This window comes from Hibiscus syriacus, unplaced genomic scaffold (genome assembly GCF_006381635.1).
Source record: "Hibiscus syriacus cultivar Baekdansim isolate YM2019G1 unplaced genomic scaffold, ASM638163v2 tig00110940_pilon, whole genome shotgun sequence".
NCBI lineage: Eukaryota > Viridiplantae > Streptophyta > Magnoliopsida > Malvales > Malvaceae > Hibiscus > Hibiscus syriacus.
This window is the reverse complement of record NW_024062923.1, coordinates 1,917,983-1,975,697: the sequence shown is the minus strand read 5'-3', so window position 1 is coordinate 1,975,697 and position 57,715 is coordinate 1,917,983. Positions and strand designations below refer to the sequence as shown.

Genomic DNA, 57,715 nt, shown 5'->3' with positions numbered 1-57,715 from the left:
TGGTTTCCTCCAGTGGCTTTAGTTATCTACTCATTGATTACATCTTTGCTGTTTGGTTGTTATGGTTTATAGCTTTTTTGGTGTCCGTTGCCATGAACGGTTGTTTTTGAGGTTGTATTATATTCTGTTACTTGGTTCTATCCCATCTAAAGGGACACTCTTTTTCCTCCGTATAGGTTTAGGGAGGTTTTTTAACGAGGCCCTTTGGATGGTCACTTTGTATCAATCCTAATACAAAGTATCTTATTTTCAAAAAAAAAAAACATTTGTGTAAAGGCATGTAAAAGATGTAGAATTTGGCGAACTATTCTTATGGTTTAAGAGTTAAATTTGTGAATTAGATGTCAATTTCGGTTATTCTATTGGAAAATACTAAAATTGTTAGACGAAGTTTATTTAGATGATTGTCTTTTAATGAACAAATTTATTCGGTAATTGGCGGATTAGTTGAAGATGATGTTGAGTGACCTATTTGGGATTTAGGATAAAATGAATTAGAGATTTAGGATTTTAAATCGGGTGTTTTACATGAAAAAGGGTAAAAGAACCTATGTGAATCCTATTTGACTGAAATAATATTATTAAATTGTCCCCGTCGTCACCATCACAGTAAAAACTTTATGTCATCATGCGGTTAAGCACATAATAGTGGAGTGATATATTTGAATATAAAATTAAACTTATAGTGTTATAATTGGAAAAAAATTAAAAGTTTAATGATATAAACGAGTCAGGGGACAAAGTTGAGTGATATGTGGTATAATTTATTCTATTATTTAATTAAAAAATTGATAAGCTTAGGTCAAGATCGGACCATGAATATTGATGTCGAGTTCCAATGGGTATAACTCAGCCATGAATGGCAATGCCCTAGCCTTTTGTCCCCCCTCAAATCTGTGTTTCGCTGAACCATAGTTTACTTATTGATGAAAATAAAACTCCCAGAGAACAATAATTCGGAAAGCTATGCCATAATCTTTGACATTTACATTGATTCGAACTGCTTCTCTAAACTGATTTCGGATTGTCAAATTTGCACACATTTATAAAAAAAAAAAAATTCTTTCACACAATCATTTCGTTATTGTACAACGTAGAAAATGGGAGGTTCATCTATGTTAATACTATGATTAAAATATAACATCTTATTAAATAATTCTATCAGTCATTAAATGAAAATATCGTATTTGACTATTTGCTGCTTTGCTTAAACAACTTGTTAATGAAAGACATGGCTCACAATTTATAAATGCCAAATGTAATATCAAGCTAATACTAGTGGCGCTTCGAATCGGACAGGAGAGCTGTTTCTTGATATTAACAGATACGGTTGACGGAGGAGGAAAAACAAAATCAATGGAAGAAAAGAAAACGATGGTTGGTAACGATGATGTTAAGAAGGAGAAACATGGATCCATAAATTCCATTTTCATGCTTGCGGATGGTGTAGATATGTGGTTGATGGCTGCAGGCTTCATTGGAGCTGTTGCTGATGGCAGTAGTTCACCTCTGATAATATATTTTGCTGGCCGTATGTTTAACAATCTTGGCGGCGCTGTTTCAGCTTCATCTCTTGATTTGCTCACCCACAACGTTAATAAGGTACGTTATTACTCACAAGCTATGATTAATATTACTCAGACTTGAGATGAAAATCTGATACTTATATGCTCATTTTTTTTTAGATTTTGCCATATATTTGAATGATTATGCCCATGCCGCATATAGTATTCATATAACTCATCAGATCCATTGGGCTTGTTTCCATGGCTGACAGGTGGCTCTATATATGATTTTGATTGCCTGTGGTGGATGCGTTGGGTGCTTCCTAAGTGAGTTTGAAGCAAATGCTTATTGTGCTAGTTAATTGCTTCTGAGTTAGAGGGAATAGCAAACATATTAATTACTCCAAGTTTTGCTCAATGATTTCAAAAAAATTTCAGAAGGATATTGTTGGACAAGGACAAGTGAAAGGCAAGCCGCACGAATGAGAACAAGGTATTTGAAAGCTGTCCTAAGGCAAGATGTTGGCTACTTTGACTTGAATGTAACGAGCACAGCTGAAGTAGTCACAAGTGTTTCCAGTGACAGTCTCATAATTCAAGATGTTATCAGTGAGAAGGTTGCAAATGTTTCTCAAAATATTCATCCAAGTCATTTTTCTTTGCAGAAACTACTACCTTAATTCAAGTTGTTATTCGACTGACTTGCTTATCATGTATCAGGTTCCAAGCTTAATAACAACTGGTGCACTATTTATTGGAAGTTATTTAGTATCTTTTCTCATACTATGGAGATTGGCCCTTGTGGTTTTTCCATTTATTATACTTTTGGTGGCTCCATCTTTGTTATATGGAAGAATTTTACTGAGTCTTGCAAGGAAGATTAGGGTAGAGTATAATAAAGCCAACACAATAGCAGAGCAGGCAATATCTTCCATAAGAACAGTTTATGCTTTTGTCGGTGAAAGGAAAACCACAACTGAGTTCTCTGCAGCTCTACATGGATCTTTAAAGTTGGGGCTGAAGCAAGGGATGGCTAAAGGCTTAGCCATTGGAAGCAATGGAATTACTTTTGCAGTTTGGGCTTTCATTATTTACTACGGTAGCAGAATGGTTATGTACCATGGAGCTAAGGGTGGAACTATATTCATTGTGGGCACTTGTATTGCTGTGGGAGGACAGTAAGAGTTTTTAAATTTTTAATACTTGACCATGATGCATGTTATCTTCGATAGTGGCAATATATCATTTTTCCGTTTCACGCATAGTTCGTCTCATTCTGATTTTTAGTGTCATTTTTCCTTTTATTAAACAGAGAACTTGGTATTGGCTTATCCAACCTGAAGCCCTTATTTGAAGCATGTGCGGCTGCAGAGCGTATAAATGAAATGATTAAAAGAGTCCCAAAGATTGATTTAGATAATTTGGTAGGGGAAACATTGGATAACATTTTGGGAGAATTAGAATTCAAACAGGTTGAATTTGCATACCCTTCAAGGCCTGAGAGCATAATTTTCAAGAGTTTCTGTCTCAAAATTCCTGCAGGAAAGACTGTGGCTTTGGTGGGTAGTAGTGGATCAGGAAAATCCACAGTGATTTCACTGTTGCAAAGGTTTTATGACCCTCTTGGAGGAGACATTCTTCTTGATGGGGTTTCAATTAAAAAATTGCAGCTCAAGTGGTTAAGGTCACAAATGGGGTTGGTGAGTCAAGAGCCTACACTGTTTGCAACAACCATTAAAGAGAACATACTTTTTGGCAATGAAGAAGCTGGAATGGAAAAGGTTATTGAAGCTGCCAAAGCTTCCAATGCCCATAGTTTCATATCCCAGTTTCCTCAAGGATATGACACCCAGGTTTGTTTGCTTATCTTTATTTTTACCAAGTCAGTGTAAACCGCTTTAATTTTTTTTTCAGGTCACTTTACTAAACAAGTATAACATCCAGAAAGAGAAACTGATAGTCTATATAGTCCTATAGCTTGAACAAAAATATCTTCATTATAAGGAAAAAATGTTCAAAATTTTGTTTTATATTTAACAGGTTGGAGAAAGAGGGGTTCAAATGTCTGGTGGACAGAAACAAAGAATTGCCATAGCAAGAGCTTTGATAAAAGCACCCAAAATCCTCCTCCTTGATGAGGCAACAAGTGCATTAGATTCTGAATCTGAACGTATTGTGCAAGAAGCTCTTGACAAGGCCTCTATTGGACGCACCACAATCATTGTTGCCCACCGCCTTTCTACTATTAGACATGCAGATTTAATTGCTGTTGTCCAAGATGGGCAGGTCATGGAAATCGGATCACATAATGAGTTAATGGTAAATGAAAAAGACATTTATCCCATGCTAGTGCAACTTCAACAAACAGAACAAGTGAAAGTCGTGGAAGAATGTAATAGAAGTTTATCAGTGAATGAATCAACTCATATAACAAACATGGAAATCAACATTGCTAGCAGTCGTAGAGTCTCCTCTCTAGCCAGCCGAACAAGTTCAACCAATTCTGCAGCATCAAATCATGCTTCACTAGATGCAGAGATGAAAGTTTCTACACCATCTTTCAGAAGATTTTTGGCCTTGAATTTACCGGAGTGGAAACAAGCTACCATAGGATGCTTGAGTGCAATTTTAGCTGGTGCAGTGCAACCACTTTCATCTTTCACAATGGGGTCAATGATATCAATGTTTTTTCTCACGGATCATGGTGAAATTAAAGAAAAGGCGAAGGTTTATGCGTTGGGTTTCCTAGGGTTTTTCCTATTTTCATTGACGATCAATATTATTCTGCATTATAATTTTTCTTATGGGGGAGCACTTGACAAAGAGGATAAGAGAAAGGTTGCTTTCAAAGATACTGACTTTCGAAGTTGGGTGGTTTGACCAAGTTGAGAATTCTAGTGGCCCTGTTTGTGCTAGATTAGAAAAAGATGCAAGTGGGGTATGTTCTTCTTTCCATCTTTTTACTTTGTTTTTTTATGATTATGATGAATTGTTTGTTTAATCATGATTCCTATGTGAACCAGCTACATGATCCCTTACAATATATATTTATCAGATCTCAATACAAGCTGCATAATAAAAACTCAAAATCCTAAGATGCATATAATTGATTTAGATGATAAATTCAAATATAATTAGCGGCGTTGGATGCTTACAGGTGAGATCTTTAATTGGTGATGGAGTGTCTTTTCTTGTGCAAACCATATCGTGTGTAACTTTAGGTTGTGCCCTGGGATTATTCATTGCATGGAGACTTGCAATTGTCATGATAGTAGTCCAACCCCTCATCATCCTCTCCTTTTACGCTCGAATTGTCTTACTAAAAAGAATGTCCCAAAAAGCTATCGAAGCACAACAAGAGAGCAGCAAGCTTGCTACTGAGGCAGTTTCCAACCACCGAACCATTACTGCCTTCTCATCTCAAGATCGAATCTTGAAAATGTTACAGAAGTCCCACGAGAGTCCAAGAAAAGAGAATGTTAGACAATCTTGGTTAGCGGGTCTTGGACTTGGCTTGTCTCGATTCCTTGTGCCAAGCATTGTAGCCTTTAATTTCTGGTATGGTGGGAAACTTGTATCTCAGGGACACATCACCTCAAAAGCCTTCTTTGAAACATACCTCATTTTGATCAACACTGGCCTTTTCATTGCTCAAGCTGCAAGCATGACATCAGACTTGGCCAAGAGTGTTGAGGTTGTTGGATCTTTGTTTGCTATATCAGACCGCTATACAAGAATTGAACCGGATGACTCTAACGGTTACGTTGCTGAAGAAATCACAGGACATGTGGAAATTTGTGGCATCGATTTTGCATATCCGGCCAGGCCTAATATGATCATCTTGAAGGACTTTTCAATATTTGTCGAAGCTGGGAAATCAACAGCGTTGGTCGGACAAAGTGGATCTGGTAAATCAACAGTCATCAGTTTGATTGAGAGATTTTATGACCCTCTCAAAGGGGTAGTGAAGATTGATGGTCGAGATATAAGATTATACAACCTAAGGTCATTGAGGAAACACATAGCACTCGTTAGCCAAGAACCAGCACTATTTTCCGGCACAATCAAGGAAAACATTTTGTATGGAGCACCTGATAAAACTAATGAATCTGAAATCATTGAAGCAGCCAAAGAAGCCAATGTACATGATTTCATTGCAGGCCTAGCAGATGGCTACGATACCTGGTGTGGAGATAGAGGTGTACAACTATCCGGGGGGCAAAAGCAACGCATCGCTATAGCCCGAGCCATAATGAGGAATCCGACGGTGTTATTGTTAGATGAAGCAACAAGTGCACTTGATGGTAAATCTGAGAAAGTGGTTCAACAGGCACTAGAACGAGTGATGGTGGGGAGGACTAGTGTAGTTGTGGCACATAGGCTACGTACCATTCAAAACTGTGATGTTATTGTTGTGTTAGAGGAAGGGAAAGTGATTGAGAATGGTAATCATTCATCTTTGTTAGCTAAGGGACCAACAGGTGCTTACTACTCTTTGGTTAATCTTCAAAGTAGATCGATCACATGATTCTACTTGGTTCAAATAAGTTTTGTATTTCTTTATATGACTAAGCGAGTCAAGACTGCCATGAAAAGCATCATTTGTATAAGTTAATTGGGACACACTTTTACCACTGTTTTGATTGTAACTACATGGACTGGTCTAAGAAGAAATTGGGTAATAACTCTAACATAAACAGAACCGTTGTAGACTAAAATGAAACTAAAGCAACACAATATACAAAAAATACTAACAAATTCAAGTAACCATAATATTCAACAACTTAGTAGCACATGAATACTAACAATATTTTAAAGAACTCCATAACCTGAAAGTAAAGTACAATCATCGACCAAGAACATTAACTGGTCCAGTAACTTCATATTGAACTGATAAAATAGTCATTAAATGCTGCTTTTTGCAATAAACATTATCCTGAAATATCTTAACAGGTGAATACATTAGGCATTCATCTACCGACATCTTTCTACATTTTTGTTTACCGATATTATTTACAATAATCGTGTTATGATTTTCCCTATAAGAAGCTCTTCTCAATCAATAATTCCAAAGCACTGATAATTGTTTCTCATTCATGAATATATCTCTGACCAATGCACTAATTTGACATTCAAATTCTACACAACAAACTACTATAGAGATCTATTTATATTTAAGTATGCTGAGCGTTCATGCACTGAAAAGATAACAGTTCTATCACAGTCAAGACAACTAAAACATAGCATACCACTAAATGAAAATTTCACAATCAGATCACATTCATTTCAACTACATATGAGCATAAAGAAGGAGGTGAGAGGAGAAAGTATATAAGACAGCTATACTGTTGTACTGTAATTGTTCCATAAGTTTAGGACTTAAAATACAGGAGTTAATTCCTTCCTGACTCACTTATATAATGCCTTTCATTACAAATACAGGGAATCAAATGCATCTTATCAATTCAATTACATAAAACAACAAAAAATTCTAGCATATGAGAAAAGACAAATAAAATAAGTTCATTGAAACATTAAAGTGAAAAAGTTTATATGGTACCTCTACCAAGCTTTGACAGAACAACTAATTAGAAGTTAGAGATAAAATCCACAATATGCAGTAACCTCCTCAACCATTTCATATTATTGGAACCAAGCATAAGAAAATGAACAAGTGAATGATAAGACCTTTAAAAATTGTATGCATTACATGATGTTCAAGTTAATTAACATCTACAAATGATGATTTTCTTAGCAATATTGACTCGATTTTTCATCTAAACAAATACACAACTTATTGAACCAAGTAGAATCATGTGTTCAACTTTGAAGATTAACCAAAGAGTAGTAAGCACCTGTTGGTCCCTTAGCTAACAAGGATGAATGATTACCATTCTCAATCACCTTCCCTTTCTCTAACACAAAAATAGCATCACATTTTGAATGGTACTTAGCCTATGTGCCACAATAACACTAGTCCTCCCTGCCATCACTCGTTCCAATGCCTCTTGCACCACTTTCTCAGATTTACCATCAAGTGCACTGGTTGCTTCATCTAACAATAACATCGTCAGATTCCTCAACATGGCTCGGGCTATAGCGATACGTTGCTTCTGCCCCCCGGATAGTTGTACACCTCTGCCTCCACACCAGGTATCATAGCCATCAGCTAGGCCATCAATGAAATCATGTGCATTGGCTTCTTTGGCTGCTTCAATGATTTCAGATTTATTAACTTTATCAGATGCTCCATACAAAATATTTTCCTTGATCGTACCGGAAAATAGTGTTGGTTCTTAGCTAACGAGTGCTATGTGTTAACTCAATGACCTTAAGTTTTATAATCTTATATCTCGACCGTCAATCTTTGCTACTCCTTTAAGAGGGTCATAAAATCTCTCAATCAAACTGATGACTGTTGATTTACCAGATCCACTTTATCCCACCAACGTTGTTGATTTCCCAGCTTCGATGGAGATTGAAAAGTCCTTCAAAATGGTCATATTAGGCCTGGCTGGATATGCAAAATCGATGTCACAAATTTCCACATATCCTATAATTTCTTCAGCAATGTAACCGTTAGAGTCGTCAGGTTCAATTCTTGTGTAGCTGTAACATCCTGAAATTAGGGTCAGTGATTAAAATGAGAATTTTTGAAATTTGGGGATCAATTTAGGAAAATTAAAAAGTTCAAGGATTTAAATAGGAATATTTCAGTATTGAATGAAAGGGTAAATATGAAAGGATTATAAGGGTAGTATGATAATTTCACATAAAGGATATTTTTATCTCCCTATTTAGGGAGATAACACGTGGGGGAGGAAAAGCTCCATAAGCTTATTTTCTTTCTTTCTTCTTCTTTCTCTTTTGGCTCCAGCTCCCAAAGGTAAGTTGATTTTAATTGGTTAATTTCTTGAATTTATAGGTTGAAGTAATTGGGTGTTATATAAGCTTAAGGAAAACTTATATAAGCTTAAAACACCAAGAAAATAGAATTATAAAGGAATTTCTAATAAGAGTTTATAAATGAACTTTTTGATATAGAAAGGTTTTTGAAGTTCTAATGAAGAATTTGACTTGTCAATGGTATAATTAAGAATTTATAGGTGATAGAAATGAATTTAGAACACATGGAAAATTTGATGAAATTCTTTGATTCAAGAATTATAGTTAGTTATGAGGAATGATGAAGTGTTATAGTGTTATAAGAAGGTTTAATTATGTATAGATAAGTTTTAAGGCATAAGAAGGGCTTAACAAGTAAAATTTGAGGGCAAAGTGTTAAATTTTCGGGTTGAAAATGGCCATTATGGGCATAGTGTATCGGTACCCTTAGGAGAGTATCGATATATCATGAGTTGAAATGTGTATTTGTATGAGTGTGTATCGGTACGCTGAGGAGTGTACGATACCCTTAAAACATCAAATGCCATTTATGTATCGGTACACTGAGGAGTGTATCGGTACCCTCAAAACATCGAGTGTTGTTTGTGTATCAGTATACTGGGGAGTGTATCGATACCCCCAAGTATGAAATGAAATATAGAGTTCTTGTATATCAAAATATTATGATTCGATATAATTGAGATGAGATTTATATAAATTCTAGATTGTTTATGTAGTGACTAAACGCAAGTGAATTTCCAGTTAGCTTGGTAATTCAAATATCAACATTCATTAAATTTCGTATTCGTGTAGATATCAATCAAAAGCAAAATTTTGGATAGGTCGTCAGAGTAAGATTCACAAGAAAGAACAAGAGCTTGATAGTGTTCATTGAGACCAGATGAGTACATTATATTAAGTGTACATTATGTTAAGGAATTAAGACTTACGATGAGTCTAATTCCGATATTATGTGATATGAGTACTGAAATGTAAACATGTAGTGATATGTATAATTTTCGAATGCATCTTTATATATGAACTATGTAAATGCATGTATGTGTGATAATAGGCTATGTGATCATAAGAGATAAGATATATGATAAAAATATATGTGAAAGTGATATGACTCATATGTATTTCTATTATAATGTTACATGATATGTTATATATGTTAAATGAGTGACGTGAATACATGTTAGTGTAATAAGCTAGGTTAAATGTTATAATTAAATGAATGGATTATATGAGAACATGTATATGTGTGAGTATATGTTATGAGATAAGAATCATGGCTATGAGCCATGTGAAAAAGAATACAATTAAAGGTGAAAAGCTATGTGATACGTGAATGTGAATTACATGGAAATATGTTACGTGAAAGTAAATTATGTGCCTATGTGAAGATGTGAAATGATATAACAGATAATGTCCATGTTATGTGTTATGACAGTTATAGGTATAGTTGACATGCCAAGAGTCAAAGGTTCTACGTGGTCCTACGGGACATATGTGTTCTACGTGTCCTACAGGACATATGTGTTTTATGTGGTCATTCGGGACATAGTGGTCCTACGAGACAAATTCTACGTGCCCCTAGTGGGATTTATACGAGCTGTGGTGACAACATATGTGCACAACCTCTGTGTACTCACATACCTTAAGTTCTCAAAAGAGTGTATGGGCTTTAAAGATAATAAATAACTTGCTATAATAAATGTATGTTCCTCGTGAAATGATATATGTGATATATGACATGTATAAGTGATAAGTTTAGGTTCATATGATAACAATGATAATAAATGCATATGTGTGTTTGTGATATGAGATGATGTGTGTTTGTAGATGATATGATCATAGTAATGGTTCATGCATTGAGTTGATTTAAAGATTATATAATATGTTTAAGTCAAGTATATACTCATATGATAGGAAAGAATCAATGATAAGCATGTTTATAAGGGTTTAAATATGTACGTAAGTCGGATGTGTATTATATGATATGTACATGCATTTGTTCGTTTACTTTATGTATTTACATGTCTCACTAAGTCTATGACTTAGCGTGTAAGTGTCTTACATGTATGTGTAGATAGGTCAGAAGATCAAGCTTCGGATCAGCAGAGCAGCATATCTCCACTTAAAGTTCAGATCAGAAATATTTTGTAAAGTATGTTCTGTTATGTAAATTAGTATGTTGGCATGTAAACCAAGTTATTATGAATGTACGCTCTAATGGAGTTTGATAATATTTTGAACTTGTTTATGTAAAATATTAACTTTATAGAAAGGAAGTTTTAAATTTCCTATGTTTTTATAAAAGTATATGATTTGACTAGTCAATGTGACACCTTGAATTCGTATCCGGGTCAGATACGGGTTAGGGGTGTTACATTTAATGGTATCAGAGTTAAGGTTTAGCCGATTCTAGGCTTAAACCAAAGTTAAAAGTATTTTGAAAAGGTATATATGCCAACATAAAGTGAAATTTTATGATCTGATAGAGTCATGAGTATGTTGTCTTCTAATTAAGTTATATGGTTATGTAATAGATGTTTGATCGTGAGAGTCCTCGTAGTGAAAGGAGAAGTAATAGACCTGAGGGTAGTAGTAATTCACCTGCCCTGGCCAGGCATGGTGAAGAGCGAACACTTACAGTAGTACCAGTGAGAGATCAAGGGTTATTTTTTGGGACGTTAAATGTTGTTTTGTCACGTTTTCAACCCTCTGCGCCCTCAGCTCCTCGAATGAATATAACTAAAGAATTGAAAGATTTAGGAGCACCTTAGTTCAAAGGTGAAGCTGTGGAAGATCCGGTTGCTGTTAAGGGGTCAAGCTATAATATGGTGGACAAATGTCACAATGAGATTAAGAAGTGATCAAGTGACCTGGTTATTCTTCTTGGAAGAATTTAAGCGTAAGTATATTGGGGACCAATATATTAGACAGATAAAACAAGAATTTTTGAATTTGAAGCAAGGGAATTATACAGTGTATGAATATGAATGTGAGTTTAATAAGTTAAGTCGTTTTGCTGATGAACTTATTCCAATTGAGAAGGATGTGTGTGACTGGTTTGTGGAGGGTTTGCACCCTAGACTAAGAGAGTTATTGATAGCCTTGAATTTTCATCATTTCAAGAAGTGGTTAATCGAGCTAAAGCTCTAGAGAGAGCTCAGAATGAAAGATTTAAAGAACAGAAAGTTTAGAAGTCCAAAAGAATGAGTGCTTCGTTGAGTTCCTTACCATCAAAGAAAAATAGAGAATGAGATTCTCCAACTCTGGATATGTTGGAATTAGATGTTTTTACTGATAGAAGATCAAATCTCAGTCAAGTCAAGCAATGTTCATATTGAGGAAAGAATTATACAGGGGTATGTAGAGTGATTTCAGGAGCCTTTTTTAGATACGGTGATGTTGGATATTTTATTCAAGATTGTCCACTTATGACTGAGGAGACGGTATAGAGAGAAAGATCTATTGATGTATCTCAAAGAAATAGAGGTAGAGGTCGTAGAAGAAATCGATCGAGTCATTCACTCCACATGAGATGCAACCAACTACACAAGTTTATAATTTAAGGATCGATGAAGATGTTGAGGATCCAGAGATTCTTGCAGGTAAATCTCAATATTATGGTAAAGTAGTTGGTTTTAATAGAGTTGAGAATCAGTATAGTATTTGGTAAGTATAATTAGTAGGATAATTGAAATATTTGATTTAAAGCAATAAGTAATGAATTGTTAAGAATTAATAGAATATGGTTTCTAAGTGAATAAGTTGTGTTGAGGTGGTATATAGTATGAGCATAGTTCTAAAATAAGATTTGGTATAAGTAATAGTAATCATTGAGGTTTTATGTATTGCGTCTTGAATAAGAAATGTATATGAGTATAAGGATATAGGAAAAAGATAGCTACATCTTACTATGAAGTGAAAATTCGAGGACGAATTTTCTTAAAGGGAGAAGATTTGTAACATCTTGAAATTAGGGTCAGTGACTAAAATGAGAATTTTTGAATTTGGGGATCAATTTAGGAAAATAAAAAGTTTAAGGATTTAAATAGGAATATTTCAGTATTGGATTAAAGGGTAAATATGAAAGGATTATAAGGGTAGTATGGTAATTTCACTTAGAGGATATTTTTATCTCCCTATTTAGGGAGATAACACGTGGGGGAGGAGGAAAAGCTCTAGAAGCTTATTTTATTTCTTTATTCTTCTTTCTCTCGTGGCTCCAGCTCCCAAAGGTAAGTTGATTTTAATTGGTTAATTTCTTGAATTTATAGGTTGGGTTGGAGTAATTGGGTGTTATATAAGCTTAAGGAAAGTTTATATAAGCTTAAAACACCAAGAAGATAGAATTAAAAAGGAATTTCTATTAAGAGTTTAGAAATGAACTTTTGATATAGAAAGATTTTTGAAGTTCTAATGAAGAATTTGACTTGTCAAGGGTATAATTAAGAAGTTAGAGGTGATAGAAATGAATTTAGAACACATGGAAAATTTGATGAAATTCTTTGATTCAAGAATTATGGTTAGTTATGAGGAATGATGAAGTGTTATAGTGTTATAAGAAGGTTTAATTATGTATAGATAAGTTTTAAGGAATAAGAAGGGCTTAACAAGTAAATTTTGTGGGCAAAGTGTTAAATTTTCGGGTTGAAAATGGCCATTATGGGCCTAGTGTATCGGTACCCTTAGGAGGGTATCGATACCTCATGAGTTAAACATGTGTATTTGTATGAGTGTGTACCTAAGGGTACTGATACCTCATGAGTTGAACATGTGTATTTGTATGAGTGTGTATCGGTACACTGAGGAGTGTATCGATACCCTCAAAACATCGAATGCCATTTGTGTATCAGTACACTGAGGAGTGTATCGATACCCTCAAAACATCGAGTGCTATTTATGTATCGTACACTGGGTAATTCGAATATCGACATTCATTAAATTTTGTATTAGTGTAGATATCAATCGAAAGCAAAGCTCGGATAGGTCGTCAGAGTAAGATTCACAAGAAAGAACAAGAGCTTGATAGTGTTCATTGAGACCAGATGAGTACATGATATTAAGTGTACATTATGTTAAGGAATTAAGACTTGCGATGAGTCTAATTCCGATATTATATGATATGAGTACTGAAGCATAAACATGTAGTGATAGGGTGCTAGATGTATTTTATATGAGTAAATGCATATGTATAATTGTCGAAAGCATCTTTATATGTGAACTATGTAAATACATGTATGTGTGATAATAAACTATGTGATCATAAGAGATAAGATATATGATAAAATATACGTGAAAGTGATATGACTCATATGCATTTCTATTAGAATGTTACATGATATGCTATATATGTTAAATGAATGATGTGGATACATGTTAGTGTAAAAAGCTAGGTTAAATATTATAATTAAATGAAGAAATTGTGTGAGAACATGTATATGTGTGAATATATATTATGAGATAAGAATCATGACTATGAGCTAAGTGAAAAAGAATACAAGTAAAGGTGAAAAGCTATGTGATACGTGAATGTGAATTACATGGAAATATGCTACGTGAAAGTAAAATATGTGCCTATGTGAAATGATATAACAATAATTCCCATGTCATGTGTTATGAGAGCCATAGGTATAGTTGGCATGCCAAGAGTCGAGGGTTCTACATGGTCCTACGGACATATGTGTTCTACGTGGTCCTACAGGATATATGTGTTCTATGTGGTCCTTCGAGACATAGTAGTTCTACGAGACAAATTCTATGCGCCCCTAGTGGGATTTATACGAGCTGTGATGTTAACATATGTGCACAACCTCTATGTATTCACATACCTTAAGTTCTCAAAAGAGTGTATGGCCTTTAAAGATAATAAATAACTTGCTATAATAAATGTGTGTTCCTTGTGAAATGGTATATGTGATATATGACATGTATAAGTGATAAGTTTATGTTCATATGATAACAATGATAATAAGTGCATATGTGTGTTTGTGATATGAGATGCTATGTGTTTGTGGATGATATGATCATAGTAATGGTTCATGCATTGAGTTGATTTAAAGATTATATAATATGTTTAAGTCAAGTATATACTCATATGATAGGAAAGAATCAATAATAATAAAATAAATAATGATAAGCATGTTTATAAAGGTTTAAATATGTATGTAAGTTTACTTTATATTATATGATATGTACATGCATTTGTTAGTTTACTTTATGTATTTACATGTTTCACTAAGTCTATGACTTAACGTGTAAGTGTCTTACACATAGGTGTGGATAAGTCAGAAGATCATGCTTTGGATCAACAGAGAAACATATCTCCACTTAAAGTTCATATCAGAAATATTTTGTAAAGTATGTTATGTTATGTAAATTAGTATGTTGGCATGTAAACCAAGTTATTATGAATGTACGCTCTGATGGAGTTTGATAATATTTTGCACTTGTTTATGTAAAATATTAACTTTATAGAAATAAAGTTTTAAATTTCCTATGGTTTTTTAAAAGTACATGATTTGACTAGTCAATGTGACACCTCGGATTCATATCCGGTCGGATACGGGTTGGGGTTTTACAGTAGAGGTCTGATATAGCAAACAAAGATCCAACAACCTCAACACTCTTGGTCAAGTCTGATGTCATGCTTGCAGCTTTAGCAATGAAAAAAACCATTGCTTGATAAAGTGAGGTATGTTTCAAGGAAGGCTTTGGAGGATATATGTCCCTGAGATAAGAGTTTCCCGCCATACAAGAATTCAAAGGCTACAATGCTTGACAAAAGAAATTGAGACAACCCAAGTCCAAGACTAACAAACAAAGATTGTCTAACATTATATTTTCGTTGACTCTCTTGGGACTTCTGTAGTATTTTCAAGATTCGACTTCATATGAGAAGGCGGTAATGGTTCAGTGGTTGGAAATTACCTCAGTAGCAAGCCTGCTGCTCTCTTGTTGTGCTTTGATTGCTTTTTGGGACATTCTTTTTAGTAAGACCATTCTAGCTAATAAGGAGAGAATGATGAGGGGTAAGACTACTATCATGACAATGACAAGTCTCCATGCAATGAATAGGCCCAGAGCACATGTAACATCCTCAATACCGGGTTCGTGACTAAATTGGAAAGTTTCAGATTTTGGTGATTAAAATAGAATGAATGAATAGTATAAAGATTTATATGTAAATGATTGTGTAGGATTGAATTGAAAGGAAGAAGAAATGGAAGGGAAAAAGAGCCATTTGCAAGGAAAATTAATTAAAGAAGGGATAAGGATATATATTAGTACAAGTGGAATGAAAAGAAGAGAACCCCAAAGCCTTCCAGAGTTATCTTCTTCTTCTTTCTTCCTTGTACGTGTGAACCAAAACAAAGGTAAGATTTCTGATTATTGAGTTTCTTGTTAAATTTAATATTGGGTTTTGATTATTAGATGATAACTAAGCTTAAGGAAAGCTTAAGTTATCTTAACATCAAAGGATGATTGAGTTAGGAGAGATTTAAGATTTGAAGTTCTTAAATGAAATCTTGGAATAGAGTTCATAACTAGAATTGAAAGTTAAATTTGACTTGTCATCAATCTAGTTAAGATATATGAAGTGTTAAAAGTGGAATTCAAACATGTTGGATTATTGATGTAATTCTTGAATTTCATATGAAGGATAAGATTTGAAGGTTAAAGATGAAATAAATGAGTATAAATTGGTTTAAGGATGTGTACTAGAGTTAAGAGTGAAAGAGGGGATTAAACATGAAGGATTTAATCCAAAATGAATGGATTTTCGGGTTCAAAAAGAGGTTCTGGGCAGAGTGCACCGATGCACATTCATGGTGCATCGATGCATCAAGGTTAAAACCCAAAAATGTTATGAATGTGCATCGATGCATTGGTAGTGCATCGATGCACTCTTTTAAAATAAAAACATCGAATGCAATTGGTGCATCGATGCATAAGGAGTGCATCGATGCATCCCAGCAATAATACTACATCGAATACTTTTTATGCACCGATGCATCAGTAGTGCATCGATGCATACCTTCATTAAAAGATGAAATTGACTTTTCTCTTAGTCTAATGAGTGAATCATTAGAGTATATTAGTTATAATACTGATATAGATCCATGTGCGATTATGTAGATACTAAAAGTAAGCTTATTCCGGAACGATCAAAGGATTAGAATCGAATCAAAGCAAAGCTAAGGTGAGTGCATACTATATGTATATTATAATGGAATAAGACTTGTGATAAGTCTAATCCCTATGTTGATTTTTATAATACAGTAGTTGTGAACATGCATACATGATAATTATTGTGATACATGCATAAGATATATATATGTTCATGTGATATGATATGTGATATGACCTGTGATATGAGAACATGATATGAAGTGATATGAGATACATGATCACAAGAGAAATGATATGAGTACATGAACATATGAAATATAAGAATAATGCCCATAGTATACGATATGAGAATTATAGGTGTAATTGGCATGCCAAGAGTCGAGGGTATAATAGTCTTTCGGGATGTAGTCCTTCGGGACGTAGTCCTTCGGGATGTAGGAGTCCTACGGGACGAATACTGAACTAAGGTTCGGTGCCCCATGAGGGAATAGATACGAGCTGTGGTGACATCATTAGTGCACAACCTCAATGCACTCATATACCTCTAATCTCAATAATATACATGGGCTATGCAATTGAAATACCAATTTACAGTGAAAGTGATACAAGAAGGTAAGTTTCGTATGTGCATTATATGTTATCGTGTGATAGATACATGCATATTGAAATGTCATGATCCAATTGTAAGTATGAACATTCATAAGTTTATTGTTGCATATTCTTTTATTGTCTCACTAAGTCTATGACTTAGCGTATAAATGATTTACACGTAGGTACCAAGAATCAGGAAAAGTGGAAATAGAAGTAGCACAGACAACAATACTACTAAGAGATCAGATCAGAAATAATTGACAAAGTATGTACTTAGTTATGTATAGAGTGTTGGCATGTAATAAGTGTTAATTATGAATACTCTGATCGATTTTGTATTTTATGGTCTTATGTAAATTAAAGTATTTCGTTTTAATGAAAGTTTTAAAAATTCCCGGGATTTTCTATAAGAGTCAAGGTTTTGAAAAGTCAATGTGACACCTCAGACTTGTATTCGGGTCGGATATGAGTTAAGGGTGTTACATTTAATGGTATCAGAGCCACGGTTTAGTCGATTCTCGGCAAAACCGAAGTTTAGAGTATCTTATAAGTATACATGCCAACAAAATAGTGAAAACTTCTGATCTGATGGAATAGTAAGTATGTTGTTTTGCTAATAGAACTATATGGTTGTATTTTTATAGATGTCCGGACAAAGTAGATCTAGAAATGAAGCGGGAGATGATAACCCGCTGAAAGCAGTAATTCACCTGCCCTGGCTAGGCAGAGTGAAGAACATACATCCTCTGGAATGCCTGTCAATGATCAAGATATATTCTTTAGAACGTTAGACGCGATATTGACGCGTTTCCAACCTCATGTTACTTCAACTCCAAAAATGAATGTTGCGAAAGAGTTGAAGGGATTAGGAGCTCCAGAGTTTAAAGGGGAAGCCAATGAAGGTCCTGTTACTGCGGACCTTTGGCTTAATGACATGAAAGTCATGCTTACGAGACTTTATTGTTCCGATGCTGAGAAGCTGGATGGAGTAATTTCCTTGTTGAGAGGACAAACAAGGATCTGGTGGACCAATGTTACATTTAGGATATCTAATGCCCAAGTAATTTGGTCATTATTTTTAGAAGAATTCAAGCATAAGTACATTGGAGATGAATTTGTTCGTCAAATGAAGCAAGAGTTCATGAATTTGAAGCAATGGAATCACACTGTATATGAGTATGAGTGTGAATTCAATAAATTGAGCCGCTTTGCTGCCGAGCTAGTTCTACTGAAAAGGATGCTTGTGAGTGGTTCGTAGAGGGTTTACATCCTCTGTTAAAGGAAATGTTGATTGTCTTGAATTTATCATCATTTCAAGAAGTAGTTAACCGTGCCAAGGCTCTGGAAAGAGCTCAGAACAAGAGGTTTGAAAATTCAAGAGCTCAGACAGTCAAAAGAACGGGTGTTTCTTCGAATTCCGCACCATCAAAAAGGGGCAAAGATGCTGGTTTTCGACCCCAGGTTAGATCAGAATCAGTGGCATCCTCCGCTAGAGGATCAAATCAAATGAGAGGTAGACAAACTCAGTCAGTGGAATCTGGAGCTGGGAGAACTAATCAGAGTCAAGCCAGACAATGCCCGCATTGTGGAAAGAATCATTTAGGGGTATGTCGAATGATTTCTAGAGTCTGCTTTAGATGTGGAGACGCCAGACATTTCGTTCGAGATTGTCCAATGTCAACCAGTGAATCTGTACAGCCAGAGAGGTCTGTTTCTGTAGCCCAGAAGGAAAGAGGTAGAGGCAGAGGAAGAAGTCAGTCAGAGTCCTCTGCTCAACAGGAGATACACTCTACTGCTCGAGTGTACAACCTCAAGACCAATGAGGATTATGATGACCCAGATATTATAACAGGTACCTTTCTATTGTTTGACAAAGGTGTTATTGTATTGATTGATCCGGGATCTACATATTCATATATTACTAGTACGTTAGTAAGAGAATTGAACATTCCTTTAGAAACTACTAGTAATGAAGTAATAGTGACGAATCCACTAGGGCACAGTGCTCAGGTAAATATGGTGAGCCGAGGGTGTCCCATACGGATTCAGGGAATTGAATTTCCTGCTAATCTGATGGAATTACCTTTTGACGAATTCGAAGTGATACTGGGAATAGATTGGTTATATCATTATTACGCTGATGTCGATTGTAGATTGAAAAGAGTGACATTGAGAAGTTCTGAAGGAATATAAGTTATTGTATTTAGTGAAAGATGGAATCCATTAGCAAGTGTGATTTCAGTGATGACTGCAAAGAAGTTACTGCTACAGGGATGTCAAGGGTTTATTGCTAATGTACTAGATATTAGAACCAAGGAGATAGGGATTGAAGAGATTCCTATAGTCAGAGAGTTTCTTGATGTATTTCCTGCAGAGTTGCCAGGTTTACCTCCTGACAGAGAGGTAGAATTCCAGATTGAGATAATACCAGGAACAACGCCCATTGCAATGGCACCATACAGAATGGCTCCAAAGGAATTACAAGAATTAAAGATTCAATTAAAGGAGTTATTGGACAAAGGGTTTATTAGACCAAGTGTATCACCTTGGGGAGCTCCAGTTCTATTTGTTAAGAAGAAAGATGGATCAATGAGTCTTTGTATCAATTATAGACAACTTAATAAAGTGACCATCAAGAACAAGTATCCACTTCCCCGAATCGACGATTTATTTGATCAATTAAAGGAAGCTTCAGTGTTCTCAAAAATTGATCTACGTTCGGGTTATCATCAATTAAAGATTCAAGAAAAAGATATTTCAAAACGCATTTAGAACAAGATATGGTCATTATGAATTTATCGTGATGCCGTTTGGAGTTACGAATGCACCAGCTGCTTTTACGGATTTAATGATCATAATTTTCCAACCGTATTTGGTTCAGTTTGCTGTGGTGTTTATTGATTATATTTTAATATAATCAAAGTCAGAAGAAGAGCATAGTTCATACTTACAGATTGTTTTACAGATTTTACGAGACAAGAAGTTTTATGCTAAATTCTCTAAATGTGAATTCTGGTTGAATGATGTGGCATTCATTGGACATGTAATTTCTGCAGAAGGAGTTCGAGTGGATCCCCAAAAGATTAAAGCTATTCTAGAGTGAAAAGTTCCAAAGAATGTATCGGAAGTTAGAAGTTTTCTGGGGTTAGCTGGTTATTATCGAAGGTTTGTTAAAAACTTTTCGATTATAGCATTACCCATGACTAAACTGTTGAAAAAGGAAGTAAAATTTGTTTGGACTCAAGAATGTCAAGAGAGTTTTGAAAAGTTAAAGAAGATTCTTACAGAAGCTCCAATGTTAGTTCAACCCGAGTCTGGAAAGAACTTTATAGTGTATAGTGATGCGTCTCATAGTGGTTTGGGATGCGTATTAATGCAAGAAGGCAAAGTGGTAGCCTATACTTCCAGACAACTAAAACTGCACGAGAAAAATTATCCAACACACGACCTAGAGATGGCGGCAGTAGTGTTTACTTTAAAGATCTGGCGTCACTACTTGTATGGTGAAAAGTGCTACTTGTATACGGATCATAAGAGCTTAAAATACTTGATGACTCAGAAAGAGTTGAATTTAAGATAAAGAATATGGGTGGAATTTCTCAAGGATTATGATGTGGCGATTGATTTCCATCCTGGAAAGGCAAATGTGGTAGCTGATGCCTTGAGTTGAAAGACGTTTGCAGCTTTGCGAACTCTTGATGCTAGATTATAGTTAAGAGAAGATGGTGCAATTTGTGCAGAATTGACAGTCAAGCTCGTTTGGTTAAATCGAATTAAAGAATTGTAAGTTAAAGATGAAAAGTGTTTAAAGATGATACAACATATAAAGAATGGAGAGGGTACGGATTATGAGATTAAGTCTGATGAGAACTTGTATTATCAAGAAAGATTAGTAATTCCGGATGATGATGAATTAAAGAATGATTTGTTAACGGAAGCTCATTGTAGTCCATTGACAATGCATCCGGGAGGGAACAAAATGTATATGGATCTTAAGAGTCGATATTGGTGGCCGGGAATGAAGAAAGACATTTCGAAATTTGTATCAAAGTGTTTGACTTGTCAACAAGTCAAAGCTGAACATCAAGTTCCGTCAGGATTGTTACAACCAATTTCAATTCCTCAATGGAAATGGGAAAACATAACGATGGAGTTTGTGATGGGTTTGCCTTTAACTCTGAATAAAAAGGATTCAATCTGGGTAATCGTAGATAGATTAACTAAGTCAGCCCATTTTATTCCAGTACGAACTGATTTCTCCATGGATAGGTATGCTGAATTGTATATTAGAGAGATTATACGGTTGCATGGTGTACCTATTTCCATAGTTTCTGATCGGGATCCTAGATTCACATCACAGTTTTGGAAGTCATTACATAGAGCATTGGGAACTCGGTTAAACTTCAGTACAACGTTTCATCCTCAAACTGATGGTCAATCTGAGCGAACTATTCAAATTCTAGAGGATATGCTAAGAGCTTGTGTTATTGAATACAAAGGATCGTGGGAAAGGTATTCACCACTTGCTGAATTTGCATACAACAATAGTTATCAGTCAAGCATCAAAATGGCTCCCTATGAAGCTCTATACGGAAGAAGATGTAGTACGCCCTTGAACTGGTATGAACTTAAGGATCGAGAAGTTATTGGTCCTGAGTTGATTCAGAATACAGAAGAGAAAGTTCAAGTAATTCAAAATAATCTAAAAGCTGCAGCTGATAGACAGAAATCGTATGCTGATTTAAAAAAGAAAGAAATTGAATTTCAAGTTGGAGATAAAGTGTTCTTGAAAGTGTCTCCGTGGAAGAAAATATTGAGGTTTGGACGTAAAGGAAAGTTGAGTCCTCGGTTCATTGGACCTTATGAGATTACTAAGAGGGTAGGATCCAGTAGCATATCAGTTATTTTTGCCACCTAAAATGGAAAAGATACACAATGTTTTTCATGTCTCAATGCTTAGGAAATATAGATCTGATCCATCTCACATTGTGACTCCTGAAGAAATTGAAGTCCGACCAGATTTAACTTATGAGGAAGAACATGTTCAAATATTAGCTCACGAAGTTAAATAACTAAGGAACAAGACTATTCCATTGGTTAAGGTCTTGTGGAGGAATCACAAAGTAGAGGAAGCAACATGGGAACGTGAAGAGGATATGAGGATTAAGTACCCCTACCTCTTTGCATAATGAAAATTCGAGGACAAATTTTCTTAAGGGGGGAGAGTTGTAACATCCTCAATACCAGGTTAGTGACTAAATTGGAAAGTTTCAGATTTTGGTGATTAAAATAGAATGAATGAATAGTATAAAGATTTATATGTAAATGATTGTGTAGGATTGAATTGAAAGGAAGAAGGAATAGAAGGGCAAAAGAGCCATTTGCAAGGAAAATTAATTAAAGAAGGGATAAGGATATATATGAGTACAAGTGGAATGAAAAGAAGAGAACACCAAAGCCTTCCAGAGTTATCTTCTTCTTCTTTCTTCCTTGTACGTGTGAACCAAAGCAAAGGTAAGATTTCTGATTATTGAGTTTCTTGTTAAATTTAATATTGAGTTTTGATTATTAGATAATGACTAAGCTTAAGGAAAGCTTAAGTTATCTTAACATCAAAGGATGATTGAGTTAGGAGAGATTTAAGATTTGAAGTTCTTAAATGAAATCTTGGAATAGAGTTCATAACTAGAATTGAAAGTTAAATTTGACTTGTCATCAATCTAGTTAAGATATATGAAGTGTTAAAAGTGGAATTCAAACATGTTGGATTATTGATGTAATTCTTGAATTTCATATGAAGGATAGGATTTGAAGGTTAAAGATGAAATAAATGAGTATAAATTGGTTTAAGGATGTGTACTAGAGTTAAGAGTGAAAGAGGGGATTAAACATGAAGGATTTAATCCAAAATGAATGGATTTTCGGGTTCAAAAAGAGGTTCTGGGCAGAGTGCACCGATGCACATTCATGGTGCATCGATGCATCAAGGTTAAAACCTAGAAATTTTATGAATGTGCATCATGCATTGGTAGTGCATCGATGCACTCTTTTAAAATAAAAACATCGAATGCAATTGGTGCATCGATGCATAAGGAGTGCATCGATGCATCCCAGCAATAATACTACATCGAATACCTTTTATGCACCGATGCATCAGTAGTGCATCGATGCATACCTTCATTAAAAGATGAAATTGACTTTTCTCTTAGTCTAAAGAGTGAATCATTAGAGTATATTAGTTATAATACTGATATAGATCCATGTGCGATTATGTAGATACTAAAAGTAAGCTTATTCCGGAACGATCAAAGGATTAGAACCGAATCAAAGCAAAACTAAGGTGAGTGCATACTATATGTATATTATAATGGAATAAGACTTATGATAAGTCTAATCCCTATGTTGATTTTTATAATACAGTAGTTGTGAACATGCATACATGATAATTATTGTGATACATGCATAAGATATATATATGTTCATGTGATATGATATGTGATATGACCTGTGATATGAGAACATGATATGAAGTGATATGAGATACATGATCACAAGAGAAATGATATAAGTACATGAATATATGAAATATAAGAATAATGCCCATAGTATACGATATGAGAATTATAGGTGTAATTGGCATGCCAAGAGTCGAGAGTATAATAGTCCTTCGGGATGTAGGAGTCCAACGAGACGAATACTGAACTAAGGTTCGGTGCCCCATGAGAGAATAGATACGAGCTGTGGTGACACATTAGTGCACAACCTCAATGCACTCACATACCTCTAATCTCAATAATATACATGGGCTATGCAATTGAAATACCAATTTACAGTGAAAGTGATACAAGAAGGTAAGTTTCGTACGTGCATTATATGTTATCGTGCGATAGATACATGCATATTGAAATGTCATGATCCAATTGTAAGTATGAACATTCATAAGTTTATTGTTGCATATTCATTTATTGCCTCACTAAGTCTATGACTTAGCGTGTAAATGATTTACACGTAGGTACCAAGAATCAGGAAAAGTGGAAATAAAAGTAGCACGGACATCAATACTACTAAGAGATCAGATCAGAAGTAATTGACAAAGTATGTACTTGGTTATGTATAGAGTGTTTGCATGTAATAAATGTTAATTATGAATACTCTGATCGATTTTGTATTTTATGGTCTTATGTAAATTAAAGTATTTCATTTTAATGAAAGTTTTAAAAATTCCCGGGATTTTCTATAAGAGTCAAGGTTTTGAAAGGTCAATGTGACACCTCAGACTTGTATTCGGGTCGGATATGAGTTAAGGGTGTTACAACACAAGCTAACGTTACACCCGAGATGGTTTGCACAAGAAAAGACACTCTATCACCAATTAAAGACTAACATTCAACACCATTAAGAATATTATAATTTATCATAAAATCAATTATATGATTCTTAGGATTGAGTTTTTATTTATGTACAATTTTTCAGTTATACAGCTTGTTTTAACATCCAATAACCATATATTGTAAGGGATCATGTAGCTGGTCCACATAGGAATCGTGATTAAACAGAAAAATTAACATAATCATAAAAAACAAAGTAAAAAGATGGAAAGAAGAACATAGCCCACTTGCATCTTTTTCTAATCTAGCACAAACAGGGCCACTGGAATTCTCATCTTGGTTAAACACCCAACTTCGAAAGTCATTATCTTTGAAAGCAACCTTTCTCTTATCCTCTTTGTTAAGTGCTCCCCCATGTAAGAAAAATTATAATGCATAATAATATTGATTATCAGTGAAAATAGAAAATACCCAAGGAAACCCAACATATAAACATTGGCCTTTCTTTAGTTTCACCATGATCTGTGAGAAAAAAACATTGATACCATTGGCCTCATTGTGAAAGTTGAAAGTGGTTGAACTACACCAAATAAAATTGCACTCAAGCACCAAATAAAATTGCACTCAAGCACCCTATGGTAGCTTATTTTCACTCCGTTAAATTCAAGGCCAACAATCTTCTGAAAGATGGTATATAAACTTTCATTTCTCCATCTAATAAAGCATGATTTGATGCTGCAGAATTGCTTGAACTTGTTCGGCTGGCTAGAGAGGAGTCTCTACGACTACTAGCAATATTGATTGCCATGTTTGTTATATGAGCCGAGTCATTTACTGATAAATTTTTATTACATTCTTCCATGACTTTCATTTGTTTTATTTGTTGAAGTTGCACTAGTATGGGATAAATGCCATTTTCATTTACCATTAATGGTGGGAAATAAACGAGAACGAGTAATTTCCCTATAACCAGATTATTGAGAATGGGAAATAAAAGCGGAAAAATAATACCCGAAATTGATAATGGAGTTAAGCTAATTTTGATTACGTCTTCGGACTGCTGCAGATCTTTTACTAAGAGAGAAAATTTACAGGTGTTTACAAAACACTCACTACTCACAAGAAATCTCTCTAGTAATGGGAGAAAGAAATGATTTGGGATTTTGGGATGATTTTGAAGCTAAATGGGTTAGGGTATTTATAGTTGAAGCTTAAGGACTAATCTTATAAATACCCTAAAGTCCAGTGACTAATTATAATTATCCTATTATAAGTTTTCAACAAACATCTACCAAACTTTGAAAAACAATTTTCAAAGAAACATTTACCAAACTTTGAAAACCATTTTCAAAGAAATATTTACCAAACTTTGAAAACCATTTTTTCAAAGTTGGTTGTCAAACTTTGAACTTTTAATAATCTCCACTTGAAGACTGATTTTAATCTATCTTCATACCTCGATCAATGCAGAAGCTTTTCTAGTTTTGTTACTCTAGCATGCCAACTGAAGTTGAACACAACTTCAGTTTGTCCTTAGTCACCATCTTTGTCAACATGTCTGCCGGATTTTGAGCTCTACTAATCTTTTCAAGTTTCAAAATCCCATCTTCCAGAAGAGACCGGATAAAATTATATCTCAATTGTATGTGCTTCGTCCTGGAATGAAAAGAAGGATTCTTTGCTAGATGTATAGCACTTTGACTGTCGCAATACAAGATATTGTTTTCTTGTTTCTTGCCTAACTCTTCCAAGAAACTTTGGAGCTAAACCATCTCCTTGCTGGCTTCCGTAACAACGACATATTCTGCTTCAGTTGTGGAGAGAGCAACTATCTTCTGTAGTTGAGAAACCCAATTCACTGCAGTTCCTCCCAGAGTATAGATATACCCTGTAGTGCTTCTTCTAATGTCGACATTTCTGGCTTAGTTAGCATCTACATAGCCTGTTAGTATCGTATCTTCACCTTTGAAACAAAGTGATTTGTTTGTGGTACCCGTAGATTTATGAGGATCCATTTGACTGCTTCCCAGCGTACTTGCCTGGATTATTCATGTACCTGCTAACAACTCCCACTGCATGAGCAATATCTGGTCTGGTATAAACCATGGTATACATCAGACTTCCAATTGCTGAGGCATACGATACCTTCACCATGTATGCACGTTCTTCTGGAGAGTACTTACTGGTTTAACATCTTGTATGTTGAAACTGGAGAGTACTTTGTTGATGTACTCAGCCTGTGATAACATCAAAGTCTCTGACTTTGTGTCTCTCTTTATCCTCATCCCAAGAATCTGCTTTGCAGCGCCCAGATCCTTCATAGCAAACTGCTTCGACAATTTTTGCTTCAAGTTTATAATCTTTTGCATGTCTGAACCTGCAACGAGCATGTCATCAACGTACAACAATAAAATAATGAAGCTATTGCCGAACCTCTTGATGTAGCAATAATGATCTGCTTTGCATCTGGTAAAACCACTGCTACTCATGAAGCTATCGAACTTCTTGTACCACTATCTAGAAGCTTGTTTTAAACCATACAAACTCTTCTTCAACCTGCATACCAGATTTTTCTTGCTTGCTTCTATGAAGCCTTTGGCTATCTCATTTAGACTTCTTCCTCCAAATCACCATAAAGGAAAGCTGTCTTTACATCTAACTGCTCAAGATGTAGATTTTCTGCAGCTACAACTTTCAACACCAGTCTGATTGTAGACAGTTTCACGTTGGAGAGAAAATTTCATTGTAGTTAATACATTCTTTTTGCTGAAAACCTTTGACAACCAATCTTGCTTTGTAGTGTTATGCCCCCATCATGCTCTTCTTTGATCCTGTAAATCCACTTGTTTGGAGCGCTTTCTTGTATGGTAGTAATTCAGCTAATTCCTACGTCTAATTTGATATAAGCGAGTCCATCTCATCTTTCATAGAACACTTAACTGAATCCTCCATTTGCATTGCTTCATCATAGCACTCTGGTTCACCATTGTCAGTCAGCAACAAGTAGTGTAAAGAAGGAGAATACCGTTGGGTTGGTTTAGGAATTCTGGAGGAGCGTCTCAGTTTTGGTGTGTCTGGTTCTTCTTGAACTGCTTTAGGACTGATCTGAACATCATTTCCAGAAATTTCCTCAAACTCAACAAATTCCTTTGTTCAGCTTCGGTATTGGAGCTACTTGATTCTATGGTTGACCTGTCTTTGTACATCATATTCTCATTGAAAATGACATCTCTGCTTTTGATGATCTTCCGATTTTCGTAGTCCCAAAACCGGTAACCGAACTCATCACCACCATAACCAACAAAGACACATTTGTTGGACTTGGCATCAACTTACTTCTTTCAGCAGAGTTTATATATACATAAGAAATACAACCAAACACTCTTAAGTGTGAAACGTTTATTTATTTCTTGCTCCAAAATTCCTCTGGTATTCTACCATCCAAGGGAACTGAGGGCCCACGGTTGATCAGGTAAGCTGTAGTGTTGATAGCTTCAGTGATTGTATTTTGGGCAAGCTGACATGTATTCTCATACTTCTGGCACGTTCATTCAGAGTTCTGTTCATGCGCTCTGCTACGCCATTCTGCTGCGATGTCATGGGAACTGTTGTCTCCATCTTGATCCCATTGTTTGCGCAGAAATCTCTGAATCTTCTATTTCTGTACTCTCCTCCATTATCAGACCTCAACCGCTTGACTTTCAAACCAGATTCATTTTCCATCATGGCCTTCCATTTTCTAAATGTATCAAAGACTTCTGATTTCTTCTTCAGAAAATAAACCCACACATTCCTTGTAGAATCATCGATGAAGGTGACATAATATAGTGAGCCTGCAAGAGATGGAACTGAAGATGGTCCCCATACATCAGTATGAACCAACTCTAACTTTTCTGCCTTGGGTGTCTTGCCAATCTTTGCAAAACTGACTTTCTTTTGTTTGCCAAAGATGCAATCCTCGCATAGTCCGACATCTATACTCTTTAGATCCGACAGCTTCCCTTTTGATAAAAGTGTTTTCCTCCCTTTCTCGCTCATATGACCAAGCCTTTGGTGCCATAGGTTTGATTTTCTATCAGCACTGCTGCAACAATGATATTCACTAAATTTAATGTTACATAGAGAGTACCAATCTTCTTACCACGAGCAATGACGAGTGCTCCTTTGGTAATCTTCCAATCACAGCCTGAAAAGGTTGTTCTATATCCTTCTCCATCAAGCTGTCATACATAAATCAAATTTCTTTTAAGGCCAGGAATATGTCTCACTCCCTTCAGAGTCCAGGTGGTCTGGGTTGGAAACTTTAATCGGATGTCTCCTTTTCCGACGATCTTCAAGGTTTCATCATCAGCTAGACGAACCCTCCCAAAATCACCACTGACATAGTTCTCCATGATTTCTTGGCATGTGGTAGAGTAGAAAGATGCTCCTGAATCCAAGATCCATGATTCAATCGGACTGTTGACGCTTAGAATTATGGCATCACCTGTCTCCTTTGTCATGTTGGTAGATTCCTGTACACCGATATCTTTCTTCAGTGCTCGACAATCTCTTTTAAAGTGACCATTCTTGCCACAATTATAACATGTAAAATCTTTCTTTCCTGTTCTTGATTTGCCTCTTATGGATTTCGATCTGCCACGATTTGAATTTCTTTATGAAGTTCTCCCTCTAGACTCGGTGTGCAAGGCTGATGAGGTTGATGCTTCACCCGATTCTCTCCATCGAATTTCTTCGCTCAATACCAGATCCCGAACATCATCGAATTTTAATTTACTGTTTTCCGACGAGGTGCTTACTACTGTAACAGTAGTATTCCAACTGTCTGGTAGAGATGATAAGAGAATTAAAGCTTGAACTTCATTATCGAATTCAATTTCCACGGAACTCAACTGCGTTGTGATTGTATTGAGTTCATTTAGGTGTTAAGCCATTGATGCCCCTTCTGCCATCTGCAAATTGAATAATTGCCTTATCAAATGAACTTTGTTTGAGGTTAATGGTTTCTCATACATACTGGAGAGAGACGCCATAAGACTTGCCTTGGTCTTTTCCTTTTCTATGTTGAAAGCAACATTGCGGGATAAAGTCAATCGGATAACTCTGAGGGCTTGTCTGTCAAGAAGAGCTCAGTCTCATTCTTCAAGCCCTCTGGTTGTTTTCCTGAGAAATGTTGATATAGATTTTTTTTGTACAGAAAATCTTCAATCTGTATCTTCCAAAAGCCAAAGTCCGCACCATCGAAGTTCTCAATTTTCACATTCCCTTCGTCTGCAGCCATCGTTCCCACTCGAATATGGCTTCTTTGGATCGTTTCTGACAATTTTTGCGAACCACCGTGTATTATAACACATTCGTTGACAAACTCGTATCACCAACAAAATTTTTACTATTCAAAAAATTTACTATTCACGTAAATAGTAATGAATAGTACCTCGTAAAAATTGACAAAATTCACAACCAAAAGCTCTGATACCAGTTGTTGGGAAATAAATGAGAACGAGTAATTTCCATATAACCAGATTAGTGAAAATGCGAAATAAAAGCGGAAAAATAATACCTGAAATTGATAACGGAGTTCAGGCAATTTTGCTTACGTCTCCGGACTACTGCAGATCTTTTACTAAGAGAGAAAATTTACAGGTGTTTACAAAACACTCATTACTCAGTAGAAAGCTCTCTAGTAATGGGAGAAAGAAATGATTTGGGATTTTGAGATGATTTTGAAGCTAAATAGGTTAGGGTATTTATAGTTGAAGCTTAAGGACTAATCTTATAAATACCCTAAAGTCCATTGACTAATTATAATTATCCCATTATAATTTTTCAACAAACATCTACCAAACTTTGAAAAACAATTTTCAAAGAAACATTTACCAAACTTTGAAAACTATTTTCAAAGAAACATTTACTAAACTTTGAAAACCATTTTTTCAAAGTTGGTTGCCAAACTTTGAACTTTTAACAATTAACTCATTATATGATCCGATCTCCAGGACCTGCCCATTTTGGACAACAACAATTAAATCTGCATGTCTAATAGCAGAAAGACGGTGGGCAACAATGATTGTGGTACGTCCAATAGAGGCCTTGTCAAGAGCTTCTTGCACAATACGTTCGGATTCAGAATCTAATGCACTTGTTGCCTCATCAAGGTGGAGGATTTTGGGTGCTTCTATCAAAGCTCTTACTATGGCAATTCTTTGTTTCTGTACACCAGACATTTGAACCCCTTTTTCACCAATCTGTTGAATATAAAACATAATTTTGTACATTTTTTCCTTATATTGAAGATTTTTTTTCATGCTATAGACTATATAGACTATCATTTTCTTTTTCTGGATGTTATGCTTGTTTAGTAAAGTGACCTGTAAAAAAAATAAACCTGTTTACACTGACTTGGTAAAATTAAAGATAAGTAAACAAACATGGGTGTCATATCCTTGAGGAAAATGGGATATGAAATTATGGGCATTGGAAGCTTTAGCAGCTTCAATAACCTCTTCCATTCCATCTTCTTCATTGCCAAAAAGTATGTTCTCTTTAATGGTTGTTGTAAACAGTGTAGGCTCTTGACTTACCAACCCCATTTGTGACCTTAATCACTTGAGCTGCAATTTTTTAATTGAAACCCCATCAAGAAGTATGTCACCTCCAAGAGTGTCATAAAACCTTTGCAACAGTGAAATTACTGTGGATTTTCCTGATCCACTACTACCCACCAAAGCCAGTCTTTCCTGCAAGAATTTTGAGACAAAAACTCTTGAAAATTATGCTCTCAGGCATTGAAGGATATGCAAACTCAACCTGTTTGAATTCTAATTCACCCAAAATGTTATCCAATGTTTCCCCTACCAAATTATCTAAATCAATCTTTGGGACTCTTTTAATCATTTCATTTATACGTTCTTCTGCCGCACATACTTCAAATAAGGGCTTCAGGTTGGATAAGCCAATACTAATTTCTCTGTTTAATACAAGGAAAAATGACACTAAAATTCAGAATGAGAAAGGAAAAAACTATGCATGATATGGAAAAATGATATTCTTTTGCCACTATCTAAGATAGCTTGCATCTTGGTGAAGGATTAAAAGCTCAGAACTCTTACTGTCCTCCCACAACAGTACAACTGCCCATTATGAATATATTTCCACCGTTAGCTCCATGGTACATAACCGTAGTAAATAATGAAAGCCCAAACAGAAAAAGTAATGCCATTGCTTCCAATGGCTAATCCTTTAGCCATCCCTTGCTTCAGCCCCAACTTTAAGGATCCTTGTAGAGCTGCAGAGAACTCAGTTGTGGTTTTGTTTTCACCGACGAAGGCATAAACTGTTCTTATGGAAGATATTGCCTGCTCTGCTACTGTACTGGCTTTATTATTCTCTACCCTAATCTTCCTTGCAAGACTCAGTAAAATTCTTCCATTTATCAAAGAAGGTGCATCCAGAAGTATGAGAAAAGGGCTAATCTCCATAGTAGGAGAAAAGGTATTATGTAGCTTCCAATAAATGTAGCACAAATTGTTATTAAGCTTGGAACCTGATACAAGATGAACAAGTCAGTCGAATAACAACTTGAATTAAGGTAGTAGTTTCTGCAAAGCAAAATGACTTGGATGAATATTTTGAGAAACATTTGCAACCTTCTCACTGATAACATCTTGAATTATGAGACTGTCATTGGAAACACTTGTGACTACTTCAGCTGTGCTCGTTACATTCAAGTCAAAGTAGCCAACATCTTGCCTTAGGACAGCTTCCAAATACCTTGTTCTCATTCGTGAGGCCTGCCTTTCACTTGTCCTTGTCCAACAATATCCTTCTAAAAAAATTTGAAATCATAGAGCAAAAGTAGGAGTAATTAGTATATTTGCTATTCCCTTTAACAGAAGCAATTAACTAGCAGAATAAGCATTTGCTTCAAACTCACTTAGGAAACACCCAGCGCACCACCACAGGCAATCAAAATAATATATAGAGAAACCTGTCGGCCATGGAAACAAGCCCAATGGATCTGATAAGTTATATGAATTCTGTATTGGGTATGAGCATTATCATTCAAATGTATGGCAAAATCTAAAAAACTGAGTTGAGCATACGTCTGAGTAATATTAATCATAGCTTGCGAGTAATAACGTACCTTATTAACGTTATGGGTGAGAAAATCAAGTGATGAAGCTGAACCAACGCCGCCGACATTGTTAAACATACGGCCAGACAAATATATCATCAGAAGTGGAGCACTGCCATCAGCAACAGCTCCAATGAAGCCAGCAACCACCAACCACATATCTACACCATCCGCATGCATGAAAATGGAGCGTATAGATCCATGTTTCTCCTTCTTAACATCGTCATTACTAACCATTGTTTTCTTATTGAATTCTGTTTTTCTTCCTCCGTCAACTATATCTCTTAATATCAAGAAACAGCTGTTCTGCCAGATTCGAAGCCCCACCAGTATTATCTTAAATATTATATTTGTTAGCAATGTCTTTCATTAACCAGTTGTTTAAGCAAAGCAGCAAATAGTTAAATACGATATTTGGCATTTAATGAGTATGATAGAATTCTTTAATAAGATGTTATATTTTAATCACAGTATCAACATAGATGAAGCTCCCATTTTCTACATTGTTCAGAAACGAAATGATAGTGTGAAAGAAATATTTTTTTTTTATAAATGTGTGCAAATTAAACAATCCGCAATCAGTTAAGAGAATCAGTTTCAGTCAATGGTAAATCTCAAAGATTATGGCTTAGCTGTCCTAATTATTGTTCTCTCAGAGTTCTGTTTTCATTAATAAATAAACTATCACTACAGCAAAACATGTATTTTGCGGCGTTTTTTTACCTATAGCGGCGATTTTAAGCGCCGCTAAAAACACATGCGGCGTTATGACAAACGCCGCAAAAAGCGCTGCTGAAAATAGCGCCGCTAAAGTTAGCGGCGTTTTTTTAAAAAAACGCCGCAATAGGTTACAACATATAGCGGCGTTTTCTGAACAAACGCCGCAATAGGATTTGTTATTTAGCGGCGTTTGTCAGAAAAACGCCGCAATAGGCGTTGATGTTTAACGGCGTTTTTAGAAAAAACGCCGTAAATGGTTTTGAGATGTAGCGACGTTTTACTTAAAACCGCCGCAATAGGTTTTGATATTTTGCGACGTTTTTCCCAAAAATGCCGCAGTAAGTTATGTTTTTTAGCGGCGTTTTTATCGAAAACGACGCAATAAGGGTTGAGAATTAGCGGCGTTTCTAGTGCAAAACGCCGCAAAAGGTCAGACCTACAACGGCGTTTTTGGAAACAAACGTCGCAAAAGGTCAGATCTATAGCGGCGTTTTTGGATACAAACGCTGCAAAAGGTCAGATCTATAGTGGCATTTTTGGATACAAACGTCGCTAATTACCTTTCTTTAGCTAAGATTAATTGATTTTGCATATTTCATTTTTGCTTTACATCACCTAAATTTAACATCATGTAGCTTTATCTAATTAACAACAACCATACATTTTAATTAAGACCCAAGTTATGCAAAAAAATACTTAACACAATAAATAAAAATTTATAAACATTAAAATTAAATGTAATGTAGTTTGACATTGTTCTCTAGTACAAGAAACACTTGTCGAGATTGACGAGTAAACACTCTAAAGCTGTTTGGCTATGGCTTCACGTGCATCAGATAAACTACGCTTTGTTGCAAACATCATATCAGGAAGTCTCCAAGCATGAAACCAGTTAAGAAATATAACTTATAGCCAAGTGTAAAGATGCATTTTTTTATGCAAGTAGTTTATTTGAATGGAAACAATCATAACATGTTCCACGTCCAGTAACAATTGTAATTGGTCTGTTTGAAGCCAAGATTTGTAGTTCCTGCCTTAGAGTATTAACCTATAAATGAAAAAAAAAGTTACAAATAATATATAAGGATAATAGGAGAGTTGTCGTCGCTGATATGATATAAACAGAATTAATAACAAAAATGTCATAAATGCTTAACATTATCAATCATATATTGCTCAAGAAAGTTACAAAAGCATGAAAATACATAGGATAACCAATAACGTGCACAAACTTAATCTGCCAACTTTCCAGATTGTGATTCAAATGAATATAAAAATTTACTCGTGTAAAATTGACATGCAGTCACCCAGTGACAGTAAATTAAAATTTAATAATAAATTAATTTTCAAGGCATTTGCAACCTACTGCCATCACTAAAGAAAGGTAATATTTGCAATCATCCATAATGAAATATAACTTCATAAAAAAGAATTTTTCATCATTTTCCAGTTGGCATTTTGGTTTTCAACCATAACAATCAAACAAGCAAAAATACTTCTAAATATCAGAAACACAAACAATTGTCAATTTAGTAGATACTCAGATTATTATTTGGCACTCATAATCAACATAGAAGATCAAATACAAACCTGAGCCACCAAATAGTCATTGCGTGGCTTGTTTACAGATGGTGTAGAGTCATCATGCTTAAGTTGCCGATAAACAATCTGCAACAGGAGAAAATAATGATCAATTCAAGAATAAACTAAATGCACAATCATCTCAAAATAACATATTTTACGGAACACAAGCAAAAGTCTTTAGTTTTAAGTCATGGCTCAGAAAAGTGGAAAAATACCTTGAAAGCAACAGAGACAAAATCAGATACACTTGAAATAATACTACCTACCCAAAATATGTTTTCAACCTTAAAATCATGAAGCCTATAAAGTTTTCAAACATGCAATAATCAGGTTCACTGTAAAAATACAATATGAATTACTCACAACCTGTGGTGAAAGATTTTCATGACTATTCTTAGCACTCTTTATTTCATCAGAGCATAAGGTATCTGAAATTCCATGCTTTACAATTGTCTCCTCGCTTTCAACTTCCATAAACTCCCTTTCATCGCCTCTTTCGTCCTCAGCTACATCTTCAAATGCAATCCCTACCATATCCTTGCTTGAATTCCCATCATGATCATCAATGGCAAAATATGTCCTGAAAACATGTAAAAGTTTACAAGACCTTAAAAAATACCAAGCCTTAATCAACATAGAGGCAAACTACAAAAGCTAAATGCTCATTTCTTTGCAACCTCAAGCCTCCTTCATCGAATCTTATCTAAAACTGATCATATGGGCTTTTGAACAATCGATGCTGGTTGAAACGCAACATGTATAGTTTCGAACCCAGAGTCATACATAAATCAAGAGTTAGATAGTCATCATCAAAATCATTTATGAAGCTACATACCAAAATTGTACATAAACCTTGATTGTTCATAATACCTCGGAGCAGTCTCTGAGATTCAGCACGAAGTTGGACAAGAAATTCTCTTCTTTCCTGTAAAAAATATTAATAATAAACCACGAAAAAGTAGACAAATAACATTTCAAAACAAATAATTTAACATAGAATTTTATGTTATTATGTGAAATTGTTATCTAAAAATAAGAACAAAATATTTATCTGCAAGACTGCACCTTCGCTATTCTTCTTTAAGGTAAGATGAGCATCTCCCCATCGCCAACGCCTTTCACTCTCATTTCTTTTTCGTTCTTTTACTCTCCGTTTCTTCGAAACTAGGCAGTTTCTTCTCTGACTTCTCCGGTTCGAAATATCTAATTCTTTTCTCTTGACTCTGACCTTCAACGTTTCCATCAACTTCCTCGGTCATTGAATCAAAATCCAAAGCCCATTTAGCAACTGAATCCGACCTGTTTCTCTCAACACCTAACACATCAAAGCCAGAACTCAATTCATTTTCCTCGTCAAAAGAACCCTCGTATAAGGATCCCGATTTCAGCTCCTCAACTACATGGGGCTCCGATGTACCACAATCCAGGGCTTCAATTGGGGATGTATTTTCTGAAATCGTTTTCACCTTCTCCAATCGTTTAAATTTTCTTTCTTGACTAGTAGAAGATGTCTCGTCGAAAGGCGAAATAAGCTCTAGATCCTCGTTGTTGTCCATGTCGGCGGAAATATAATTATTCTTTCGCGGCCAGGAGATAGGAGAAGATGTCGTGTTGGGGGTTTTCAAGGAAGAATTAGGGAAGAAGAGGGAAGATTGGGAAGAAAGGTTCAAAAGAATTAGGGATCGGCCAGGAGATATGAGGGACATATAATTATTCTTTCGTGGCGTTTATATGAAAAAACGCCACTAATGTACGTGATTTTGCGGCGTTTGTTAAAACGCTGCTAATGTACAAGTCTATAGCGGCGTTTTTCCAAAAGGTCCAGTAATCCATGAGTTTATAGCAGCGTTTTTAATAAAACAATAGTACAGTACGAGATTTTAGCGGTGTTTACATGAAAAAACGCCACTAATGTACGTGATTTTGCGGCGTTTTTATAACAAACGTTACAACCATACATTTTAATTAAGACAGAAGTCCTTATGCATAAAACTACTTAACAACAAAATACATTATAATTTAGAAACATTAAAGTACTTATGCATAAACAGTCTTCACCATACATTATAATTTAGAAACATTAAAGTACTTATGCATAAACAGTCTTCAACATACATTATAATTTAGAAACATTAAAGTACTTATGCATAAACAGTCTTCACCATATTGTTCAGTACAATTTAGTCTTCATTGCTCCTTCGTGGGGAAAGGACGTAGGAAAGTTGTTTTCCTTGTTTGACGACGCATCGTTAAGTTTTTCCTCCGTGTAAATTCTATATGGAGAAACTCTTCATCCATTTCACCAAATAAATCTCCTACCTCCGGTTCACCAAGAAGATTCCTTGCGCGCTTCAGTGCTTCATTTGAAACAGATAACGACCCTCCACCTACAGTATAAAACTTGATTGGAGATGCTTGGGAATTGAATCAAACATTAAAATATATTTAAATAGATGATATAAACGTTTACTTGGAGTAACAGTAGAGGCAACATCGTCTTCATTGAGGATCGATACTGCTTTTGCAATTGAAGATTCTTTCAACGCCACAGAGTTACCAAATTCGTTTCTAAACATAGGGTATTTATCCATTTCTCTATCATCATTCTCAATAAGCTTCGAAGATCCTACATGCGTACGATCTATGAAATTTGAGTGACCGTACAAAAAGGGAAATATAGCGGCATAAAGATTCATAGAATTTTACCTTCAAGTAGGAGATCAGTTCATGGAAGGGTATGGAGCAGTATGAGTTCCTGTCGAGTCATCATCGAGTTTCGACGGCGAAACCAGACCGATAGCCTCCCAGCGATAATTTGATCCATCGTCAGAGCAAAGATGCCACGTAGACATTCCGAGGATAATTTCTCTTACTCAAGGCAAGACCTGTTCTTTTTTCCTCAAATATGTTAGCTTTCTGGGTTTTCCCCATTTTCAGAATACCAACCAAAACAAAATTGAAAAAGATCATTAGTGATAAGAGGGATCAAACCGTGGAATTGTGTTATAGTTCGTCGGTGAGAGGGCCGATTTGGTCGCCGAGATAGACAAAAGACGACGTCGCTTGGAATCATGTGTGGGTCGTTGTTGTACCAGAGAAGAAACTATGAGGGAAGAAGAGTTGAAATGATTTTAGGGTTTGGGTGAGAGAAAATGGAGGACAATATATTTAACATTTTACGTCGTTTTTAACAAACGCCACTATATCACATGTTTTTTACGGCGTTTATACAAAAAACGCCGCTAATTTATCACTCTATTGCGGCGTTTTTGGTATAAACGCCGCTAAATTAATACTATATTGCGGCGTTTTAACGCCGCTATATGTCTACTATATTGTGGCGTTTTTACTATAAACGCCGCTATTGTTTAACCTTTCTGTGGCGTTTGTCTAAAAACGATGCAAAAACTATTATTAATTGCGGCGTTTGTTGAAAAAACGCCACTATATACCATCCTATGGCGGCGTTTTTAACAAAAACGCCGCTATATTTATACTCTATTATAGCGTTTACACAAAAAACGCCTTTAAAGTCTCAATTTGTGGCGTTTGGATTGAAAACACTGCTATATGTAATACTTTTGTGGCGTTTTATCAACAAACGCCGCTAAAAACGCCGCTACAGAACAGTTTTGCTGTAGTGTATGGTTCAGCAAAACACATATTTAGGGGGGACAGAAGGTTATGACAACTTGGCGGCAATATTTATGATCCTCAGTTGACCTAAGCGGCTAAGCCTATCTATTTTTTAATTATATAATATATTATATGTATATAGTATGTAATTTAATTTATATAAAGAATAAATAAATATAATAATTCAATGTAAACATTAAAAATATGTTTATTTATAGGAGAAACTACACTGATGCTCCATTATGTTTTCGTTCCATTTGATTTTGGCTATAGATTCAAGAAAAAGTTTAGTTTTAATCCCTTCCATTATCGATTTAATATATTTTAATCTCGTATCCCATTAATAAAAGTTTGACTTGACATTTTAAAAAATAAAATAAAAATCATATCTTGGTGGTCCATATCCATTGTATTTTAACTAGTCCAGAAGCACTATATCTTAATTGGTTGAAAAATATTATCTAAATTCTACAATATCATTATTTTTAAACATTATTTGATGCATGTACAAATCATATAGAAATAACTAAAATGCACGAGACAAATCACAAATGTGTTTGATTAAGACTATAGACTCAACACATCTAGAAGATATGTGATTTGTTTTCACATAATAAGAATTAACTATCTTATACGAAGATAATGCATAATGTATGACTCAATTGAAAAGAGGACATCAAAGGAAACATATTTTCCTAAAGTTTCATCTCTCATAATCTTCAAAATAATAGTAATATAAATATTTGATGAATCCATTTAAGTAGTAATTTGGAAGATTTATTCATTGATACATTACATATTTCAAAACGTGAATATTGTATTTAAGATTGAATTGTAAAGACTCAAGGATTTTATGTGATATTGTCATGAGGGAGAATAAACATGAGTTGTACTCCTTTTACCTTAACTGAGGTTTTGCTCCACTGAATTTTCTTGGTAAGGTTTTTAATGAAGCAACATGTTATGTGTATTAAAGATATGCATACTCTTTTTCCTCTAGATGCAATCTCGATATACTAAAATGTATGATAACTTGAAATTAATAAACACAAACAAAAAAATGTTTATATAGCTTACTGAGATAATCATAAACACAATAATGCTTTTGGATGACAATTCAATTATGATGGCTATAGCACAACAAATTTAACATCATTAACAATAAACATATAAATAGGCGTGTGTGCCAATATATCAATAACATCAAATATTAGTTCGATGATACTCTTTTGAACAATTGATATATAAATCTTTATATCAATGCAAACAATGCAAATGACGCACAATAATGGTTAATCCCTCCGTCAATACCAAGGATATAAGTCTGACTAAATCACTATCCTTTCGTTATTAACAAGACCGAAGTCTTACAATACCCGTACGAACGTTATAGACCCTATGACATACCAATTATATCTCAAAATCAACAAAATGACTATTGACACAATACAATATAACATAACTTACAAATATTAATTTTGAACTCATAACTTTCAATACACATATATAAAGCCATGTAAGTTCGGTTGTGCTTGGAATCATTTCAGACATCATCAGAACATAACAATATCAAAGAACATATTTACTTACCAAACTTATGAATACAATAGTTGTCATCCTTTATTGTTTTAAATGAGATAATCATGCACATGGACATTACCTACATGGTAATGGTTGAAAATAAACACAAACATAAAGAAAGTGATTACACTCATCTCAACCAAAGCAGATCAATTTAGCTCGATCAAACACTTTCGGCTTTAGTTTTCCATTTTGGAGCTATTGAAGGTGCTAATCTGGTAGGTAGGTTGTTGGTAGTCTGGTGGTTTTCTGTTTCAGGTTGGTTGGGCCAGTTAAGTCTTACCTGGATCAAACTTATAGTGTTGACCCATCAGGCTTAATGTGGGCTATATAAACCGTGCTTCATGGAAAAAGAGATAAGATATTCTTTTAGCCTACATTCTTTTATCTCCAAATTTATTTTCTTTGGATCCTTCACGTGTTTTCCAGCTGTGCCATTGATAGCGTGATTGGTTGGCGTCCTGAATTGTCGAGATGGTCAATCGCTGATGGATCAAGACTGTACGTTTGATTCAGGTAAGATTTAACTGACCCAACCAACTTGAAACAGAAAATTACCAGGCTACCAACAACCTACCAGACTAGCACCTTCAATATGGAACGATGACTTCCACTTATCCTTCTTACCCTAGGAAAATAGAAGAACATTTAATCAATAAGAATCATCTCAAATGATCATACTAGACAAAATCTTTCAATTTTATTATGAATCGTAACTTAGATTCCGTTTAAGATTTAGAATCAACTTACTTGAAATTTGAAATGAACACTACTAATGGAAAGCTTAGAACTCAAGTATTCTAAATAGAGAAAATAACTTCAGCGACCAAAAATGCCTTATAATATACGATTTTAACCAACTTTTTTTGGATTTGCCAAAATGACCAACTAAATCGCAATGCGATCGATAATTCGCAACGCGTTCTCCGGTATCGCAAATCAGTTTCCAGATACGCAACGCGATTCTGACAATCGCATTGCGATTTCCCAAATTCGCGTTACGATTTTCCTAATTTACAATGCGAATACGTAAATCGCAATGCGAATACGTAAATCGCAACGCGAATTTGGAAAATCGCAATGCGATTACGTAAATCGCAATGCGAATAAGTAAATCGCAATGCGAATACGTAAATCGCAATGCGAATCTAACTATCGCAATGCAATTTACATAGCGCCATTCGTATCCAACACGTATTTTTTTTCAAATTCTAAACACGAATATATTAATATATCGGAACACTGAACCGTCCACAGTATATCCCGTAATCGCAACTCATAACCTAAAACCCTAAATCACAACTCAGTCTCATCTCCATCTCTCACTCTCTAAGGCGACATCCGTCCCCATCTCCGACGAAATCAGTCCCCATCGCCGACGATATCAGTCTCCATCTCCGGCGAAATCATTCACGGTCAGAAATGGAAAATCAACCAAATCAACCACCGAGGGTTAGTTTTTTTAATTATTTTTATTTTGAAATTTTTGCATTATTATTAGGTTTTTCATATTGAAATTGATGATAAGTTTACTGGTGTTTTCAATAATAGATTAATCATTTCACTTAGATTGCTTATTATATTCATTCGATTGCTGCCAATACTGCTAAACTTTTTAGTCTTTAACCTGTGAAGTTAGTATTTGTCTTTGTTTTGTCTTTTGGTTGAAGTAATGCAATTCATTCAATTTTCTTTCAATTTTAGTATTTGAAACCGAGAATGACTATCGCAATGCGATTTTGTCATTGCGATTTTCATTTCGCGTTGCGATTCTTGCGTTGCGATAGTCAAATTCGCGTTGCGATAGTCATTTTCGTGTTGCAATTTTCATTTTCGTGTTGCGATTTAAAGTTTCAGAAACTATTCTTCTTCTGAAAATTGAAACTTGAATGAATTGCATTACTTCAACCAAAAAACAAATACTAAATTCACAATGTTGCAAATTTAAGTTTGAAGAATAAACTACTACTCTTTATGTTTATTGTTCATATCTTCACAGTGTAGTTTTTGGTATATCTAAATTGGTATGTTTATTGTTTTTGTAGAACTTTTATTCGGCTCAATTGACCTTAAGAAATAAAGAAGCCTGGCCAAAACAATTGCATCGAAGCTTTCACCTGCACAAAGAAAAATATTTGAGGATACTTGCTTCGGGCCATGGCTGAAAGTACAACATCCGGGTGGAGATGCTATGTTGACCCATCTGTTTCTTCAAACCATGACTAGCGATCTACCAGAGACTATACAACGTCGTGATGAAGAGATATGGTTTGATTTTCCACCGGCGTATACGTGTTTTGGACGGGAGGAGTTTTGCTTAATCACCGGTCTACGCTTCGGACACGATGATGTAGATCGGTACACTAGACATATTACCCGCCTATCATGGTTTTCCCGGGTTTTTCCTGAGCTGTCAACGGAGAAATCGAATTTACACGTGGAAGACTTGACGAGATTATTGAATAAGAAAGATGGTTTTACTCGGATGGATGACGTCGATGTTCTCCGAGTATGCCTTCTAATACTTTTGCAAGCCGGCTTTTTAGGCAGAGAGGCTCGACAACCTATTCCTAATTATCTAATTAAATTGGTAGAGGACCTAAATGCATGGAACCTGTTTCCGTGGGGTTCGTATCTATGGAGAGCTACATAGAATAAGTTGTCGTCTGCCTTTAATGATCGGAAAAGTTTGCGTGTCGATGGTTCCAAATACACTTTGTCAGGCTTTATTTGGGCCTTTAAGGTAATAATTTTTATATAATATTTCCAAAATTATAATTAATTCTTTAACAATTACTAATGTTTGCTATTATATTGTTTGTAGATTTGGATATTTGAGGCCTTTCCCGCCATGCAGACATATGCATTAAAAACTTCTAATGATATTCCTAGGGCTATTTCCTGGAAGAGGAAACGGTCCTTGCAGCAATGGGAAGATTTACTACCGTATACTACAATAAATAATGTAAGTTAACACAAATACTACCATATGTTTATAAACAAGTTATTACTAGTACACGTTTAACTTTGTTTGAGCTTTTATATTGTTAGGAGGCCAACACTCCATTACAGAGGCTGACACCCACGGAAGCTGAGCTTGCCACTGATTGGTGGCAAGCTAGTAATCTTTTTTTTGATGGCACGGATGATGAGCAGCCACCACTTCGAGAGCCATCACCTCACCCAGAGCCATCACCTGATCGACCCGAATATACACCTCCACAACGAGAGTCATCACCTATTCTGTCACATCATTGAGCCTCTTCTCCACCATCACCTCATGATAGACGACCGATAAAGATGCCACGACGTTTATCTCCTTGTTCTCCACCTCTACGGGATGAGTTAGGGGAGTTACGTAATGAGGTCAATGCCTTGCGTGAGTAGGTCGGTACTTTACGTGATGACAATGGTGCATGGCGTGTTGAGGTGTCTACTTTACATGGTGAGGTAACAGCTCTACGTGAGATTGTAGCATCGTTGCAGAACGAGGTTCATACTCTACGCAACGAGGTAAGTTTAATATTTTTCATATTTAACTTGATGATAAATTTACTCGTAATTTTACTTAGATTGCTTAGTAAATTCATTCGGTTGCTGCCAATACTGTTTAACTGTTTATTCTTTAACCCTGTGAAGTTAGTATTTTTTTTTGTTGTCTTTTGGTTGAAGTAATGCAATCCATTCAAGTTTCAATTTGCAGAAGAAGAATAGTTTACTATCGCAATGCGAAAATGACTATCGCAACGCGAAAATGACTATCGCAACGAGAGAATCGCAATGCGAAATGAAAATCACAACAACAAAATCGCAATGCGAAAATGACTATCGCAATGCGAAAATGACTATCGCAATGCGAAAATGACTATCGGAATGCGAATTTGACTATCGCAACGAAAGAATCGCAATCCGAAATGAAAATCGCATTGTGATTCTCTCGTTGCGATAGTCAAATTCGTATTGCGATAGTCATTTTCGCATTGCGATAGTCATTTTCACGTTGAGATTTTGTTGTTGCGATTTTCATTTCGCATTGCGATTCTCTCGTTGCGACAGTCATTTTCGCATTGCGATATTCATTTTCGCGTTGCGATTTTAAGTTTCAGATTCTATTCTTCTTCTGCAAATTGAAACTTGAATGAATTGCATTACTTCAACCAAAAGACAAATACTAACTTCACAGTGTTGAAAATTTAAGTTTCAAGAATAAACTACTACTCTTTATGTTGTCATTGAACCTGCACTAAACCTATATGTTGTCCTTTTAAATGGTTATATAAGTGCTTACTTCTGGAATGTTATCTGATGCATTTTGTGAACAATGATATAATAATGACTTGGGTGAATACCGTGCAAGTTTGAAATATATTTGTCTTTATTTTCACTGTTTAATATCATGTCTGTTTATTTACTGATTTATGTATTAATTTATTTTTAGCGGCCCACTAAGGTGGATGCTCTACGTCGAGTTTTTCTTGCAAGACGGAGTTCATGCATCAGACAGCGTGCACGTGCCATTACGTCTCCGTTCACCCCAATAGTGCGAAGAATCCGTAAGAAAAAGCCCGACTCACCTGTCATCATTCAAGAGGCCTCCCCTATCGTTCAAGAGGCCCCTATCATCCCTCAAGAGTCCCCTCCCACCGTTCAAGAGGCCACTGTCATCGTTGAAGAGGTCCCTCCCAACATTCTAGAGCCTGATTCACACGGCGTAATATATCGAATTATTGAGAAGCCCCCTCCCGCGCGGGACATGATGGATAATTGTTGGCTTTCATATAAGTTATCGGCCAGTACCATTCCGGCAGATGAAGTGGAGAGGAAATAACTACGAAAATAATTTTGGATAATACCCTTTGGGCTAAGACCGCAGTTGATTTTTATCTACATGAGCGGAGCCAAGGGTGTTACGCTGACATATACAAACTCAACGATGATATGAATTTGTTGATTGAACGGTCTTGGTGGGGTGTATTATTAGGGGTTGAAGACAACGGCTATTTCGATGGGGGTAAGTCTTATATTTCTTCTTATATTTCAGTTTGATTAATTTTTTTTAAAATTTATGTAATTCACTAATATATGTCTTTTTTTTGTAAAACAACATATTGATGCATGGATGACACATCTTCTAATTGTAAGGAAATTGAAGAAAAATATAAAAAAACGCGATATACAATTATGCCGACGTCTTTTCACGTAGTTCACTTGAAGAATCAACGACATGAATCATGTGTGTTGGCTAATGGATAAGCTAAACTTTATCCTGCATGGTGGGAGGTCGATAAGGTTAGTATATTTGTTTAAATATTTTAAAGGTGTTCATAAATAAGTGCGCAATTTGAATTATTACATTTCGATGCAGGTGTTTATCCCTGTTTTGGACCGTACTCATTGGCTTCTCGTCGAGCTTCAACTCCCATCCCTAAAGACAATAGTATATGACAGCATGATAAATTACATATCATTGTCTGATTTGAGAGATATTATTAAGGGATGGAGCTCTCATTTGGCTAAATTCTTGGATGCAATTAATTATTGGACTAAGTCTGGAAACAAGAAGCCAAAGAAGTTCAATGTTACAGTTATCAGAGATGAGACCGCGCCACAACAAATGAAGGAAGCTAGAGGGGATTGTGGTCCTCTCGTATGCATGTGCTAGGAGCGTTTGACGACAGTAAGTACACATTTTCTACCTCCCACCGATAGAGATAGAGGTGCAGTAGGCTTGTGGTTTCGGCATTTTATGGCTAGAGCGATATATGCGAGACGCTGCCTACCTGCATCCGCGTTATGAAAGTGTCCATAAACAATTTGTAAGTTAAATGCAAGTGTTGTTAAAGATATATACTCTTTTTGGTTTGAAAATGTTTGGTTAAGTAGCTAGAATTCAATAATTTGCTGTTTGTAGGTTTTAGATGTGTAGAAAGTGTTGTTGATTCAATGTTTGGTTTCTGCAGGTTAATCCTGAAGTGAGCTGCGTGAAATGGATGTATGGGTGCAAAAGTTGATTCAATAATTGATGAGGAAATAATTCATTATTATTTTTTTATTGTTTAATTGATTTGTAAAAGATGATTTGTCAATGTTGATTTGTTTAATTGATGTGTACAAAATTATTATTTGTGCTTGTTTAATTGATTGAAATGTAATAGTTGATTTGTTGATTTCAATCTGCATTATGTTGAATGCAAAACAGACTATCGCAACGCGGAAATGATTATCGTAACGAGAGAATCGCAATGCGAAATGAAAATCGCAACGAGTGAATCGCAATGCGAAAATGAAAATCGCAACGCGAAATTTTGCGATTTTCATTTCGCATTGCGATTCTCTCGTTGCGATAGTCATTTCCGCGTTGCGATAGTCAATTCCACGTTGAGATAGTCATTTCCGTGTTGCGATAGTCATATTCGCGTTGCGATTTTCGCGTTGCGATAATCAAATGAATTTCTAATAAGTGATAACAACTGAACATATCATAGCAATGTTCAAACTCAAGTTACTAATACATGCTTAACTGAAAATGTTAAAAGTTCACACATAATATACACATAATACAACGTTTGCATTTAAAAATCACCTAAGTTAACAGTCCCAAAAGGTGAAGCCGGTTGTGATTGGGATTTTGATGAGGATCCATATTTTGGTATAGGAAAAAGATGATTGTGATGGCACTGGTGATCCACATGTCAACCTTGTATGACCACTTTCCTTGCACCGACTACATGTCGATCTCTTCTTCTCTTCACCCTTAGACGGTATACGATCGTGACTTTTTGGTCGGCCAGGTAGCCTTCTGTCCATGGCTGGTGGCAAAACTGTTTGTAAGTCATCTGGTATGTCCCACTCAGAATGATGTGGAATAGGGTAGACAATCTCGCCATAAGTCTGTCGATATACTTCTATAGTGTAGCAATCCATAGCTTGAATCATCTTGGTTTAGATGAAGAGAAACTTTTATAACATGGCCACACGGATAACCAGATGTTTTCCATTTCATATAACTACACGTCTTTGCATTTAGATCGACAAGCCCATTTAAGTTATTATCCAGTACTTCAAACAAAGTGTTTGAACATGGTTCAACTCTCCATGACGTTGACTTCACAACACGTTTCGTTATCTTTTTTTTCAGTCCATGGTGTAACACGATGTTCCAACGTTCCTGTAAATTTAAATAAATAATACTTAGTAAAATATATGATAAGTTACGAATTTAAAGAAATAATACCTGCATGGTTTCTTTTCTTGTAGTACCACTGTTGAATAGAGGCTCGAAAAAACTCCATTAACATAGTAATGGGTAATTTCCGGGAATGACGACTTAGAGCGTTGATTGATTATGCACTATTAGACGTCATGAAACCATATCTTGCTCCAAGTTGATGTACTCTTGACCATCTTTCAAACCCGACATCTTCTAGTGTTTGAGCACACTGAGGCAAAACACGTCTTAAACAGTTTATATGCTTATTAAAATCCACTTCCCGATAAGCTTTTACAGCCTTCCAGTATGTCCATTTGTGATTTTTTATACCAGCAGACCTTGATTTTAGATTTCTATACAAATGAACACCACAAAGTCCATGAAAAGCATCTGGAAACACCTTCTAACAGCGTTGTCAATTGAGTTTGCCCTATCGGATATGATTGTCAGATTGCTAATAGGACCTATGTAATCCCTAAGATACCCCATAAACCATGTCCATGAATCAGAGGTTTCAGATTTGCCAACCCCGTAAGCTATTGGCAGTATCCCATTGTTAGCATCCATGGCTACTGCTAATAAGTTTACTCCAAGGTATCAACCTTTTAAATGTGCTCCGTCAACTATAATAACGGACGCATGCAATTAATAAACGAACGAATCTACAAAATCATATACACAAGAAATATAATCATTTAAATGTGAAATGCATGTAACTAAAAAAATGAGTCAACAAAATTATATTGATTTACTAACCGCAGCACCAATGGCGATAAACAACAACTCAAAGCGTCCATCTCTATCTGTTTTGATAAGAGTTACCGACCCATGATTTTTCAGCTTTAAATTGTGACAATAAGCCGGCAGTTAGGCAAACGATGCTTCTGGCGACCCCCTCAACAATTCCAAGGCATAACATTTGGCTCTCCAAGCTTGAGAATATGAGATACTAATCTTGAACCGAGCATTCATATCAGTCATAATTTCATGTCCCCGATATACCCTGCCATTCAAAAACATTAACTCAGCCAGAAAACCACCCAACACCTTTTTGTTTGCATGTCTATGGTGAGGAAAAACTTGGGTTCTTGAACATGTATGTTTATCAATAAAAGTCCTAACTTGAAACATTTCGCAATCTTTTATCCTCTTTGCAATCATACGCCACGTACAGTTTTTGTCAATCATACACCTTGTTTCGAAACGATCTTTGCTTGATTTGTTAACTTTTAGTTGATAGCCATCTTCCACACATTTCGTATACAAAGCTATCTTCAAGTCTTCCTTTGTATCAAAACAATCATCTTTCTTGATACGAATAATTTTTGTGTAACAATTAACTGTTATCTTTACCAACTCTTCTTCCGGTGTCTGAAGTAATTATGGCATATTCCAGTTATACTCCCGTGGCATTTTCTTCGGGGACTTTTCTTTGGGGATTTCTTCTTCGTCTTTTTCTTCTTCAGTGTTATATGAATTACAGAATGGATGTTCAACATGTTCATTTACAGTCGTAACTTCCTCCTCATTATCATCAACAACATCTTCCTCGGCAACGGCTGTTTCATCATCAAAATTTGGGTATTGGCCAATATCAAAATCATTACACGCAGGGTATGTTTCTTCTTCTGAAAAATCATCAAAATCCGAGTATTGACCAAGATCAAAGTCCGGGTATTGACCAAGATCAAATTTCGAATACTGACTAGTACTCACAATTTTTTATGTTTGTTCATTATCGTCTAACTGGTCAATACGAAAACCGAAATTTGGTGCTGAAAGTTGATTGGGATTTGGATTAGGGAAAGGTTGTGGGTTTTGAGATTGTGTTTGGTATTGGAAATGTGGTGAAACAATATTTGCTTGGTGATGAAATTGTGGTGGAACCATTAAATTTTGAGCACCATAAACTGGGGTTGAAAAACTTAGTTGATTACTACCCGCTACTGACTCAACTTCACTACTTCTAGGTTCAACAACATACAATGTAACATCATCACTTGAAACACTAATGTAAGCAATGAATTGTTCAACATCTTCATTGTCGGTTAACAAATAAACTTTACCATTTCTCTGATAAGATAGCCTAAATCCACTTAGGGGCTCTAAATTCAATTTATTTGCAACACGTAACATTAGAGTTTCATAAGTTAACTTTTTTAATTACAATTTTAGTTGAAGATTCATGGGTAAAGGCATATATTGTAAAACACCATGAACATTCTCTCATGACCCTCCAAAACACAAATCTATCCAAACATGATCAACATTAGATGATTTCATTATTGTAAATTAATTTACTAAACAAACGAGCTGCGAAACTAAAACCTGTTGCCGGATGGGGAAGGATGTCGTTGGATATAGGAACGGATATCGCCGGAGAGAGTGATAGATGGAGATGGAATGAGTTGCGATTTAGGGATTTAGGTTATGAGTTGCTGCTGCTGCGTAGTTATATACCCAAAACATTTGTGTTGCGAAACTAAAACCTGTTTCGAATTCAGAAATCGAGTTGCGAATTTGAAATTCAGTATTGCGATAGTCAGAATCTCATTGCGATTGTCAGATTCGCGTTGCGATTGTCATATTCGCATTGCGATTTACGTATTCGCATTGCGATTTACGTATTCGCATTGCGATTTACGTAATCGCATTGTGATTTTCCAAATTCGCATTGCGATTTACGTATTCACATTGTGAATTAGGAAAATCGCAACGCGAATTTGGGAAATCGCAACGCGAATTTGGGAAATCGCAACGCGAATTTGGGAAATCGCAATGCGATAGTCAGAATTGCGTTGCGAATCTGGAAACTGATTTGCGATACTGGAGATCGCGTTGCGAATTATCGATCGCATTGCGATTTAGTTGGTCATTTTGGCAAATCCAAAAAAAGTTGGTTAAAATCGTATATTATAAGGTATTTTTGGTTACTGAGGTTATTTTCTCTTCTAAATATGTATTTACTTTCTAATTTAGATGAGTGAAAGACTTTCAGATTTTAGAGAGAGAAAAAAAGATTTAATGAAATTTTAGAGTTTGAATGGTGCTTGAAATTGAAGAAGCTGGTGAAAACGATTCTCCTTGAGAAACTTATAATGCCAGTTGAGGAAACTCTCATTAATGAATTCGCTAAATTAAGGAGAATTTTTAAAAAAATGAAAAAGTAATTATTTAATTGGATCAAAATGAAAAATATGTCAGGCTAGTTGCTTATTCACCAATTTTGAAACGGTAAAAGTAGAACTTTAATCCTTCATCTTCTCACCTAAGGCTGTAAATGAGACGAGACAGATCGCGAGTTACTCGAGATCAACTCGGTCAAGGCTCGATAAATACTCGAATCTAATGGACTCGACTCGAACTCGATCTCGACTCGAATTCTTAACAAGCCGACACGAGCTACTTGATACTCGACTCGAAAAGTTCGTGTGTAGCTCGAAAATATAATATATTAAGATTTTATTTTTTAAAAAATAAATTATTAATAATATTAACATTTATGTGTTTATTTTTTTAAAAAAATATAATAAGGTTTTCATGTATTTAAGGTTCAGGTTCGAGTTCGAGTTTGAGGATTCAATCTTGTTAAGTTTAATTTTTTTTTCATTTCGAGCCTTTTCGAGCTGCTCACAAGCTTCAGTTCAGGATTTCGAGTTTAAGTCGAGCTTAAAAATTTTAAGCTCGCGAGTTTTCGAGTCGAGTCGAGCTCCATTTCAGAGTTTTCGAGTCGAGTCGAGCTTAGCAATACTCGAGCTCGACTCGGCTCGTTTACACCCCTATTCTCACCTCTTGAATATCATCAAGATCAAATTATTACTTAACCATTTAACTTTCTTCTTTTTTTCACTTTAGCACTTAAGTTTCACATGTTTACTAAAATTTCCAGATTCTTCATCTATTCCATTTTAGTCACTGATCTTCAATCCAAAATCAATTTTTCTTTGATCCATAATATAAAATAATATTAATTGATTTCATGGAAAATTAAAATACATATAAACATTCTAGAAAAGAATTTATTGATTATCAGACGTTGAAAAAAGTTCTAATAATATTTCGAGATACTATAAGATCAGATTATGATGTTACAATACAAATAAAAGTTTTTAAAATCTAAATGAGTGTGAAAACCTCGTAAGACAAAGTTAAAAAAATAATTCTAACTTATACTTCTACATTTCATATCATACCCACAAAATGAGTTGGATCTTATCATGAGCAAGAAACAACGTATAGAAAACCTATAATGATTGTATCCGATTTACTATTATTATTGAATCAAGAAAGGAAATAGTTAAGCCAATAGTTCATCGGACTTGCCTTTATAGAATTTTACTACTCCACTCGCCTCATAAAAAATGTTTTTTTATATATTTTTAAAAATTAAATTGATATGTGCTTAATTTAGTTAATATTTTACTTTTAAATTACTCTTTAATCATTGGTTTTGTGGAATATTTGTTCGTTTTGATTCATTTTCTGTGTAGGACGTTAGATTCTGGAAATTGCACTAAAATGATAGAATTTTGAAGTTTTTTAATTTTCAGAATCGAAGCTGAATTAGTGGGCATGAAACATCCGACAAGGCGATGACGTCAGCACTTTCTAGAAGATCCAGTCAGCGTTTCTAGAAGCACGAATGAATTGACCGCACGTTACTGCAATTCAGATTTGAATTAAACTCAAGTTTTAGGATAATATTTTATATTTTATATTTGTTTTAAGTATTTTAGTTTAAATAGTTTTAAGTGTTTTATTTAGGATTTAAGATGTTTTAGCTTGTTTTTAGGAATTTAAAGGCTATAAATATCCTCTTAGGGTAAGCCTAGAAACCTATCTCTCTCATATGAGAATTAAATCTTATTTTTCTCTCTAGTTTTCTCTCTAGTTTTCGCATACCCCTTTATTTTTCTTTAAATTTTATTTTCAACAATTGCTAAGTATGCTGAGTTAATTTTATTTCAAGCCGAAGACTGAAGCGAAGGCTGAATTCCAAACGTAAGAATTGTAAGGCACTTAAATCGCTTTGGATTTTTCTCTCTGTTTTCTGAGCTTACTTTTCAAATCAAAACGATTTCGACATTGGTCCGGATATTGTTATGGTTAACGTTTGAAGAAGGATTTGCTTATTGAAGCATATTCGACTTCCCGAGAACACACTTAGCAAATTTTTTTACTAAGAGGAAACTGAGATCGGAATCAGTTATTGTTGAAACGACATAATCCGAGTTGGCAAAAAAAGAATTGTCCTTGTAAGCCGACGTGAATCTTGAAGTAAAAATCAGTTTCGATGATCCGAGGAATTTGAGGCACAGCTGAAGTCTGAGGTTGATTTCACAATAAATTTCTCTTTACCTCAATCTCTTTAATTTGTTTATTTAATTATTTTTTATTATTTAATTCTTATCTTTTAATTTAAAAAACAACTTTATGAAAATCCCTCTTTTATCTTTATAACTATTATTATTTATTATTTTATTATTTTCCTTTTTTAAATTATAATTAATTATTTATTTTATTATATCTTTTCAATTTTATCTGAGATTCTATTTTCTTTTAAAATCAAGAAAGAGTTTTACTAAATCAAAAAAATCATAGTCCCTATGGATCGACACTGCTTCTCTATAATACCTTTTCCTTTATATTTATTTAAGAAGCCGGGAATTATTTTGATAACAAAAAAGACAATTATCAAATTGACGCCGTTGTCGGGGACTAACGACAAGTACTGATTTATTTTTCTAGTTTTTGATTTATGACCAGATGAAACCCAGGTGAATTAGTAGATCTAGAACTGGAGATCGAAGCACGAGCACGAAGAATCCACGCACAAACGCTTCGAGAAAAGAGAAAAAGATAAGAAAAACAAGAGCAGAGTTCAGAAGAAAAATCAATTCCGGTGACAGACTCTAAAGCAGACACATACAACATCTCGGTGACAGAAGAAGAACAAACGATCCGAGAGCTAGCCACAACTCCTGTCACTCAGAAACCATTATGCATTAATTTTCCTAGTGGCGGGACTACATTTCAATTAAAGACATGACTTATTCATCTTCTTCCCACCTTCCACGGCTTTCCCACTGAAGATCCGTATAAACACTTGTTGGAATTCCACATGGTTTGCACTAGCATGAAACTACATGGAGTTATTTAAGATCAAATTAAATTGAGAGCTTTCAAAGGAGCATTCTTTTCATTCAGTAAAAGAGTGAAGAAAGTCTTTATAACTATTAGGAGCGATTTAAAAAGCTTTGTGCACGTTGTTCGCAACACAGATTAAGTGAGCAAACATTAATTCAATACATTTATGAAGGCATTTTACCAATGGAGATGAAGATGGTAGATGTCGCCAGTGGAGGAGCATTAGTCAACATGACCCCAACAATAGCAATGGAATTGATTTCAACCATGGCAGCCAACTCTCAACAGTTTTCAAGTGAACCCAGCCGACAAGTTCACGAGATAATTACTTTTTCTCTTGAGAATAAGTTAGACAAATTAATTGAAGTAGTTAATTCACTTGTTGCAAGAAAATCTGGAGCAACAAGAGTATGTGGGATATGCACAAAGCTAGACCACTCGACAGATTACTATCCGCTAATACAAGAAGGAGGCAATGCAAAAATCAATGTCGTAGGAAACTTTCCAGGACCTCCACAAAGACAATACAACCCATGCAACAATACTTATAATCCAGATGGCAAAACCACTCAAACTTCAGCTATGCGACAAATCAAAGACCAACTTATCAACCAAGACCTCTGCCTCAACAACAAACATAAAAATCACCATTGGAGGAACACATAGGAAAGTTAGCAATCTCACAAGAAAAGTTCATTACATCACAGGAAAAATTCCAAAGCCGAACCAAAACACATCTTCAAGAGTTAGATAACCAAGTAAGTCGACTAGCTCAAACTATGGGAAAATTGGAATCACAAGAAAGACTACCTTCTCAAACATAGTTAAATCCGAAAGAGAATGTTAGTGCTATCACACTCTGAAGTGGAACAATCATCTCACCCAAAGTTCCAGTAGAAAAAACCGCACATAAAAAAGAACAAGAGGACATGCCACCTTCAGAAATACAAGGTACGTCCAACTCACATCCATCTATTTCTTATCATGAAATTACACCACCACCCTTCCCCCATAAATGTTGATGAAGCGTGATAAAAGAGCTGAAGAAAGGGAGATCTTAGAGGTATTCCAAAAATTTCAAGTCAACATACCTCTTCTTGAAGTAATTCGACAAGGACCAAAGTATTCTCGATTTTTAAAAGAACTTTGCACTACAAAGAGGAAATTAACGGGGTACGAAAAGGTAAATTTGGGAGAACATGTCTCTGCAATTTTTCAACAAAAGTTCCCACCAAAGATGAAGGATCAAGGTATATTCGTTATACCTTGCAAAAAAGGTGATTTTAAAATTAAACGTGCAATGTGTGACTTAGGAGCTTCAATCAATGTTATGCCATTTTCTATTTATAAAACGATTACTAACGAGCCTTTGAAAGAAACATGAATAACAATACAGCTGGTTGATTGATCTGTGATCTATCCAGTGGGAGTAATGGAAAACATTTTGGTAAAGGTCGATTTATTATTTTTTCCTGCAAATTTCTATGTCATTGACATGGAACATGATAGGTCGGATACTTATTCGAGGCACTTTTAGGTCGACCCTTCCTAAGCACTGCACATATAAAGATCGATGTTAGAAGTGGTATACTGACAATGGAATTTGATGGTGAGATCATTGAATTTGATGTTTACAAAGCAATGAAATGATTAGATCATGTTGAAAGAATTAATTTTGTTGATGTTATAGATCCTTTTATTGATGAATGTATTGAATCTAATCTTTTTTATAATCTTTCCAAGGATCCTGAACTTTGCCACGAAGAGGAAGAAAGGGAGTTTGAAAATATGTTGAGATCGTTGGTTGCTAGTTTTTCTTTATATTCTTGCTTCCTTTTGGATTATGACCATGTTTTTTTATCTAATTTAATTTGCATGATTGGTGATTGATATAACTAGTGAATTTTTGTTGATTATTGATATTTCATGCTTTTGTCGATAGAGATGAACTTGACTCAATGCACATAAACTTTTCTTGTGAGATTTGGGCCTAACGAGCATATATTTTCTTTCTTGTTCATTGTTTGACTTGTGTGTGCCGAACTAATTAGGATATTCTAGAACTTGTAATCACAATGCATACGATACTACATGTTGTACGTAATGTTTTAATGTGATAGGGGAACCTAGGATAAACCCACTTTTCCCAAAAAGCCTACCCGTTTATATATCCACTAGTGAACCAAATTTGAGCCTATTTCCCTTTCTTTGTTTTACACCTCATAATTAAACCCGAAGCTTTTCTTTTTCTTTTTCCTCTCTTTTCACGCCGTTACCTAGACTTGAGGTCTTGTATCACTCTTGTTCCACGAATAAAGAAAAAAATGAAAAAAAAATTCGCTGTTTCTAAAAAAATCAAAAAAAGCAAGTTGTTCATTGTTTCGAACTACAAAAAAAATAGACCCTTGTTCGAAAAAAAGGGAAGTAAAAATCGATCGTTTCAATTGTCTTTCATCTATTCTTTTTTCCTTGATTTGTTCTTCATTGCGCTTCATGTTATTTCGTGGATTATTTTTAATTATTTTGATCTCTAGTTTCGGTATTTTAAACCTTTATTTTCGGCCTTTTCCCTACCCTAACCTAAGCCCCATTACACATTGTTTAAAGACCCCTTGATTATTGTATTATATTCATTTTTCGTAGTGGAGACTTGATTGGATTCCAAGCCTATGGTAATATTTTGATTAGTTTCAGTTTGAGTGATTTCATTTACCCCAAACACTTTGAGCGGATATGTGTGAATCTTTTTGAGCTATTGAGTCATGTTTCATTGAAGTTGGCAATCAATTGAGATATCTTGCTTACTTTAAATTTTATTGGTTATGTCTTTGCTTGATTGTAACTTGAATTCGACAAATATCATGGACTTAGTTCGATTGGATGTTTGAGGAATAAATTGAAATTGAAGATGACAACTTGTGATTTTGATGTATTAATTAATGAATGGTTGAGGACAAACATTGAATAAGTGAGAGGGAATTTGATAAGTGCTTAATTTAGTTAATATTTTGCTTTTAAATTACTCCTTAATCATTGGTTTTTGTTGCTTATTTGTTTGTTTTGATTCATTTTCTGTGCAGGACGTTAGATTCAAGAAATTGCACTAAAAGGACATAATTCTACAGTTTTTTAATTTTCAGAATCAAAACTGGATTAGTGGGCATGAATTCGGCATGAAACATCCGACGAGGTGATGATGTCTGCACATTCTAGAAGATCCAGTCAGTGTTTTTAGAAGCACGAATGGATTGGCTGTACGTTTTTGCAATTCAGATTTGAATTAAACTCAAGTTTGTAGATAATATTTTAAATTTTATCTTTGTTTTAGGTATTTTAGTTTAAATAGTTTTAAGTATTTTAATTAGGATTTAAGATGTTATAGTTTGTTTTTAGGAATTTGAAGGCTATAAATACCCTATCAGGGTAAGCCTAGAAACATATCTCTCTCATCTGAGAATTAAATCTTTTTCTCTCTCTCTAGCTTTCTTTCTATTTTTCGCATATCCCTTTATTTTTCTTTAAACAATTGATAAGTATGACTTTGGTCATGTTTTGTTAATTTTATTTCAAGCCAAAGACTGAAGCGAATGCTCAATTCCAAATGTGAGAATTGTAAGGTACTTAAATCGCTTTTCTCTATGTTTTCTGAGCTTACCTTTCAAATCAAAATGATTTTGACATTGGTCCGGATATTGTTATGGTTAGCGTTTGAAGAAGGATTTTCTTATTGAAGCATATTCGACTTCTCGAGAATACACTTAGCAAAATTTTTTGCTAAGAGGAAACTGAGATTAAAATTAGTTATTGTTGAAACAACATAATCCGAGTTGGCAACAAAAGAATTGTCCTTGTAAGCCGACATGAATCTTGAAGTAAAAATCAGTTTCGATGATCCGAGGAATTTGAGGCAAAGCTGAAGTCTGAGGTTGTTTTCACGATAAGTTTCTCTTTATCTCAGTCTCTTTAATTTGTTTATTTAATTATTTTTATTACTTAATTCTTATCTTTTATTTAAAAACAACTTTCTAAAAATCCCCTTTTATCTTTATTACTATTATTATTTATTATTTTATTATTTCCCCCTTTTTAAATTATAATTAATTATTTATTTTATTATATATTTTCAACTTCATCTGAGATTCTATTTTCTTTTAAAATAAAGAAAGAATTTTTCTAAATCACAAAAATTATAGTTCCTGTGGATCGACCACGCTTCTCTATACTATCTTTTTCTTTCTATTTATTTAAG

At 35.0% G+C, this 57,715-nt stretch overlaps 1 long non-coding RNA gene and 2 pseudogenes across 1 annotated transcript; 1 reads left to right on the top strand and 2 right to left on the bottom strand.

Annotated features, from left to right (window-relative positions):
• Window positions 1–1,354: 1,354 nt before the first annotated feature.
• Window positions 1,355–6,033, top strand: LOC120147496 (annotated as a pseudogene).
• Window positions 6,034–7,300: 1,267 nt separating this feature from the next.
• LOC120147494 lies at window positions 7,301–32,825 on the bottom strand (annotated as a pseudogene).
• Window positions 32,826–34,261: 1,436 nt separating this feature from the next.
• LOC120147670 lies at window positions 34,262–35,143 on the bottom strand. Its single transcript, XR_005518304.1, has 3 exons — window positions 35,108–35,143; window positions 34,899–34,976; window positions 34,262–34,356 (listed from the first exon to the last, which is right to left on the bottom strand). It is a non-coding gene; the product is annotated as an uncharacterized LOC120147670 (long non-coding RNA).
• Between the last annotated feature and the right edge of the window lie 22,572 nt (window positions 35,144–57,715).